Here is a 58,745-nt window from a genome sequence, read left to right as displayed (position 1 = left end):
CGGCCTCTTCTCCTGGGCAACTAGCGATAGGACAAGAGGACACAGCCTCAAGCTTCGCCAGGGGAGGTTCAGGTTGGACATTAGGAAGAATTTCTTCTCAGAAAGGGTCATTAGACATTGGAAGGGGCTGCCCAGGGAGGTGGTGGAGTCACCATCTCTGGATGTGTTTAAGAAAAGCCTGGACATGGCACTTAGTGCCATGGTCTAGTTGACAGGGTTGTGTCAGGGCAACAGTTGGACTCGATGATCCCAGAGGGCTCTTCCAACTTGGTTGATTCTGTGATTCTGTGATATGTGTCTGCCAAAAGAAGAGCTCTGGGGATGACATGAATTCTATAGCTGCTATAAGTGAAACCAGCTGGACTTTTTAATCTGAACATGCACATGGTAAGCCAGGGAGGGGAGGCATGAACCATGCATTTCAGAGAGTTGTGGCATATGGAGAATCAGAAAAAGGAAAGACTCCACAGGTCAGACAAAAATTAAGATCAAGAAGCCTCTGAGCCTAGATACAAATCCAAGAAATAAATGTAAAATTATCATGCTAGAAATTGAAACTATCCTGTTTAGCTGCCTTTGTTATTTAAGGGTCATTTGTTTTTCCACTAAGCAAGTCAGCTGTTTGTTTTGCTTTCCCTCTCAGGTTAAGCTACAGAAAACTGAATACCTGTACATGGAAACAATTCAGAGATGGCTTTTATTTCCTTTTTTTTTTTACCCACTTGATCTCTGAAATCTGTAGTTACAGTTTCTGACACAGTCTTCCTCCAGCCTTTTTAACATAGAGCAAAACGACAATTGATTTTTAAAGATCACCAAATACAATCTCCCTTATGACTAAGAAAACTAGTAGTTATTGTGTCTTGAGTCTAGCATATGCATTTGTGTTGTTCAGGCTGGTGTGAGTCCCTGGAAGAAGGATATGTGGTGAAAAAGACTGACAAAGCTGAATTTGAAGGGATAGAGAGTCATGGGGGAGCTTAAGTACTGGGATGAAATATCATACACAAATAGCATTTTGAGTGTTCCTTGGGTCTCAGTATTTGGGATTTTTGGTGAGTATTGGCAGAAGACATGCGTGAAAAGGAAGGACGGCAGAGACCAGGACTACAGAGAAATAGAATAGGAGTGGGATGCCAAAAACATGGGAATGCGAACAGTACAAGAGGAAAAGGGTAGAAGATGCAGGCTGCCAGAGATTAAAATCTCTCTGGTCATCTTTGTCTCGTAGCAAGCCCAGAAGAGTCCTAATACACAATATAAGAATTTTCACTGAGATTGGACCTTAAAGAAGGGGACTTTCAATACACGTGGCATTTTATAACAGTACTTTTTTTTTTTCTGAACATAATATGATAAAATGTATTAGGTATCTGGTGCTACGCAGCAACTTTCACTGTCCCATTTCCTCTTCACTGCTCATTACACTGAGAGCTGACACAGATATAATCCCTTATGGAGGTGGCCATCCTTAACTGAGGTCATAGGTGGGGTTAATTTTTGTCACTTGTACCCTCCCACTCCTACTAGATTATCTGCTAATCTAATACAAATGTGGGGGTTCATTAAAAACAGTAATAGCGACAACAATAATAAAACAGAAAAATCTCACAATCTGCCTGAAATGTCTGCCATTTTCAAAAATATGTGAGGCTGAAAATAAGGGATCTGGTAAAAAATCTCTCCACTTACTGTCCTTAAATTCAGTCATGTCTTGAGATGAGTAATGAAAAATCCAGCTAATTTCCTCTGCCATCCTACTTCCCACCCAAATCCATTTTCACCTATCTCTCTGACTCATTCATCCTCACCCTAGTCTTCATTTTGTTCACTTAAACTGGTAGTAATGTGTGGACTGAATAAATGCACTGCTTCTCAAAACGATTTCAGAGCTTCATATCATCATGCTGTAACATAATGCTCTGCACCCTTACTTAGTCCAGCAATATTTGTCCAACTCCTTGCAGCATAAACTTCCACGGCTGCACTCATTTCACTTGGAGAGAAGTTGATATAATGTTAGCTGTTGAATCAAGTAAATCCACTATAAATTCATATGCATTCATCTGCATATAAATCACATTAATTTTCACCAAATCATACAGTTATATTGGTATAATGCCATTCACGACAATTACTGTTCTATTTAACTATGTATACAGTTGGAATTATGGCATAAAAGTATACCCTGGAACTATACCCTGGAACTATATTAATTTCAAAATCTTACCTTAATCTACTTATGCATTTAACAGAAATTAATATAAAAGAAGTGCATTTCCCTGAGGAAATACAGGAATGATAGTAAGTGATTTATGATGGTTTATGTTGCATCAGGAGATTTTTTACAGTTCATTTGCCAATTATTCTCTACTTAGATTTATTTATTTTCCTCTATGAAAGTTCTACAGGAATGTGCTGCTTAATTTCACCTCAGATTAAACACGTTTGTTTTAAATGATAATACTGAGAGTTAACTGTAACTTTTATCTCTAAGTTAGTACAACTGAAATACTGTGTGTGCCTTCTAGAGAAAACGAATATAATTTTAAAGGTTTCAGTTTATCTGCTGGGTTTGTTTTTAACTGAAATTGTCTTTTACCTCGGCTTTAAAAAAATCCCCAAGAAGTAATCTTTACAGGACACAGATCATGTGAAGGGTGTTTAAGATACTACTAATTCTTTTCTCTAAGCAATTATTTACACGACTTTTCCAGAAGTGACAATGTTGGAGTTCTTTCAGTTGGGAAAAAAAAAAAAAATCACTCAGGACGCAAAGCCATTATTTTACAGTAAGTAGAAATCTTCCTTGTGCAATCTTTTTGGAGAGTCAGGAAATGTCAGCTGTTGTGTGATATGATATCTTTATTGCAAACATAGTACCCAAGCTAAGGCTTTTTGTTACTGATACAGGATGAGGTCATAGGAAACTACATAAGGGCTTCCATAAAGAACCTTCAAGAAAATGGAATCTATTAATAAATACATAAATGCAAATGTATTCTTGTGCAACTATGTATTCTGTACATGAGCTTCAGTGGACTGTTGGTTTAGGACATGTTGGTATTCATGTACCTACAGGAGATTCATAACTGCCAGTTCCTTCCTCTGTCCTCTCTGTGTCATTCTAAGATATTAATGAATTGCACAAGAATCCCCTGATATGTTCAGTCATTTGATATCCAGCCTACTTAAAAAAATTCCATAAGCAGTCAGATTACAGGACAAATGTCACAGATACACCTTGAATCATTATCTTGTTATTGTTAAACAAAACCACAGTGTTGGCCTTTTAACAGTGTGGTAAACCTTGTTTTGAGAAGATTTTGTGACAAACAATATTATGTACTTTTGTAGCAGTTTGGACCAAGGCCTGAAAAAGCCTTTACAAATTCTAGAATTCTCATGACATCCCTTTAAGGTAAGTTGCTGAACATTATACTTTCAACTGAGGAGCATATTAACATTAGCTTGTCTGTGCTAAGATGGTTCTTCCAACATTTTTTGGTTGCTAATACTGGTTTATCTCCACCAGCAAACTCAGAATTGTCAGGTAACTTGATTGCTGTCATCACTATTGTCTTGAGTAGAACATTACCTAAGGGCAATCAGAGGCATGATCTCGGCTGCAGCTCCTCCAAGTGAAGTGTAAGCCTTTGCTTATCTGTAGAAAAGATCCACTGGAGAAGGCTTTCTCATTTTTCTAACACAGCTGCAGGTATTCTTGATCTATGACCCATTTATCCTAACAACATGGTTAGCTTCAACACTTTCAGTAGTAAGGCTTATTTCTAACCCAGTTATCATTTTGCGGGACTAGATTTGGGAAGAATCACGTATATAAGACAGGACACTGTGGCAGTTGTGGTGCCCTTTTATTAGCTGCAGCTGAAATGTTTAATTGTGATGTGATGGTACTTGGAATAAGTTACGATGATAAAAACAGTGCTGATAACTTGTCTCTAATGAAGTTCATTGTTCTCCTAATATCAGCAAATGGAACTGACATTAACAACTGGGGACTAGTACTATCCACAGAGCTCACCAACAGGTTACACAGATGATCAGCAGCTACTTACTTCCAACTGTAGTTCTCTTTCTGTAATGGCAATGCTCAAAAATGGTACTTTCGCATTGGCCAGAACCATTTGTAGAACCTTTAAAAAACTTGGGAGCAAATTCTAAAGGACATTTGGGTGCCCAAGTGATAGTCAAATAAAAAAAAAAAATAGTATAGATAGGATTTCAGTTGTTAGACTCTAATATTCCTCAGGTCTTTGCCTACAACATTTCCTAAATGTAAAGAAAATATTTTGCTGTTTGTCATGTTTCCTAAAAAGAGTTGCCAATTCCATAGGAAATTGGCTCCTAGTCTAAAAAATTCCTACATAATTTCCTTTCCCTTAAGTAATGAAGAAGCAGGGGAAATAAAAAAGCCAAGAAGTTTCACTGTTTGAAGAGAAGGTCCAACTCAAGGCCTGAACTTGCTTTGAGGTAACAATAACTCAATCTTCAGTTCATTAACTCAAGAGAACTTTGCTCCTTGAGTTCCTTAGCTAAATAAGATTATTATGTGATAATTATAGACAACCTTTACAACAATGACATTGCATGCAAATCTATTGTTTTAATTAAACAGTTAATTGATTTATAGAGTGTCTGTGCAGGTCACTTAGACTTTGAAAAAGCACTTAGCTTTTCTCCCAAGTGATTGAAATAGTCAAAATAATTTCTTAATCTTCCAAACATTTTAAAACGAGAGCTTTATCATGTTCATTTTTGAAATCTTGATAAAACCAGCTGTCATGTAAGTAAAACAAAAAGGTAGTGTTTTTCCACAGAAAGTCACAGAAGCAGCGGACTGCACATGTGGCCAGATGGGTTGCTTCAAAGCATACAACGGAGAACAGGAGCTGCTGCTGCTGTGGTGTGTGGAAAGGTGCCCTCAGCTCTGTTCGCTGGGAACATGTTGCTTTGCTGCCTTTTTACCGAAGGGTGATGATTATCATGGGTCCACCTGCCTCCAGCACGGACCATCCAGGATACCAGGCAAATGTTACCACCAAGAAAGAAGGCTTTAGGGGGAAAGGTGAGAACCTTCTAAAAGGTTTCACGATGTAATCATAAAAAAAAAAAAAAAAAGAAGAAGAAGAGGAAACGAAGCCAGGTAGTGTTTTTAATATAGCACATCTTAACAAACATCTGCAGAGACCTAAGTGGAAAGCCAGACCTTGCCTGCTGGTGTCGTTTCCCCGAGCACCGTGGGAAGAGGTGCTCCCTGCTGGACAGAAGAAAAAGCCGGTTTGAGAAACGTGCTGTGTCTTCGGCGAGCTGGACCCTAGCGCGATTTGAAGCTGAAACGCAGAAAAGAGTGCATTTCTTTTGTTGGCAACCGGCGAGGATGGTCGGTCTGAGGGAGGCTGACCCGTTGGGCTGCGCATCCAAACGGAGACTTGTGGATCTCCTGCTCATGCCGCTCCGATCTGAGCACGGATCCCGGGGTCCCCCGGGAGAGCCCCAGCCTTGGCCCCTAGGGCCAGAAGCTCAAGGCCACCTCTTTCCAGCCCCTACGTGTCCAGAGCCGAGTCGGGACGGCGGACACAACCCGCAGCCCGCCGCTCCCCCGCCGATCCCGAGAGGTGCTCAGTCAGGGCATCGCCGTCCCGCACCGCAGCCTCCGCGAGAGCGGCGGGAAGGCTCCGCCTCCGGCCGTTCGGGAACAGCCTGATAAAGGCAGGTGCGGGCAAGCAGCAGGACCCCAGCTCGAAGCATCTGCCCATGCACAGAGCCCCTGACCCCCTCCTGGGCTACCCCGTGCGAAGCGGCACCCGAGCCAGCCGGCGCAGCCGTGCCGACGGTGGCGGGACAGGACCCGCTCCGCCGCCTGCTGAGCGCACCGGGGTCCCGCGGGCCGCAGCCCTCTGCCAAGGGACAAGGACCTTCTTGCCCCCAAGGACCTTCTCGCCCCCAAGGACCTCTGAAGAGGCGGATCTCTCCGGGAAGGGGAAGCAGGATTTTGTAGTGTGGCTTGGAGATGAGGCAGGTATCTGGAGTGGGGTTCCTCCTGGGGCTGATGGCTCTCCCAGCGGCGCTGGGACAGAGGAGCTCAGGAAGCCCTATAAATAGCAGCCAGCCTCAAAGCTTTGCCGTCGTCTCTTTCAAATGGGATCACGTCAAGGACCCTTATGTCATCACACTCTGGATACTTGTGGCCAGCTTGGCCAAAATCGGTGAGTCTGGAGTTATGTATTAATGCATGTCCTCTCTTTTTCCCTTCCCCCTTCCCCTTCTCCCACCCGACGTAAATGAAGAAAGCTTATCATAAGTCCGCTGACTCGTTTTCAGGGGGTTTACTGTACTCTGTCCTGATTTCATAATACTGCCCTACGCAGCGCTTAGCAGTGTGATTTTGACCTGCCCCAGTGATATCCTAGTTCGTTTTCAGCGCCTAGGACTGTGGCTTCTGCATCTGACTCCTTGCAAACCCTTGCAATTCCTTGAACCCTTGCATTACTGTTGCTCCTGGGAAAAACTTTTTACAGAAGTGAAACAGAAATCGGGCCTTATTGTTTATATAATACCTATTCCAGTTTATGATATGCTATTCTCCTGCTTATGATCGGTAGCTATATTGGCCAGCACCATCAGAAAATAAACACTGCAAGCTACACATATGGACTTAGCATTTTTTGCTTTGCAGTGCATAGCTGAATTAGTGAAAGAGCATAACTTACAGATAAAGGTAATATGTATTATCAGACTATCTGAAGCAGCTGAAAAAAATGTAAGCTTTAGAGCACACAGAATTTTCTTCAAGAAGTTGAAATCAGTGAAAAGCAAGGACTTAGTCTAACTTCAGTGTAGTTTAAGCGGATTTGTATGAATGCCCTAACTCTTGTGTTCTGGACTTTGTGAGTTTTCCAAAAGCAATCTTATATTAATAACACTGTTTGCTGAACTGGAAGAGTCACTGTTTAATTTGAATGTATTTTATTTGCTTGATGCTATTATTTTCAGTCCTTCTCCCTTTGGATCTAAAAACAGACCTCCAGTTTGGCTGACATTGAAAATGTCATTTTCAGTTTTCAGTAAACCATCTGTAAAATCAGTCTCAACTCAGAAGCTATGATCAGCTGAAGCTGAAAATCCTACTCATACTTTTCTGTCCTTGTACTGTTGATACTAATTTGGGATACCAGACTCACATTCCATGGATTTTGCATGTCACAGAGAATGGAAGATGTAAAAAGGTATACTCAGGTATATACTGTCTAGCACATAAGCTAAACACAGTAAGACTTAGGTGAAAAATGCTGTCTCCAAATCCAGATAAAGTGTTTTAAAAATGAGGAGTAAGTTATGTAGAGGTGATATGGTAAAGCATTTTTCAGTGATAACTGCATCTTGTGTTTTCCTTGCTTAACCATAGATATATAACTAAATATCTTTATCTGAATCACTGTTGGACTACACCTTGCAAATAGTTTGTGTTCAGATGGCTGCTGCATTTACCTACATTATGTAAAAATACAGTTTTGTTTTAATTCACTTCTGTTTGTGGGTTATATCAAGTAGAAAGATGGGGAAACCAGATACAGGAAAAAACAATGACAATGTTGAGTCCCTATAAAATTGTGTTGGCTAATACACAGGTTGCTCATTTGAACCTTCTTTTTGAGATACTCTTCTAAATATTAGCCCCCTGTTTTATTAAGGCTTTGCTGCTTTGTACATGTGCCACAGTTGTATAGAGTAATATTATTGCTGCACAACTATATTAGTGCTGTGTCAGAAACCCAGTGAAACTAACAGGACAGTTAGATTGTCCTGTATTTAAATTGCAATGGCCTGGATTAAGATTAGTATGGATTAAGATGAGCCATTTTACCATGAAGTCTTCAGTACAAACTCTTGATAAAGCACTAATTGTCCTTGGAGTTCAGGAGTTGAATGTTACTGGTTCTGTTTTTAAATTCTTTGCAATTCTTTCACAGTTGTACAGAGTGTGTCACTTACTAGTAGATAGTATCTATCATCAGCTACATCATTTTTCTTCCTCAAAGCTCTCATGCTTTGTTCTTTTCTCTCCCTACGTTTGTAATTGCAATCCAATACTACTCTGGACATTGTCTCTGAAGAAGCAATGGATAACTGCTGTATTCCACTGAGAGCCTATGGATTATCCTGCGTTCCCCACCAGTCACAAACAAAATACAGAAAAGCAGAAATGTACACCCACTGTTCAACATCTTATTAACGAAGGAAGAGTGAAGGTGTTCATATAAGCCAACGAGAAAGGGAACTGAAAAAAACCAGCTTGTCAGCCTTCTACCTGCTTTAATGTGTCAGGGATTCTGGAAAGTAGACCAGAAATCTATCAGATTTTGAATGGCAAAAGTGCTATGCTGAATCTATACATTCAAAAAGGAGACAGAAAAGAAATGAGGAAGAAAATACAGAACATCTGCCCTTGTGTCTTTTGCTTTACTACCTGAAGGAGGGCAAACATAGTGGAGTCAAAATGCTGGTTTTGCTGTGGATTTTTCAGTGTGCGAGGAGCTGTTCTTATACATGCAAACTCTTCTTCATGGCTACAGAGGTTGGGAGAGCTATTTTGCTGACCAAAAGAAGCAAAGGGTTTTCTGGGAATTGCAGTTGGTAGCTGGGGATAAAAAGCGTATGAGAATACTTCTCTTGCATTAGAATAACCTTAGGGTTTTGTGTGGGTTTTTTTTTTTTTTGTTTGGTTGGTTTTTGTTGTGGGTTTTGTTTTTTTTTTTTAAAGTTTCAGTTCATGATGCTATATGGCTGGGAAAAAAGTGGATTTAGTAGGAGATTCTTGTGGATGTTCTGGGACTTGATGTTCATATTGTGTACCTTCAGAATGTAAATTGGTGCCTACAAGGTATTCTGCAACATAAACTATCGTATGTGAAATCTCGTAAGCATCCCAAATACATGAAGAAGAGCCTATTGTTTTGGGCTTTGTGGGAAGGAAGCTGCTAATTTATTTTATTTTTTTTCATGTGAAGAATACTTATGTTTCTTGGGCAAGTCTGAGTATTTAGACACAAATAAAACAGTGGAAGAAGAGTCTTCATACAGTTAGTTTTCATGCACTATAGGAATTAAATTGTGTCTACTATGAAACTTCTCATGCATCTCAGTGTACTGTTTTACATATTATTATTGATTTGATTTGACCCTCTTCATTTGAAATGTTCCAGCTCTTCATTCTAAGGTACACAGTGTTCCACTTTGGCTAATGATCTTTATTTCCTCTTTTGATAGGCTCTCTTATCACCACAAGTGAGTATCATTACAGGATAAGGCCAATAAACTACTTGCATGTGTAAAGCTAAGCCAGAAAAACATCTTGTCTACATGAAGAAGGTACATGAGGTACAGCTGAGAACACTCCTAGTGGACTTCAGGTGTCCGCTTCCTGGTACCTCAGTTCTTCAAATGAAACAAGCAATACCAATGAAAAAAAAATACAAATACATACATCTATGTATATATATATATAGATGAGAGCATTTCCTACTGTAGCTATGTTGATAAAGGATGTAACATTTTTAATCAACATACTTGCACAGTATAGTTCTCATTTAAGATTGAAGACATGCACAGCCTTGGACATGCTGTTTAAGTTCACTTCGTCATCTGCACTCCTCCTTCTTTATATGTCTTTAATAGACCACATCTTGAAAATAACCTCTTAATAAACAGATATGTAGAAGATACAAACAGTGGCAGGAAAGTCTGCTACAGAAAAAGCCAGAAGTAGGAGGGAAATCAGAAAACAGCTTTGGAAACAAGTAGAAGGAAAGGAATAGTCAGCTCAGGAGCTAAAAATGGGCAAGAGAAGAAATAGTTTAAGCTCTGAATATTGTACACAATTTTGTGTGAGGATATTTCTGAGGCCATGTCTATTGCAAAAAAAAAAGTATGCTTTTTACTTGGAGGATATCCACTGCATGCTTCTATACTTGTTGAAAATCCTAGGATACAGAGAGAGATTGTATTTATATTTTCATTGGAAGTTATGCTGGGGAACTTGTAAAATTCCTACTTGTGGTTTAAATTCTTCTGTGTACTATAACATTTTTCAGAAGGATAGTTAATTACTTGTTCCAAAATAATATCAAAAAAACCCTACAAAGCAGTCTTTCTGTCTGTTTAGCCCCCTGAACTTGCTCAATGTGGAGCAGATAAGCAACTATAAGAAACGGTGGGAGAGTGAGTGACTATGAACAGGAATGAGGAAAGGTACATAGCCTTTTCATTATCTACGAGTCAAACCTCTTGCCAACTGTTTTTGTTGGTATAGTTTATGCTGAGTCTAAGAATGTCACAAAAGCTTTCTTTTTTTTTAATGTCTATGCAGTTGCACACAAATTCTAAAGGCTTTTATATTAGAAATTTAAAAATGGGAGTGAAATTTGAAGCCAGGGCAGCTGGTAAATCTGTCTTCAGGAACGACACAATGCTTTGGAGGAGGGGGAAGAAGTGGTTCATTAACAATGAACAATCACTTAGGAGAAGGATGGCCTGGTGATATCTCAAAAAGATATTGTGTCAGATGGACTTGTTGAGTCCATCAGCTCTTGAGACCCCAGGAGGACACGAGCTGTAAAGCACACTGTATCTCTAAGCTTACAGAGGTCTGTGTTCCTACAAAAGCTCTAGTTTCTGCACGCCCAGGCCCATTCTCAAACTACTCTGAGAAAGGAGCTATTTTGTCAGAGTATTTTGTTAACACAAACAATTGCTGTGGAGAATTTTAAGCATGTTAGGGATGGGCTAGGGAAGGAACTGTGAAAGGCAGGTCTAACAACCCATCCAATTTAGATTCCTGGGGCAATATTTTCTTTGAAGAAATCAATACCCCTCCCTCCAAAGCAAACTGTCAAGACAAAAGCCCATTTGACTCCCAAATTTCTCCTCCTGACATCTTAGCACTAGTGAAAACTGTCAATTACTTAGAGAAAGTGATTTAGGGTATTGTTTTAATAAAAGAAAAAAAATGTGCGAATAACTCTTCTGTTGGCAATTTTTCAGTAAATAACATCTTTAAGAAGAAACGTTGAAGGACGCTTAGCAGAACTTTATTGGAAGTATCTAAATGAAAATTGAGTCAGAGGCTCAAATAGTGAGGATACCACCAGACCTTTCAAAGGTCAAACTACCAGCCTTGTCATGATTGTAGTGCTTATTAAAAGCTGTTTTGTTAGCAAGTGATAATATGAAAAAGGATTTTGCATTGTGACTAGGAAGACTGGATCTGGGTACCTTCCCCCATATTCTGAATCAGATAACAAGGGGAAAATATATCTTCTACTTTTATTGTGAACTCAGTAGAAGCTGGAACAGGTTGACATACTTATAAGGGAGGCATATGCATTTCCTTCCTGGATATACCCTTTTATTATCTATCTTAAAAACAATTACACAGAAATGATATAAATTTTTGCTGGCAATTATGTTATATAACTGGGGTGTCTTCGTTTTAGTAAGATGCTGTATTTCCTCTTGCAAAGCGCTGTTAGAATACCTGCGAGCTGGGAATCTTAACCACTGTGAAATCTCTGCCTTCTAAGGATTTACATTTTGTATGCAACATTTTAGGCAGTTTAAAAGAACATTTACAACACAGAATAACAGCTTAGCATTTCCAGTCCTAGCAACAACGAGGACTAATTTATGATCTGTAAATGGATGCCTATTTCCACATTTTATTTCCATTTTACTCTTGTACCTTACTCATCCTTCTCCTGTCCTCCCTGCCTCCCTGAAACACACATCTCTCTTCTCCCCCCTCCCCCCTCCAAGTCTTGTAAGTCTCAAGTCTTAATTATTTAGAGTAGGGAAGAAGATATCAGGACAGTATAATTCGACAAGATTCAGATTACTTCCCCTGACGAATAACAAATGTACAATGGCAACTTTTGTGAATTACATAAGAAAACAATGGCATTTTGAGAATGGCCCTGAATTGAATACAGTTCAGGCATGCATACCTAAGAAAGGATCTCTGCCATCAATTACTTTCAGGCACCTGTGTGCAAAGTGCTCGGCGTTCTCTGCAGAACAATGGAATCCTTTTAATACTGTAGTCTTAGGGTTGTTGAAACCATTGATTTACTGTCTTCAGAGCTAAAGCTACTTATTACTGAGTGATCTACAAACCCCCGAAGAGACTGTAAATCTCTCCTGTGATAATGCAGCAGACCACAGGCCTGCAAGTAATAAGTGCAAGCAGCAAGCAGCAAACCCTTTCAGGTGTACACAGGTTCTTCAAGGGAAAGGCTTTGTGAGGTCCCCTTTGTTTTTGCGGAGCTTTGTGTGTTAGAGACGCTTAGCAGGGAAGCTGGTATTGGAAATTCTGAATTATTGCTTCGACCTGGCAGTAAGAAAGTTGCATTTCCAGTTGTTTTGACTCATACCACCAGAAGTCTATAAAAAGTCAGTGAGTTTCACCACCAGTTTGCTTAAAGAAATGTTCTGAATTCAAATACAAAACTTCTTTCCTCCCTATTTACCATGTTTTACTTGATCTGAAGTAACGGGGTAATGGATTATTGAGTTCCTCTCTATCTTCTGTATGGCTCGTTCTATTCCAAGATGAAATGTTGAGCCCAAAGTCTTAGAAAAATATTTCTTATCTGAATACTCTTTTTGCTCTTTCAGGAAGTTGTCTCTGATTTTTCTCATCTCTCTGTAGTAGTGCAGTTAAACTAATGTCTGAAGGGACTAGGGGCTCTAATTATTCTTCAATTTGCTAACAAGTGGCACCCATTTAAAATTACAGACCATTAAAACAGTCTTGGTAAACTGTAGACCATGGCTGGTTGGCTGTGTTGTAATATTTTGATTCCTTTTATAAAACATCTTACAGAGTATTCACCCCTATGAAAGGAGTGACTTGATACCCAATTGGCTGCTATGTAAAGCACTGTAAAGTCATAAATACTGAAACTACAGACTGACAAGGAAGAGCTGATCGAGATGGAACGCAAGACCTCAAGTGGAAACATTTTTAATTAAGGCATGCATATTTAATGTTTATTCATGGAAGAAGAAAATTGGAAGAAATTCTGAAAGGCCTATGCAAAAGCGGGGTTTTTGAGTAGATAGATCTGGAGAGCTTTCTCCTTCCAATAACAGAAAGTAGAAGAAGTCATTCTGGATTCACTAGCGTGTGCCTAGGAGAGTTCATCTGCTTTTATCTGTTGAAAGAAAAAATGCCTCAGCCTTTTGTCAACCCCGAATGACAAATAGCAGTAGTCAGACAGCAAGAAAGAAAACCTCCGGGTAGACTGTATACTCATTTTCAAAAACATTTGGTTACAATGTTCTCTGCTTCAACTACAATTTTTTAAAAGTAGCAAAAAGTGGGAAGTGGAAGCTTTATGGATTCATTTACTTCCAAAGGCTGGGCTTTGAGGAAAATATTAAATATTCAGAAACCTGTAAAGATCTTGAGGCTGCAAGATTTCATAATGAAAGTCTCGCATGTGCAGAGAGATTTTAAACTGATGAAGGGACTTGTCTAAACACAAAACTGATTATATGTTAACTATTTTGTCATAGTTAAAACATTCTAACTCCTTTATTAAAATGAATAGTTACATTGGTTTGGTGGTATAATAGCCTAGTCCAGGGACTAGATGACATAGGTTGATACAAGGTGGCTTTATGTTAATGTAAGTACATCAGTACTAACAGTTGTACTGGAGGTATACTTGTTATGAAATTATATATAGCTGTAGTATGGAGTTATTACCATCCTTCCACTCCAGTGGAATAGCAGTACTGATGAATAACTGGATGTAGATTTTCAGCCTTGACAGCGTAGATATATGCTTAACAAATTCATTTAATAAATGTTATTTAGTGGTTTAAGTGGTTACAATATTCATGCCAGAGTGAATGAAACAGTATTTAAATGCTTGCTGTTCTGTTCCAATGCATAGTCTAGAGTTTAAGCTGCTACAGGACTTGGTTTGAATTAAGTTGCCAGATTTTCCACTGAAATAGCTCTGGTCCTCAGCTATTCCGTCCTACTTAGTTCTAGGGATGAATTTGGCACAGTAGAGAACTGAGGAAAAGTAATCTTTCAAATTGGGTCAGTCAGTGATAAGTGACTGCGTTTAAGGCCTAAGTCAGTGATATACTGCTCCTGTGATGTAACTGTCTCTGAAGCTGATGGCTAGGGAGAAACAACACAGGAATACACACATACTGTCCTATAACACAGGCATCAGTTTGATATTTTGCTGGACACTGTTTCCTATAGAGTTCACAGAATCATTGAGTCACAGAATTGCAGGATGGCTGAGGTTGGAAGGGACCTCTGGAGATCATCTGGTCCAACTTCCCTGCTCAACCAGCGTGACCTACAGCTGGTTGCCCAGGATGATGTCCAGATGGCTTTTCAATATCTCCAAGGGTGGAAACTCCACAACCCTTCTGGGCAACCTGTGCCAATGCTCGGCCACCCCCACAGTGAAAAAGTGCTTCGTCATGTTCAGAGGGAACATCCTGTGTTTCAGTTTGTGCTCAATGCCTCTTGTTCTGTCACTGGGCACCACTGAAAAGAGCCTGGCTCTGTCCTCTTTGCATCCTCTCTTCAGGTATCTATACACACTGATGAGGTTCCCCCTTGAGCCTTCTCCAGGCTAAACAGTCACATATGTGAAATACTCCAGTCCCTTAATCATCTTCCTGGCACTTCGCTGGGGTCTGTCCAGTATGTTCATGTCTCTCTGGAATGGCAGAAGCCTGGAACTGGACACACTACTCCAGGGGTGGCCTCACCAGTGCTGAATAGAGGGGAAGAAGCACCTCCCTCAGCCTGGTTGGCAACACTTTGCCTAATGCAGCCCAGGATACCAGTAGCCTCCTTTGCTACAAGGGCACATCGCTGGCTCATGTTCAACTTGCTGTCTACTGGGACCCCCCCAAGACCTTTTCTATCAGGCTGCTTTTCAGCTGGGTGGCCTCCAGCAAATATCTGGTGCATGCTGTTATTCCTCCCCAGGTGTGGGACTTTGCACTTCTCCTTGCTGAAATTTCCAAGGTTCCTGCCAGCCCATTGCTCCAGCCTGTTGAGGTTCCTCTGGATGGCAGCATGACCCTCTGGTCTATTACCCACTCGTCTCAATTTCGTGTCATTGGAAAACTTGCTGACTGTACACTCTGCCCCATCATGCAGATCATTAATGAAAATGTTAAACAGGACTGGACCCAATACTGACCTCTGGGGTACACCACTAGTTACCAGCCTGCAACTAGAGTTTGCACCACTGATCACCACCCTCAGGGCCCAGCCATTCAGCCAGTTTTCAATCCACCTCGCTGCTCATCCAACCCCTACGGCAACAGCTTGAGGGCCTATGAGGCTCTTATGGGAAATAGTGTCAGAGACCTTACTGAAGGTCCAGTAGCCACTGCTCTCCCCTCATCTACCAGGCCTGTCATTTAATCATGTAAGTTAACAAGGTGGATCAAGCATGACTTCCATTTTGTGAAGCCATGCTGACTACTTTTGAAGCAATTTATTGTCCTTCATGGGCCTGGAAATGGTTTCCAAAATTATTTGCTCTATCAGTTAGACCTGTAGATCCTGGTCTTTGGATTAGCAGTGTTCAGACATGGATGGAACTTTATCCACATCCTGCCTGGTCAAAGAAAGCAACACTTCTGCATGCTGTTTTGATGGACTCCGTATACTTTGATTAACTGGAGAAAAATCGCCTGCTAATATACAGAGGAGAGGACAATACATGGTGGCCACGATGGCGATGCCATCATGAATTAAAGAAAGGAATGACAAGGTAGCAGCATAAAATTCAGCTCTCCTCTAACCTCAGTGCTCTCTGATCAGAATGGTTCAATTTACTGATCCAAATGGCTTTCACTCGTATGTCGCCCACTGTTCTGTCTTCTCTTAGCTGATACAGTATGAGTTCCACCTCCTATTTTAGACAAACCATTCTCCAGGATGAACTGATATTCTAGTGAATAGTATTACTTAATGGGAATGTGCAGTGAGATCTATTAACTGGTAGTACCAAGCTCAAGCAGTAGCTAGCTGATCCAGCAGGAACATGTGTAAACCTGGAGGTTGTACAACCAGTACAGTTGCATCCTGCAGAACAGGATCATAGATCTGCTTCTAACTTCCAGATCTAACTGTATGCCAGAAAGCACACTTCTGTAGTCCTCTTCTGTACTAGGTAGGTATTACTTCTGGGTCTTCCACTTACCTGAATTGCAGCACTGGTACTTTGGAACCCTATCTCAGTTTCCCCATTCTAATGGGAGTTTTCTCAAGATGACTGCCTTTGTTCCCCTAAAAAAGAACCCCAAAACGAAATAAGACCAAAAAGTAAAAAACCCAAACCAATCAATCAAAAAAACCCCAAAACCTCAGGCAAAACTATGTGGGTGGATATTCTGTCATTACAGTTTGTTCTTCTCTTACAGGAAGGACCAGGAAATTTCTGAGTCCATGATAGTTATGGCCATGGTGGTCTTGGATCACTTCCTTATATGATACTCATTTGTCTCCTATATTCACAGAATCACAGAATCACAGAATCAATGCACAATCTTTCTAGTGTAACAGGTTGAGTAAGACAGTCTACATTTTAAAAAATGAACAGTTTTGTGTTGATCAGTGCACTGATCAATAACAAAAAAAAGTAGGATAGAAAGTACTATGAAAGAAAGGGCAGTATGGAAGCTACAGATGAGAGTGCTATTATGTATGTTGCATAAAAATCACGTAACTAGATTGTGAGGGAAAAAGAGCAGAAATTATGTACAGATTTAGATTCAGTGTCTAACAAATACATTTATTAATTTCTTATTTTATTTCTGTTGCTTTGTTATCATAAAGAAGATAAATATTTGACCGTTGTCAGAGGTTTTCTGTTAACATGTCTTCCATTCATTGAAAGGATTTTGTCATAAACTACTGCCTGACAGATGCTATCAGTATGTCCATTAGTCATAATCTTTTACCATGAATTAGCAATATAAGATTTTTTTTGACATTGCTCTATAGAGCTTCAAGAGGATAGCTTTTTCTCTTGGGCAATCTGTCCTCAGGGGGACTCATCCAGTAGCTCTACATGTTGTCGTGTGGACTACTGTGTATCTTAGAGGATGTTACCTTTTAGACGTGTAAAAAGAACGTGCACAGCAACGCTTATTTTTTTCCCCACTAACAAGCCATTTCTTACACAAAATGAATAGTCATCATCACTTTGTTCTCTTCAATGTTATGCTAAGTATACCTTCAAATCAGGGAGCCACCTTTCTATCTGCTACAAGTTATCCTATAATATTACCTGGGCTTTTTAAAGGTGGATTATATATCTGCCAGTTGCTGCATCGTTGCTGATCTGTACATGACTATATCTAAGGTTTTAAAAAAAAACAGTACGGTGCACCTATCCACAGTTGCAGAGTTTGAAGGGCTTTTCTATTTTAGTATTAACCTTCTTTTTTCTTTTATTTTCTATGTTCCTCAATGTCTCGTGCAGCAAAGTCTTATGATTCAAGACAAGAAGGGAAGATAGGTTGTAAAAGAAGGAAGGTGGTAGCTCACTTGGGCCGGTTAACTAAGTGGTTGTGTAGCATCCATAATAAAGCCTGAAACTTATATCCCGTAGTGGTGAAAACTTACATTGCTTATGCAGTAAAAGTGTCTGGAAAGAGAAGGCTGGTTTTGTTGCTTTCTTCTTGATAATATTTAGAAAAAAGGTCTGCACTCTTCCAAAATTTTTATTAGCAATAAAGAACATAGCAAGTTCAGAAAAGACACTTTTTTTTTAATCTTCACAGTGCGATAGATATGGCATTGAAGACAGTGAAAGATAAATGCTTTGTAATTCACCTTCCCCCCCCCCCCCCATCCCACTCAAGTTGATTCAATCAATTTTCAGACAGTCTCTGATCTGAGGATGAGGTTATTACGCTTCACATGAGTCTAAAAAAAGGGCTGTCACATTTATCAGGGAGTTAAGGGGAGCAGCAATTCATTAGTACAGGATTTCAAAAGATTAATGGAAAAAATAATATTAGCAGGAAATTCTGAAGTTTGGCTGTTCATAACACTTTCTGTTTTAGAACAAAAGCAGGACTGCATTTTTTATTTCATAGCTGGTATAAAGCCGTGTCAGTTCAGCTAGGTCTTTCTGTCAGGTTGACCCTTTTCCACTCCAGCATTTTTTTTTCCAGAACCTATCCTGGCATTTACATCTATATGAAGCTGTTACACTAATCCCCTTAGAATTATGTCCACATATATAATTTTTTTTTCAGCTATAATTTTTCTCTCACTTATGGTTTGTCTGTGTGTGAATAATTTAACTCCCTTTACTGGGCATGAGCCAGCAATGTGTACTTGCGGCCCAGAAAGCCAACCATATCCTGGGCTGCATCAAAAGAAGTGTGGCCAGCAGGTCAAGGGAGTTGGTTTTGCCCCTCCACTCCACTCTGTTGAGATCCCACCTGGAGTACTGCATCCAGCTCTAGAGTCCTCGACATGGGAAAGACATGGAGCTGTTGGATGGAGTCCAAAGGAGGCCCACAAAGATGGTCAGAGCAATGGAACATCTCTCCTATGAAGAAAGCCTGAGGGAGTTGGGGTTCAGCCTGGAGAAGAGAAGGCTCTGGGGAGACCTTATGGCAGCCTTTCAGTGCTTAAAGGGGGCTTACAAGAAGGACGAGAACAAACTTTTTACCAGGGCCTGTTGTGATAGGCCAAGGGGTATTGGCTTTAAACTTAAAGAGGGTAGATTAGGCTAGATAGAAGGAACAAATTTTTTACAATGAGGGTGGTGAAACACTGGAGCAGGTTGCCCGGAGAGGCTGCAGATGCCCCATTCCTGGAAACACTCAAGGTCAGGTTGGACGGGGCTCTGAGCAACCTGATCTAGTTGAAGATGTCCCCGCTCATTGCAGGGGGGTTGGAGTAGATGACCTTTAAAGGTCCCTTTCAGCCCAAATTATTCTATGATTACCTAATGAAGTTTAGTTCATATATATGTGGCAGTAGAAGACAAAAAGAGGCACTACTGTGCCTATACTAGGTGTAACATTTGATTCATACTGAGTTCTTACTACTCTCCAAAAATGAATTTTTACACAGATGTTTTTAGGAATATATGCAAAATCTTTATCCCATGTCAGAAGGGATCTGACTATATAAAGGACATTTTCCTATATAAAGCAAAGAATCCTATGTTGATATGACTTTGTACTGTGTATCGTGTTTAGTCTATGTATGTGACATTCTGGGATGTTGTTTTTTACTTAGGAAGAGGTTTGTCTGGTTTCTACCCTCCTTTTTTCTTGAAACAAGCAGTCATCTTCAGTAACTAAAAGGTTTGAGTTGTGAGCTACTTCAAACGCAGCTTTACCCAGTTGGGTTTTTTCCCCTCCTTTTTCTTTCTTCGCTGTGGAAAAATCAGTTTAAACTAATCTCCTTATGAACTTCTTTTTGCATGCTAACCTTTCTTATTTTTCCCTGTGTATACACTACAAAACACAAATGCATAACTGAAAACACAACTGTTTAATTATCACCTTCCTACCCCATTTCAAAATATCAAACCTATTTTCCACGTACTACATTTTGCAGTATAAGGACACTACTTAAACTACTGTTCTTCTTTCTGTTATCATCGTGTACTTCACCTCTCAAATGAGATAACGCAGGTATGAGAGTTAACCTATTACTTAATCAGAAAAGCTGTAAGGACAAAAATCAAAAGCCATGTTAAAGCACCTTGAAAGATAGCAGTATCTCAGAGCCATTTGCAAGAAAATATTAGAGTGATATAAATTAAGTTCCACTTTGCTCTTCTTAAATCTGTGGTACCTGGATTTCTGTGCAAAATTACTTCCCTTATGGGCAGGAACGAGCGCTTTCAGTAAGGAAGCATGTAACGTCTTCTGCTCTCTATTGCCTAAGCCAGAAACTCCTAGGCTTGATTGGTGAAAATGGTGCTTTCCTAACCTTCTGTGGCACAAATGGACAGAGTAGTGTGCAAGTATTGTAACATGAGGATCCTTGCCTATTTCTTTCCCACATATCACCTTGCTCAGTTCCTCACCATCTTCTTTCTGACTAGCACTACTGATATTAAAAGAGCCATTCTGTCATTAAGTAAAACTCCAGAAAGGGAATTGTATATGGGGAAGCAAGTGAGTGACAAGTGATTTCACCAGCATTCTTACAGAAAAAAAGTTTCTACTTGCTTCTCCATTTCCTGACAAAGCTTTGGATTCCCAAATCTTTCACTGAGGAACAGCCGTGTAAAAATCTTAGGAAAAGACTCTGTCCTTTATCTGTTGTCATTCTGGGCACCTTATGGCAATAGGGAGTGTTTATCTTAAAAGTGTTTCTAACTTGTTAGTTAAAAATAATCTCATCTAGAAAATCCGAGATTACCAAATTCCTAGCACATGTAAACAACATACTTGAGTTTCTGAAATTATATACAACAGTTGTAATCCATCATGAATCCATCTCTTCTTTTATCAAGCTGATGGAGCCTTTCCTCCAACATAAGGCTCTGGCAAAATTTTGAAGCCTTGCAGGGCACACAGTAGTATTCAGTTTCAGTGGAAACCAACCAGGTATGTTTTCTTAACTTCTCTCAAATGAAGTTTGTTTTCAGTTTTAAACAAGAGCTACTTGACTTTTATGATTTTTTTTTTGTTTGTGGGCATCACTGCTAAATTTGAATACCCTAATACTTATTTCATTTACTGCTGTAATCAGGAATACTTCCACTGTAATCCCATGCTATTCCAGTTGTACAAATTAAAATCTTACCAGGGTGGAATGTAGGGTGCAGGAAGCAAGGCAGTCTACCAAGGCTTGAAAAAAAAGTGCTTTCCTATCCCATGACTTGGAGCAGCCTTCATAGCTATTCCCCCTAGCCCTTAGGCTTTAATTATGTCCCGCATGCCCTTCATAATAGGCAGCAATCCTTACTGTGCCCTGCAAGAAGCAGTACTGGGCAAGATTATATTAATACGGAAATATTCAGAGATTCAGCCTATTATTGGGATTCATTAAATTATTTCTTCTTCATCTTCTTTTTCTTCTTTGTACAGTGGACTTGAACCAAGGAGAAGAACTGGTTCTGTTTTGTGTTCAGGCTTTGGCAATTCTTTATGCAATTTATCATGACACCAGAACAACGGTTTCCATATATTAGTAGTAATCCATTTCATTGAAGTTCTTTATCTGTAGGAGCAAAAGCCAAAACATTCCCAAAGGGAGACCTTTGTTTTAATTTATTTATCATATTAAAGTGAAGGTCAAAAGGAAAAAAATTTCTAAAATTCATAGTGTGAAATGAGTTAACTCAGCATTTCTTGGCATTTCTTTATTTCACTCAGTTCTCCCCATGTTACTGGAAAATAGTTTGGTATTTTAAAAACCAAAAAAATTACTTTCACTATCTGTCAATAAATTTCAATGAATTTTTGAAGATAATTTTAAAGCTGTAGCAGTTGCAATTTATACCATTAATAGAAACCAAATTCTACCTTGTTTTCATGCCCCAAAATGCTTTTTTTAAATTTATACTGTAAAATCAGCCTGATTTTTAGACCTCAGGCAATCATTTTAGTCAAAACTACCCTAGTGATCAGAAAATTACCAGTAATGTTACTTACAGGTATTGCTGACCCTTTAACATGTAATTGGAAGAGGTTATGACAGAAACATACTCTTTTTATTCTTTTGTACACAGAGTAGCTCTAGTATGTAATACCCTTCAGCTGTGCTTCTTTATATTTGTATTCAGTATGGAATATAATGTACTGACAGCATTCTAAACACAGAAAACTCATAGTAACCCTTAACCAAGTTCAGTCTGTGAGGAATATTAACTTGAGCAAGATGATTCTCTTTCGAACTTAATTCTAATACCTTTACATAGGAAATGAAGCAGTTTTATGATACTTTTGCTGTCCTGTTTTATATTCTCTACTATACTTCAAGGTGTTTCTAATGTGTACTTTGCTCTCATTTTGAAATATGACTGTTCCATTTGACTGTTCCCATTTTTCTTTCAGTACTGCTCAGTTCCATAAGGGCCAAATGTTATCACGCTTGCACTGCAGTGGGACTGCTCCTTCAAAAAAGAACTGTTTGGCATAATTATGATAAATTGTACCTGACTGTTTAAACTTCATTATGTTCTAAGTGCTTATAGAGGTAATAGTTGCTTACTCACACACTTCTTTGAATTTGACTTGGGGCTATCTTGTTATGTTATGACCTATCAACTGGGAACCTTGACCCGTATGTTGGTTGCATCTTTAATTGCTAACATATTTTGTTAATTGTTCACCTACAAAGAACAGCGACCTAAAATCTCCTGTTTAATGAGCTCATTACAATGCTGTACACTTTGTAAATGGTGATCATTACATAAGTGACAAATAATAAAGAAAGCTTTCTTGAGCTGGATAAAACCAAACTCAAACCAGTCCATCTAAACAAGTTAAATATAAAGGACTTTGTGCCTTGCTTAGGAAAAATATGTCCAAGATTAAGCATGAATAGTATTAATAGTCATGTTCGTGTAGTATATTTTAAGACAGTACCTGAGGAGCTATGCCAAAAATAGCTTTTACTGCTTGTTACACAATACACGTATATTATACCTCTGAGTTTCTTCAGATATAAAATATCTCTGCGTTTTTTTCAATTTTTTTCAATCTTTCAATTTTTGCTAGATTTGGTAAAAACATAAGGTACAGATTAATAAAATAATTTAAGATTTGTCTAAGTAATATTGTTTAGAAGACATTAGTAACAGCTTTTTCTTTAAGGGTTTTGTATCACTTGTACATAAACAATTCAAAATAGCAAAATCAATTCATAAGACTTGCAGAATGCCATTGTTGCAAGGTCCACAGAACAGAATCTAAAGGACTATAAAACATGCTATCAGTCTCCTGACCAGGAAAAAAAAAAAACCCCAGTGCGCTTTGTTGATAAAGATTAGAAAGGCAAATACCAGTAATAATGATCAGCTTCAGCCATGCCGAGTTTGCTCAGACACTTCCTGGACAGGCTAGAAAGGAGTTCCCTGATGCTTTGAATCCTTGCTTCAACTAAACCACTCTTAGAACACAATGGAAGATTTTTTTTTTTCCCCTTGATTTAGTCCTAAATTCATCTGTTAATAAGACAGGGAGTAGAACAGTTACTGGTTGGGTAAGGAAAGGGCAAGCTAAGGTATGAAACTGTAAGAAGGTTATTTGTGGAAGTCACTAGAGTTTAGTTTTTGGACTGGCCTTATGCAAGGTTTTGTTTGTTTGTTTGGGTTTTTTTAATTGCCACTGCACAAAGAGGTGAGGTGTCCTACTGAAGGTTTCTGATGACACATTTCCCTAGTCATTATCAGTATTAATGTAGATCTGGCTATTGTACTAGAAAAAACATATAATCTTGAGGACTCAGGGAACGGATGAAATACAGTAATACTAAGCCTAGTTTCACTCAGGGACCAATGACTAGAATTTCTACATGAGGTTGTGAATGAGAAGGAGAAAAGAGGTACACATCTGTATGAAGTGAATACAAGATGGCTGTAAGTCACCAATGTGATAATGAACCCAGGATGTAGCTGAACTATAGATTGTGATGGGAAATTATTAATGTTCTTGGACCTGCTTCTACTGTGACTCATGCCGAATGCAGTCTCTATTTCTGATGACTCTGAGTCCACAAAGGTGAACTCAGATTGAAATAGACAGAGAGAGCTGCAGTGAAGACTGAAAATAAGTGGTTTAGTTTAACAAACCAAAGACAAGCAACAAAAAAAGAATATGTTTCTCTCTGTGCTTATATAATAGGAAACGAAGGATTTAACACTGGGGAAAAAGAACTATTTAAGAAAACTAATATCACTGTCACAAAGGAAAGTGGATATAAAACAGCTGTGAACAAGCTCAAGCTAAAAATCAGAATGAAGTCTCTAACTATGAGATGGGAGCTGCTGGTGTGCCTTCACATAGGCTTAGCTGGAGCAAAAATCCTCTGAAATGAGGACCATTAAATGTGGTGGTGTGATAATGGAGAGCCTGGCTACACAACCAAATAGCTCTTCTAGTTCTTATGGTTGTAGTTAAAATTCCTAGATCCTCTGTGCAGGCTACATAAGCAACTGTAATTAGTTGGAAGGTTTGCCTACAGCTATGCAGGCAGGAAATGCTGTGTGGTAACGTGGCAAGGGTAGAAAACTTATGCGGTCAAGTCATGAAGGAGATCTTAAAAAAGAGGTCCAGTACAATTCAGGTCAATGCACAGGGATGCAAAACTTCATGTGAAAATAATAAGAGTTACAGGGATAGAGCAGAAAATGAAAGACATTTTGTGTCCAGTTCTGGGCCCCGCACTTCAAGAAAGATGTTGAGGTGTTGGAGTGAGTGCAGAGGAGGGCGACCAAGCTGGTGAAGGGTCTGGAGGGTCTGACCTCTGAGGAGCGGCTGAGGGAGCTGGGGTTGTTTAGCGTGGAGAAGAGGAGGCTCAGAGGTGACCTTAGTGCAGTCTACAACTACCTGAAGGGAGGTTGTAGTGAAGTGGGAGTTGGCCTCTTCTCCCGGGCAACTAGCAATAGGACAAGAGGACATAGCCTCAAGCTTTGCCAGGGGAGGTTCAGGTTGGACATTAGGAAGCATTTCTTTTTAGAAAGGGTCATTAGACATTGGAATTGGGCTGCCCAGGGAGGTGGTGGAGTCACCATCTCTGGATGTGTTTAAGAAAAGACTGGACATGGCACTTAGTGCCATGGTCTAATTGACATGGTGGTGTTAGGGCAATGGTTGGACTCGATGATCCCAGAGATCTCTTCCAACCTGGTTGATTCTGTGATTCTCTGATTCTGTGACATACGAGTATAACGAAATCAAGTATAGCAAGTGCAGGAAGTTTACTAGAGAACTAGTAAGTGGGCTAGACTGTTGAGGGAGCCATAACAAAAGATAAGAGAAATATAAATACGGGAAACTGCATTACACAGGAAATTGGATCAAAAACCTTCTCTTAGTAGAAGAGTGGAGTAAGTAGAAAGTGGACTTACCAGAAGAGCAAATATATGAAATAGATAGCAAATTAACACCAAATACTTAAGGACAAGTAACAAAACCTCTGGAGAAATTTGAGATTAAAGCTGTAGAAGTGTAAAGCAAGCTGTCCATCAAACAGAAGACAAGGTGACTGAAGAGTGGAAGAGAGCTACCCTGCCTTAAAAAAAAAGAAAAAAGAAAATAAAGAAACACTAATGGTCATTATTGTTCAGTAATTTTCTAAACAATTGCAAAAGTGACATTTCCTAAGTAGCTTGTACTGTCTGTTGTTTAAGAAACATTCACTATTAGTCTGGACTAGGTGATGTGCAGAATGAAACTGACCTACATTGCCCTGGGTATCATGAGAGGACCACAGCAAACACTACAAGCAGTCAATAAAGATCAGGGATTATATGAGACGGTTAGTAAACCAAGAGTTAGAAGTCATTTTAAAACAGCGATTGTTCAGCTTCTTTTTAGATGTCGGGGAGGTCAGGTTATCTGGATCTCCTACATATACAGGTTAATGAGAAAAAAATGTCAAACACTAAGAGTCTAAAATAACTTAAAAGAGTTTGCAGGTAAAAAACAGGGAAAAAAAGGATGGAAAATACACAGTTCTTTCTACCCCAGAGTCTCCACACAGTTCCTACACCATGAATGCTGCCATCTCTGCCCAGGGGCTTGCGTAGGCCATGCCACGTGTTTCTACAGCACTGCTGCTTCTTTCTTGGTATGGCAGATGCAGCTGGTTAGTCTGAGCTGTGATCCACCAACTGGCTGCAACTAATGCATGGAGATATGGGGCAAGAGAGTGGCCAGGGATGCATGCCTTTTAGGGATGGTGGAAGCAAAATGATCCTTCCTTGAAAATTTATGCTCCATATTATATTTTAGACAGTGTGGCCATTCCCTACTCAAGTAGACCAACATAATAGGAATGGATTGAGACATTCCAGAGGCTTTTGGACTGCATTACTGCTCAGCTACACTTGATCTATTTAGTTCACAAACTGGTATTTGATTATACTCTGAGCTATTATATGGGCAAGGCAAAGCAGATTTTTCCATGTGTGCTATTGGAACACATTTCAGATTTATGATCTTTTTTAAGTAATAACATATATCTGCAGAAGATGCTACTGAAAAAAACTGCAGAAAGGGTAGAACTAAACAGTTTTTAAATAGAATTCCCCCTCTATAATTCTAAAGAGAACAAGAACAGGCAGATAAGAAACAAAAATTTCATGCTTGCCTGTCAGAGTCAACCTCTGGAAGATGTTTAGAAGAAAGATTTCCCTTTGGGCAGAATATTTTGTGGAATTTATTTGTGCCTTCTCTTAAGTAGCTTCTATGTTGTGTTGTTACAGGAACCTGATTGTATACTGCCTTGGAGGTACTATTATTTTACTCTGTAAAGTAAATGTAAAGAATGACGAAAAAAAGTTGCAGCATTTTGCTCTCACTTTTGTCAATGGCAACGGTTCTCACTAGTTACAGAGAATCAAGTCACTAGCAGTGGTAGGAGAAGCTGAGAAATGCTTGCAAATTCATTTCTGTGCTTTCATGGGAACTATGGAAATGATAAGTCTGAAAAACGAGGTTGAAAATTTTTTAATAATCCAAATAATTTTGTGATTCCTTGGATTTTATCCAAAGATACATGGAACAGAAACTCCAGCAGAGAATTACTAGCATTATTATAAGTCAGTTCTAGATTTTTCTGGATGGCATGTTGCATACTGTGCACATGCAGTAGGTTTTGTGATTGACTGGGACAGTGGTATTATCTGAAAAAAACATTTCAGTGTTTTCAGGGCCTCAATTTTACACTAATAAAGTTAATGGAAATATCATTAATCACTTGAGATAGTGTTGAAATGACCATATAAATCCTAAAATTTAGCAGTACATTAAATAAGTAGTTTCAGGCTTTTATTTTTGCAGTGCTGTATTTTTCAAAAGGTGGCAAATCTACCTTGAATTATTAATTTCCACTGGAAACAAAGGACAAAATTCTAGAACTAAAAGTCATTGAAACATTCCACTTGATAAGCAAAAATTGGTATTCATTAAAACCAGATGCTGTTAGAGATAATTTGGAAAGAAACATGGGAAAACCATGCTTCAGAAAACTTTTTTGTGTGTGTCTACAAATATTAAGTGACTTGAGCATGAATTGTACATTATCTCTTCTTTATTATTCTTTTATTTATTATTCTTGCTCTTTAACCAATCCTTTCTGTCTTCATTTCATTTAGTGAATGAGAAAAAGGTATTCTGTTGAATCACTTATTGCAAAGCAGTCTCAGATCACCTTAGAAAGCAACAGATAGTTCATGGCATGCTGTAAATTCCACTGAAGGATTTAATCTAAGTTACCGTGTTTTTAAAAGATGATAAAAAATAACTTACTTCTTAAAGGATGTTTCTTTCTTTGAGTCAATGAAACAGGTTCCAGCCATCAAATCATAGATTGCTAATTTCTTTTGTCTTTCTCATCAGATACACTAAATGTCACAGTTCCTTCTTTTGGATCTCAAAGGAAATGCCAGAAGAAAGTTGCACAGAAGTTTACACTATGTAATTGTTTCTTAACTTTGTAGAAAGCCTCTAATTCAGCGATGCTCAGCTTGAATTTTAACACAGTTTACTCACTAGCCAGTCCAACTCACTTGGAAGCCAGGTTTAGCATGTACTGGATGGAAGGCATATGTTTAACTTTTTCACTAATACTGTGCCTAGACATAGGTAGATGTATTCTAGATGATAAATGATAAAATTTATAGCTCACAAAATTTTCCTGTGCACTGTTATTTCTTTTATGCCATGAACTGGCTACAGTTTTTCTTTCTTTGCTCTTTCCCTCTCCTCATTAAAACATATTCATGTACTTTTCATTATTAACAGCAGTGAAAATAGACTTAATTTCACCTCTGGGTCCCTCACAGAGTAATTTATCTGAGCAGCACTGCATGCTACCCTTCCTGATATTTGTAATTTCTTTCACAACAGAATCAAATTAAACTCCTTCTCCATTATTGCTGCATTGTATTTTACTCCTCAGTCAGGTGAAATACCTAGTCATGCTAGTAATTAAAGCTTCCAATTCTTCTACTTTGTCACGGGGACATAATTCATTTTGTGGGACTATTTCTGGATCTCTCCTAAGGAAGTAAAGGCAAACTTTATGAAATGAATGTACTATCATGTCAGTTCGTAACCCACTCAGAATGTATTAGGCACATAACTTCAGGATAATGAACTGTTAAAAAAAAAAAGAAGGAGGGAATTTGGAATTAATCTATTTCTATCAATTTCTATAAATGTAATAACTACTCAATGCACAATCTTGGTTGAATATATTTTATGCACATAGGCAGAAAAAATATCAATTGCTGTAAATGCAAATATTAACTGAAACATCGATCTAAGTGCCAATTATATCTCAGTCTAAAGCTATTTCATTGAATTTCATCAGTTGTGGTATTTTCCTTTTACATATTTCTGTTTATAGACGCTAGGATTCTGCTAATTATATTGCGTACTATCTGACTGCAGTTATCTAGGCAGTTACCTTAAAACAAATATGGTCTAGTGTTCAGAATTCGCTTGGGCCAAAGGCAAAAAAAAAAAGGAGACTTCTCTAGAGCCCCATTTCATGCAATAACTTACCTGTCCACAGCCTGCAGTCCTAAACTAACAGAGTAGAAGAATTTATTGCTGATAGTATTAAAATCTGGTACAGATAATCAGTCAATTGGAGCTAAAGGGAACACAGACAGATACGAGGTAGCTGATTCACTGGGAACATGCAACTTCTAGGAGGAGACAGTGTTATAACCAAAATCAGGTTGGCTTCCCCCAGCACTCACTGGGAGAAACTGGTTTTGGTTGTAAAAGTGAGAATTCTACAGAATACTAACTTGTAGCTGGACATCGTTTTTTTTCCCAAATGTCTAGTTCTGAGAAGTCTTCATAAGTTTATTTTAAATTTTTAACTTTATCTTCTTGTAGTCATGGCTTATCTGCAAACATGAGAGTAGGAGAAATAGACTTGGGTTAGTAAGACTAGCTCAGCAACATTCATTTTTAGGGATAAGGAGATAATCCTTACTCTGTGTGGTGATAAATTAGTTGATAATTCACTGACTGGAGATTCAAGGAATCAAGAATGACCAGTAGGAAAGACTTTTAAGAAGTTAAATGCTACAATTTATACACATGGAATAGTAAGTAGTTAGTTTCTCTTTATTTGATTTCTTCTTTTTTTTTTTTTTTAATGCAAGCCCAAGGGATTTTATTATAAGGAGAGGAAACTAACTGGGAAAAAACACAGTGTTTGTGTCTGTGAAGTGTTGTTCAGCTATTGATTACATGACACAGATGATATAGAAAACTGGCATGGTTTAGCCAGCTTCACTGAATGCAGTTTCCTTTTATGTGTAATTACTGTTGTATTGATCCCACTCCGAAGCTATGTTCTAACATGGCTTAGTTTTCAAGTCTTGTCTACAAACACTTAGGAACATCTACATTCGTGCTCGTTGTTGGAATATGAGGCCATGCAGGTTATACAACTAGTAGGAACCATCTTATTGTGGGGCTACTATAGTGATGGGTGATGCTTCTAACATTGCCTGTGGTGATGCAGCCAAAATGAAGACAGACAGTTCAGGAACGGGCCCTTAAAACACTCTAAAAGGTAACTAGTAAATGTTTGACTAGGACAAATACTTGACTGGGAGGAAAAACAATGGTCTTTCAGTAAAGTAACCCTGTCTAAAACCTCTGCATAGTCACGGGAAAGATTCTTCCACTATACCTTAAAAGGCTGGAATTCTTAATGGTGGTTTCTTGTTCACACTAGTTTTGAGCTAACTTTCATTAGCATTCTAACAGCTTCAACACAGTTCTAGGCTGATGCTTAAACCAGGAGAAACTTGGTGGCTCTTAGTGGAATTTTGTTCCTAAAGTGAAACGCACATTTTCAACACAAAGCTATATAAGTAAAATCCGATTTATTGGATCAGTATCACAAAGTATCAGGGTTCAGATATCTGGGACACATCAATATTTAAGATAAACTGAAGGAAAAGCTCACAGAAATCCCAAGAAAGTCGATTAGCACACCTGTGCTTCCTTATCAAACACCTTTGCCACCTCCTCCTTTTTCATGTTCCATCTTTCTTTGTAGACTTGACTTCTCTCTGTCCTTCTCTGCTTTTTTTTTTTTAATCTGATACCTAACAATTGCACTATAAATATATGTTGCCACATATATTTGCAGTCTTACTTGTGTTTCTGTCATCCTGAACAGCCTGTATTTTCTGTCTTGGCCTTGCCATCTTTCCGTCTCTTTAGATTCACTCATGACACTCTGTTAATTTCTCTTCCCTTATTTATTGGCTAGTTTAATAGTCTTATCACACCATACCATTACATGTTTTTCTATAATAGATACCATATACTGTTCATCTTTATTAATAGATTTGACATGCTACTATAAGATGCAGATTTTATGACATTGTTTATACAAAAGAAAGTAACCTGTTGCAGAACCATTTCCCATTAATATATCCATATATGAAGAAGGTACCACTAAAGCCCCCATTCCTCCAGAAAGGCTCTGAATTAACTAAAATCCTTATTAAGGAGGTTTTGAAGAAAAGAGATCTCCCATGATATCAACTCCATTGTGCTCCTGCTGCAGGCTACATTGTCATATAATATTCTTCAAAATTTAAAAAGAGTTGTCTTGAAACAAGTTCTTTCTGCATTCTTCTCCCATCCTCCAATAAACCTGCTAGTACACTGAGCATTTTTAAAGACAAATGTTGAGAGGTCAGATGTACATTTTTGGATACAGAAATAAACCATAAAGTCATACATTTTCATCACTTCTACCATTACTTTTCAGTCTTACACTTACTGCTTTGCACAGAACACCATCTTTCCCTAAACAGATTTTGTATGGAGAAGATAATCCAATAAAGGAAATAAATGTAATGGAATATTGGTTTCAAATAAGCTGAAATATGATGGATAAGATCTGAAAATCAACCATTTTATTTTATAAGTGGCTGGGTTCTGACACTATATCCCATGAATTCCATGCATGCTTTTGGGTCTAATAGCAATGAAAGCAGGAAGTTTGTGTGAAGTCAAAATTGCCAGCTAACAACAGTGGTTGCTCAAGTTGTTTCTCCATTCCAATTCTGACAAACTGTTTTCCCCTTTCCTTGCAGTTTTCCACTTCTCCCACAAAGTCACGCGAGTGGTTCCAGAGAGTGCTCTGCTGATTGTTCTTGGTCTCTTCCTCGGTGGCATCGTATGGGCAGCAGATCACATTGCCTCCTTTGCCCTTACACCAACTGTATTTTTCTTCTATCTGCTGCCCCCCATTGTTTTGGACGCTGGATATTTCATGCCAAATAGATTGTTCTTTGGAAATCTTGGTTCCATCCTTTTGTATGCTGTCATTGGGACAGTCTGGAATGCTGCCACAACCGGTTTATCTCTCTATGGTGTCTATCTGACAGGAATAATGGGTAAGTTTGATCTGTGAACGCACGATTATGAATGCTACTGTATGCCAGCTGTTAAATGGGTGATACTTTACAACTTGACAATTCTTTTCAGTAAAGAAATCCAATTGTAATGGAAGCAATTCACAATATTTTTTACCAAGTTTAAGAATGATCTGAGAAATCTTCTCTGAGGCAAGCACAAAAGGTACTTGAACCTATGACTCTCATATTTCCCTGCTCAAAATTTGTGCGTACATTCTCAGGATAAAGCTCAGGATTCATTCTGCTAATGGACATCTGGACAAAAATACAGTCTGAAGGGCTTGTTTCTTTCTGCTGTGACAGAAACCTTCAAAGTTACTGTGAAATGGAACTGTCTTACCTCAGTCAGCTTTAATATTAAGTAAGCAATTGTTGCTGAGAGGGTATGTACGCATGACACATCTCTATTTTGTCTTCTGAGGCTGGAAATTGTAAATGAAGACTTACAGAGCCAAGCAGCACATGTAAGACACGCTCTGCCTTAATTATACTACAATATAAGGGCATGGGGCTGCTAGAGGAGGCACAGAACAGCAGGCGTGGTGTGCACTTAAGCTATGTACTGCCACCCGAAGAACAATAACTCACATTGTATGTGGATTGCATGTATTTTGAAACACACATCCTATCTATGCTTTTTTAGTGTCTGTACTGAAGAAGCTCAAGAGCCCTTCTAGGACAAATTTCTCTTAGGTTAATGAGTTCCACAAAGTACTTACAGGGCACATCTCAGTGCTGCTGGGAGCAGTACAGATATAGTGTACTCCTGTACCTGTGCACTCTGCCCATCTGTTGAATGAAAGGCTCAACAGCTCGTCATGGGGCTGTTCTCTAATCACAGTGGTGCAAAATCAACTCAGAGCAATTTACCACAGACTTCCTTTTCAGTCCAGATAAAAAGAATGCCTCAAATGTCAGAAGCTGCAGATGTTGCAGAGAACATTTTTGTGATGAAGATTTAAACTACTAGCTGATTATTACAGAAGATAACATAGTAGAGTTTTCCAGCCTCAAAAACTGCTCCCATTGTCCAGCATAAGGAAGTAGCAGAATTTAGGGCTGAGTTCTTTGAAGCATCTTTGAAGTTCTTCCAAGCATAAGACTGGGATATCTGTTCCATCCATTTTAAGGGAAACCTGTGTTGTCCTTATTTGAAACTCTCAGTCTGGAAGAACTAAACCACAGACTTGTTCATACGAGACTCATCTTAAGGAACTGCAGATGTTTGTAATATAGACGTCTATGATAGATTTAGCTTACTTCTTAGATACTTATCTTACTATAAGTTGCATTTTATAAGTAACTATTGTTCTGTAGAAGATACAAAGGTGACAGCTCAGATGCAGACACTATTGACTTTTATAGGTAGGTAACATGTTTTATGCGCATTCAGCCTGTAGGCACAATATATTGCAGCCACAATCTCACATTTGTAGTTAAATACAGGTTTTCAGGAATGAAAAAGATTACAGAGGGATATTACTATTGCAACAGATGGGACAAGGATTTCTTTCTTTAAATATCCACACTGCTTGGAACAATTAAAAAAAAAAAAATGACCAAAAATATTTTGTTAACCTCCTGTTCTGGGGAATATAATGAATGGCAATTACTTCTAAAAATATGTAGATAAAAATCATTAAAGAAAAGCATTGACCTCTTTATGACATGTGAAATGGAAAAGTCAAGTGTTTTCCCCAAAATTTTATTTTAAGTGAAAAATCCATTTATCTCTTGCTCTCCTCCCAATCCATAAACAATTCTCAACTAACAAACAATAAAAGCTGGATTTGATGGCTACATGTTCTGCTTCACCTATGCAAATCTTTCAGTGACAGTATACACTAGAACTCTGAGCTTACAGTTAAGCAGGAGAATCAGCCCCTACCACAGGTCACAGCTAAAGAGCTACAAGCTCAAGATAGGGATGTTAACAAAGGCAAACAATAAACTGACATGCCTGGTGAATTTAAACATTTAGAATCAGTGTTAATTGGTATACTGTGGGGACCTGTGTCTACTACCAAGACATATTATATCCTACTAGTGTTCTAATTTCAACTATGGAAAAGGCCAGAAAAGCTTGTCCCTGATCCAAACTATGTCATTCTCCAGCAAAGCTAAGTAGGACTTTTTAAAATATCTACATGACACATACTTACTAATCCACTAAATACACTGTGTTGACCTCCAAGATGTAAGCAAGATCTGAGCACCACGCTTTGTGACAAGCCTTGATGTTGTTACTTACTTGCTGAAGAGAAGAGAATGCTCAGTCACTCAGTTTCTGGAAGACTTCATAGCAGCCTCTGGTTGAAGTTCTATGGCATATTTTTGTTTCCACCCCAATTTTTCTACAATTGGAGTGAACAATTCTAAAAGTAATATCTTTAAAATGTAGGAATGTATATCCACTACAGACTAAGATGAACTAAAACCAAATTACTTTCAACTTTACCATTGCATGGACCTGTATATCAATATGAGTGCATAATCTAAATTAGATTACATAGATTTCCTACATAAATAAACATAAAAGCAGCTCTTTGTTTGCATTCGATATCCTTACAGATACTATAATTTGCAGAAGAAAGAGAGAGAAGGCAATAATAACAAAGAAATCCTTTAGAAGTGAGCTGGAGGATGCAATGGTCATGTATCACTTGGAAATAACTTGCATTATTAGTATAAATAAAAATCTCGTTTAGAAACCCCATGCCCCTTGACACTGCTTTGTAGGAATTACAGATGTGTCCTAACCTTTCCATAAATATTTGCTCACTAGCTTTGCAAGTCTTCAAAGAATGTACCAATGATTATAATTGGTAACATATAAAAAAGATAAGCAATCTCAGTGAGACAATTTATTTTAAAAGCTTACATTCTATTGTACCTTGATATCTGATAGTTATTGTCATTGGGCTTGTTCCTTCCTTAAGCATGGCAGAGAAGGACAATATTTGATGGAACCATTACTTAGATTCAGGTTCAAGGCTGTTCTCAGAATTTTTGGCACAGACTCCAGCTCACTGCTTCAACCCCTCTCACACTAAAATGGCTGTTCCTCATTCACAGCCCAATAAGTCCAAGAGTGAACAAGACTATTCTCTTTTTGAAAATATAAAGTAGTTATACGTCTGTCCAAACTATGAATTGCTATTTTCAAGGCCTTACCAAGGTCCCTGTAAACTGTATGGAAAACATTGTAGATTCTCTGATTGGCAGACAGCAGCTAAGAGACTAGGTACCCCTGCAGCTCCCCCAGATTATTGACCATTGTTGACTACAACAGGGTTTTGTCTACTCCTATGTCTGTCTGCCCTTATAAGTGTCCTTCTCTTGAGTAAACATGCCCATGCCATTTTGTATCAAAAATATTTGGAATCTAGTTTCTGTTTCAATTACCTTCGAAGCACTAAACTTTCTTGATTTGAAAAACTATCATCTCATAAGAGTTCTTGCTAGAGGAGTGGCCATGTTGTTGTGGAAGTACCTTACAGGCAATATTGATCCTTTGGCTACGGCTACTGACTGTCATTGTCTGACTCATGCTTCCAAATCATTCAATCAGATGGATTTCTCCCTCACCTGTAAAAATCATGCCTGATACAACTGTCTATTAATTTTGGGCATGGGTCTCTGCACTGTGTTCTGATGAACGAACTCTCAACGTATTCCTTCTTTGTTCTTCCTCATATAATTTTGGGCTTCATTACCTCTTAATGAAACTTGCTTCCTCCTCCATCCATTAATGAACGCACAGGGAATTTTCCTGTTCTCTACCCTTTCAAAAATCTGTTCCCCCCCAAAAAAAAGACTGGGATACCACTCTTGATTGCATGAAGAGGGTAAATTTTGCAAGATATTTAGGAAGTTGAGCAAAGCAATCTTTGAGGTTCTCCCTTTTCTGTTACTTTTAAAATGATAGTGATGCTTGTTTCAGTCTGTTTGCATAACTGAATAAAATAACATTAATTACTAAAATAAGATTAAAAAATAAATAAATAAATATTGGGTTACTTTGTCACCAGAGTTTTGTAGTTCCAGCACTTTCGAAACTATTGCCAAAATTCCTAAGGGGCTACAATACAAACATGTTGAGGTACGTTTCAGTCCTTCATCTGTTTTTATGGTCCACTTGCAGACAATTTAACAGTAGCCTCATGAATCATAATTTGGGAACAAGGGCCTTAACTGCACCTATCAATGAATGTCTACTTGAATAAGGAGGCCACAAGTGGTGTTCAACTGCACTCAGTGCAGTTAAGCCCCACTGTAGCAGTTCTTAGAGATCAAGAGTCAAATTTGGCCTGTGGCATGAAATATTTTGGAACATTTACTTCAGGAGTACTGGTATATTCCTCTTACCATCTTGTCAGTTCTCAGTTACCTCAGATAATTTACTGAACTTAGAAACACAAATACAAAGCCAGTTTAGATCTGGAAATACTTATCTCAAGTGCCTTGCCATAAGAACAGGACCGTACTGCTCCCAGAATCAACTTTGATCCACATGGGCCAATGCTGGATGCCACAAACATTGTAGAATACAAGGTGACACAATGCAGAACTTGTTAAGTGGTTTCTGTACCTTGCTTTCCAGTTGATGCCTCAGGTTCCCTATTTTCAAGAATTTTGCATTATCTGTAATATCACAGTCTGTCATTACTATAGATAATACACAGCTGACTCTGCTTGTATTTTGTTTGCTTTGTTTCTGAAGGCCACCTGAATATTGGACTGCTGGACTTCCTTCTGTTTGGCAGCTTAATTGCCGCTGTGGATCCTGTAGCTGTTCTGGCAGTGTTTGAAGAAGTCCATGTAAATGAAGTTCTATTCATCATTGTTTTTGGAGAATCGCTACTGAATGATGCGGTAACTGTGGTAAGTAAATTATATATCCTGAAGTCACCCAAACTCTAGAGGGTTTCTTCTGAAGTGTATTTTCCCCTTTAATGAAATACTGTATCATCTGTGTGTATCTACTTATGGGCTAGTGTAGCATAGCTCATGGTGTTCTCTGTCTTGCTTACAAACTGTATTGCAAAGATTAAATATTTGAGCATGAAAGCTACTTGGAGCCCACTAAGTCACATAAAAATATACAGTCCTGGGTTGGATGAGCATAAAAATGTTTAAAATGAAGTTTCAGGTGTGTATGTTTTATTTGCCTTTGCTGTTCAAATAGGGCTTTCACGACTTACTGAAATTAGTTCCAAGGATTTTAAGCCTTTCTTTCCTGTTGTTTTTTTAATGCACATACTCTTTTCTGCATAATTCCGTTATGCCCATAACTTATATGCATAACTCAGATATATAGACAGTGAGAGAGAGAATACTTGCCAAAGTGCTTATGCCTCTTCCCTCTATATTTCTTCAATCAGGTGTTTATCAAACAGATATATAACAAAGCCAATTTGGGAAAAATTGTGGGACATTTTACAAAGTTTCTGGTTTGGTTTGCAGGGTTTTTTTTGGTAACATGTTATTTTCTGGGTTTTTTAATTTAGAAAGAAAAGAAAAACTTAATAGACTTTAATAGACTTAAAACAATCCCAGATTTCTACAGATGTTTTTATTTTGATTGAAACAGCTTTTCTTTTCACACAAAATTTTTCTCAGAATAAAATAGTCAATAGTTTTTGTAGTACAAGCTAGCGGGCAGGGTCCAGGAAGTCCTATGGCAGAAAGATGCTATGCACCTGAGTTGCTGTAGAGCTTCAATTCGCTTCTTGGATCATCTCCTATTCCTGCTCCTGCATAGCTCCAAAGGAGGGTAAGACATGTCCACCAGGCTCAGTGACTTAATTTTTTGCAACTGAGGCAGCAAGGACCTGCAAGGTCACTGGCAGCAGCCCAATTGTTCACATGAGTCTGAAAACGCCATTTGGGGCCTCCAGAGAAACCTAATTGCCTTTAGGTATCCATCTCATTAGTACTTTTGAGGTATTACTAGAAACAAATACTAAAATAAACCCTTGATGAACTCAAATATGAACATCACTGGCTTTCAGAAGGAAAGGAGTTTTTGTTACTGTGAAATGGATGCAAACATTCACTCTACAAATAAAAGAAAGCTCGATCATTTGTTGAAGAAAAACCAGAAGACAAGAGTAAGCATGATCAAGAGACAGAAAACACAGCCTAAGAGATAGTTTGAAACAACTGGAGTTCTTACCTTGAAAACGGAAAGACTGGAGGACAGAAGAAAGTGGATGATGTAGCGTTTTTTAAATGTAAATGTGTAAAAGACTGCTGTTACGCAACAAAGTAACCTGTATGACATGACTAGCATGAATATGACAAGAATTAACAATCTTAGCTACAACAAGGAAAGCTGAGAAAGCCATAGTAAAGTTCTCCTCCATTGCTGGAGGAATTAAGAATAGATTAGACAGGCATGTGTCAAGAATGATGTTCATACAAACTTCCTTAGGCAGGGGTGTGGATAAGATTAATTCATTACTTTCAACACTATCACTGTTAGTCAATTATTTTAAAAGCTTTAGTACAATTATTATAGTTTATTCTCTTTTATGTTCAACTTATTTTACACTATGTTCAACCTATTTCAAGGCAGTATCTTATTATTAGCATCTTACTATTATCTTATTAAGTATCTTATTTATGTTATACAGGTGATTAAATATATCTGCCAAATACCTGGATTTTAGAGTGAGAAGTGCTTTAGAAAAAACAGCTAGATATAACAATGCTTCTTATAGATAGAAATCATATTGAAATAAGAAATGGAAAGTTGTTTTTTTTAAAAAAATCTTGGCTTGTTCTTGGTCCACTGCGTTTTTTCCATTTTGAAAAATTCAAAAATCTGCAAAATCTTCTCCCTCCACACAGAATTTCCCTCAGTGATACATAATTTCAGGATTCATAATGTTGGGGCCCATAATGAGATATTTTAATAGGCTTAATTCAGGAGCAAATATTAAGTTAGTCTACTTTTCTTTTCAGGTGCTGTACAATGTGTTTGAATCTTTTGTTGCAATAGGTCCAGAGAAAGTGACGGGGATTGAATGTGTCAAAGGCATAGGTGAGTAGAATTGAATTCCATATCGCATCATGGATGTACATATGCAGACTTTTAAACAAAACATTATTATGCTATCAGTAACTGTTATTTTTCAGCCCTTTTCCTTGTCATTCATATTCCTATGCTCCTGTGGCATAGAAGAATGTCTTAAGAAAATAAATGAGTGAATATTCCTGAATATTTGGGAAACTTAATCAGATTTGTTTTCTTCTGAGGAGACTCAACAGATGTGGAGTTCAGTTGTTAAGACCACCAAACTTGACAGCTTTCTTTGTATTTTATAACATGTCCTTAGTTTCAACCTGTGCTCTCCCTGCATTCCAGGAAAGTTGAGATTGAACATGGGCATTCTCACTCCTTATCACTGATTGCCATCAAGTAACATTTGCCAGTGACTATCAAGAAATGTTATTTTCCTAAAAATTTAGTCACTATTTCCCATTTCAAGCATGACATGATACTACATTACCTTATGAATCAATGTTTTAACAGTGACTTTGGCATATTCTATAATATGTTTTTGGAAAAGCATTTGTTTACAGAGCATTGGAAAAAATTGTTCAAAGAAATGTAGTGGGTTTTCAATAAGCCTAAAATGATGAGGCTTAACAGAAAGTAACCTTGTTTTTTCTACAGAATGCTGCATTCACATACCAAGTTCTCAAAAACAATTCATGTTTTTGCAGTTTAGAAACAATTTTTGACATGTCCTCCAAAATTTTCTCTGATTTGCTGGCCATACAATAGAAGAGAACTCATTCAAACCATTGTATTTCTACTGTTTAAGCTGTGTTTGGTTTTGTTTTTCAGTGTCATTCTTTGTGGTGAGCCTGGGTGGCACACTGGTTGGCATTTTCTTTGCATTCCTGCTCTCATTGGTCAGTCGTTTCACCAAGCACGTCAGAATCATTGAACCTGGATTTGTGTTTATCATCTCCTATCTGTCCTACCTCACCGCAGAGATGCTTTCTCTTTCTGCTATCCTTGCGTAAGTATCTTTTTATTACTGCTTGTGAAGGGGCTGAGAAGGGAATATGGTTTTTAAAAATATTGAAAAGAAAGACCTAAATTATACAGGACAGCTATAGAATATGACACTCATGAAGCTTATGCTGAATATTACTATATTCACACTGCAGTACACTACTGTTTGCAAATACAGTAATTCAGCCTTAAAAAGGAATGCAAGTTTTCTAGTATCTGCTGCACGACATGAGAACTTCCTTTGCAAAATACGGACTCTTTCCTCTTTATGATGAATAATACTTCAATAACTAACAGTTCTCCATTTGTATCGATATCTTTCCCTATAATTTGTAATTAGAACAATATTTTTCTACGGCATTATGTGAATGTCCATTATTTGCTGCTCTCATTGTCTTGACTAGCCTGTTAAGGTTTGCCTAAATCTTGCCTATTTTTGGCTTGAATACCTCTGTGGTCTTTCTTCTTTTAGTATCCATTGATTCCTGGCATACCTTTCTTCTCAGTTTTGCTTGTCGTGTTTGTAGATGCTACAGTGAGTATATTCAAGATTTGAAAATCTTAATGCAAACAGATCATTAATTTAACATTATGTCTAAAGTAAACAAGATTTAAAATTTTGCATGTAAAGCAATATGGTCCTCTGAAGAGAATTAAGGTTTGTTATGATCTAATGAAATGCTGTCTTCAGACCCCTCAGGGTCAGCTCAGGATGAATGTTTGAGATGATATGCTTTTCAACTACATTAGCCTCCACAATGGCTCCCGAGTGTATTCTTTCTTAGGAATGAATGGTGAGGTTTTGTCACCATATGACAGACAGATGGAAATAATATTAAATGTTACAGCAAATATATTCTGAACAGTTGCTTCTTTTTTTTTTTTTTCCTAGGATAACTTTCTGTGGTATCTGCTGTCAGAAATATGTCAAGGCTAACATATCTGAACAATCTTCTACAACTGTAAGGTATACCATGAAAATGATGGCCAGTGGAGCAGAAACTATTATCTTCATGTTCCTGGGAATTTCAGCTGTAAATCCAAAAATCTGGACTTGGAATACAGCTTTTATTCTGTTAACTCTGGTCTTCATCTCAGTATACAGAGTTATTGGTAAGGGGATGATCTTCCTCCCGTCCTTGAATTTTATAGTTGAGCAATCACATATTCCTTTGCCAAAAAAAAATAAAAAAAAAAAAATGTGGAGTTCTAGACTTGTTCCTTTTAAAGTATGCCATTTATTTTAGATGAATTTATGGTTGGTTTGGTGTTAGGAAGATAGATCTCTATAGTAAGCTTCATCATATGCAGAAAAGATAGTAGGATTTCACTTTTGATGATATGTGAGGATATTACTAGCCCAGTGGTTAACATGAATCACCCACTGACTAACCTTTGTTGACCCAGTACATGGTACTGGCAAAATCTCCCAGTGAAATGTACTTTGTTCTTTAACTTGCAGACTAACAAAAGATGTGAGTCCTGTCAGCCATCTCTTTCCTTCAGCTCTTTCAATTTGGTAATAGAGATTCTCTTAAGCTAATTTCACGGTTGATTTCAGGTTTGAGACACGCAGTGATGTAAGGCCATACATAATTACACGGCAGGTTCTCTGGCTTAGGAAATAATTCTCAGGGACTGGTGAAAAACTGAGTAAATAAGACTGTGGTAGGTAGGGATTACTTACTGTCAGTTTACTGGGTTTATATAAATTTACAAACATTTCAAAATACCAATAATGATTTGCCCAACTATGTAGTTCTACTATATAATCACTGTTTTGTGAAGTAGCAAAGGGGCTAAAATCACAAAAAAGGCATAGAATGAAGTACTTCTAGAGAGTAACACACATAGTGATTTGGTGTCTGCATTTACATCTGGGAATAAATTAAATGGGTTAATTTCCCTGTTTGTCTTGAATTAAATTCAAATAAAAGGAAACACATCTATCTATCTGGCAGTTTTCCCAGACTCTGTATTCTTATTCTGTCTAGAGATTCCTGGGCTGAATCAAGGGCCTAACCCCACGTCCTCCTTTCTAAATAGTATGCAACCATTGTTCATTTGGCCACCTCACAGTAACTGCTGATGTGCAAGAGGTGTCTAAACAAGTTTTCAGTATCTTGACTTTGTCACTTGTTGTATTCCTGAAATTAGTTGTTAACAATCCTGTAATAAGTGATCAATAATTAAATAGTAAATATTCAGCAATAACAATATGCATCCATTAAAATAATTGAGACTAGACATTGATAAATTGCTAAAGACCTGATGATATTGGGCCTTAGATAACTGCAGCTCTTATACCCTCGGAGGAGTCAGACTGGTGGCATGAATTAATTTTCAAGGTCTCCTCCACCAGAGGACTTGCTTACAGTGATATACACAAGACACTCTTACCTTAGCACAAGTTCCAACTTCTCTAAAAAAGAGAAATATCTCTTTTGCACTGGCTAAGAGTGCTGGCCTGATGCAGGGGGACACACATGCTGTGCCACTCTCAGGAGTGGAGAAGCTGCTTTCCTTTTGTACGGTGGGAGCTCTGTGAGACGTGATTTCTACAGCTTTAGGTCTCCTACAGCAAGCAGCATCTCACTATAGGCCTGAAGACAGTGTTAGCGTAACTACACAACCCTCCATAAGACAATGACGCAAAGGTTGTTTTTAGCGATTTGTGAAGAGTACCACACTTACTCCCTAAATCAACACTGTTTCAACCCATCTCTCTTTCTGTTAAAAGACATTGTGCATGTCACCGACTATGGTGCTAGAAACTCTATTCTTTCTCAACTGTGAATTTCAAAGGTCAGCACATAGCAGAATTTCACCTGTAGTGCCTATGCCAGAAAGTAGCACTCTCGGAAGAGCTGCTGGCTCACAGAAGAAGCTTCATCTAATTCCTTTGGATAAACATAAAGGGGAAGGTACAAAGTGGGCCTGCCCTCCTTGGCAGTGTAGCAATACAGAGGAAGAAGTAGATGGTGTAGAGAATTTGTTATGAAAGCGGATTGGTGGTATCATTTCTGTTACACACAGTTGGGATATTGACATTTTATAAGGGTATTTCTAGACATGCTGGCATTTATTTTTTATAGGTGTAGTTTTACAGACATGGATTCTTAACCACTACAGAATGGTCCAGTTGGAGATAATAGACCAGGTGGTGTTGTCATATGGTGGACTACGTGGAGCGGTCGCTTTTGCTCTTGTTGCACTTCTGGATGAGGACAAAGTGGAAGAGAAAAACCTGTTTGTCAGCACAACTATCATTGTTGTATTTTTTACTGTTATTTTCCAGGTAATTCAACTTCTTAAGCATGCTTCTTGCAAGGAGAAGGAGTCCCACAAAAATACCAAATGCTTAAAGCATTTCTCAGCTGAAGGTTGCATCTTGTTTCACTGAACGGAGAGAGTAATTGAATTTGTAATTTTAGTAACAAAGATCCTATTTTATGTTTTCGTATGGCACCACAAGGGACAAAATACAATTTCCTTTGTGCTAAAAAATGTTCAGTCTTAGCTGCTTGGTATTAATAGTGCTCAAGTTAATACCTGATTAAACATCCGTCACCTGCGACAGGGAATAGTCCTTTTTATGGGCAAACACAGCCATTAAGCTGATCTACCTGAGCCTAAGTCCTTGTTTTAAAACATAAGTGTAAGCAGTGGGACAAGAAAGTATTTAGCATCCAAACAAAATAGCACTTTCTGTATAAAAAAAAAACCAACTCTAATTTAAATGGAGATGTGTCAGTATATACCAGCTTGGAATTTTTTCTCAAATTTATCATAGAACGTTTAATTGTGGTTATAAACTCATGATATATGCAGAAAATACTACATTCAATGGTATAGGAAACACTTTAACCCTTCCACTACCATATTTTTCTCGTAGAAGATTTATTTTTCTGCTGGTTGGTGTCTTTTCACACCTTTGTAACAGGAGCTGAGGGTACTGCATTATATCATTTTCTAAAGGGGACAGAGATCAACTGAGGAAGTATGAGAACCACCATATAGCATAGAAAAATGCTCTATTTCTCTTTAACAATGACTAGCTGGAGAAAAATCTAAGATAATTCCTAAGTGTTTATTATCATGTTTCAATCCTTAGGGACTGACTATCAAGCCTTTGGTACAGTGGCTGAAAGTGAAGAAAACTGAACATAGAGAGCCAAAACTGAATGAGAAACTTCATGGCAGAGTAAGATATTTTTAAACAAAACTATGGTATCTTTTGGATTGTTACAGAGTGCCTTAAGAGAAAAAAAAAATATTAGAGAAAATTTCTTTTTGGAAGGGAGGAGAGAATCAAATTTCAAGTGCAAAATCCTTCAAACATTTCAAAAGTTATCTATAGGCTGTAATTTGTCTTTCGGTTGAGTCCTGTGAGGCGATACTCAACTGAAGTTCTAGTCTTTCACTTGAGAATTCAATGGGGCAGACAGTACTGGGGAAACAGCACAGCTGTAATATGCTTCTTTCTCTTCATCTAAAAAAGGAGGATGTTTAATTGAAGATCGCTAGGGCAAAGCATGTGGAAGTAAGTTTATTTTTCCTTCTTAAATATTATTTATGGAAAAGACATGAAAGCAGGCTTTGTAGCTTGCATATCACAGAATCACAGAATCACAGAATCAATCAGGTTGGAAGAGATCTCTGGGATCATTGAGTCCAACCATTGCCTTGACACCACCCTGTCAACTAGACCATGGCACTAAGTGCCATGGCCAGTCTTTTCTTAAACCCCTCCAGAGATGGTGACTCCACCACCTCCCTGGGCAGCCCATTCCAATGGCTAATGACCCTTTCTGAAAAGAAATGCTTCCTAATGTCCAACCTGAACCTCCCCTGGCGAAGCTTGAGGCTGTGTCCTCTTGTCCTATCGCTAGTTGCCTGGGAGAAGAGGCCGACTCCCACTCCACTACAACCTCTCTTCAGGTAGTTGTAGACTGCAATAACATCACCTCTGAGCCTCCTCTTCTCCAGGCTAAACAACCCCAGCTCCCTCAGCCGTTCCTCACAGGTCAGACCCTCCAGACCCTTCACCAGCTTGGTCACCCTCCTCTGGACTCGCTCCAACACCTCAACATCTTTCTTGAAGTGCGGGGCCCAGAACTGGACACAGGATTCAAGGTGCAGCCTCACCAGTGCTGAGTACAGAGAGACGATCACTTCCCTAGACCGGCTGGCTACACTATTCCTAATAGAGGCCAGGATGCCATTGGCCTTCTTGGCCACCTGGGCACACTGCTGGCTCATGTTTAGCCGGCTGTCGATCAGCACCCCCAGGTCTCTTTCTGCCGGGCCGCTCTCTAACCACTCTTCCCCTAGCCTGTAGCGCTGCATGGGGTTGTTGTGGCCGAAGTGTAAGACCTGGCACTTGTTCTTGTTGAACCTCATGCCGTTGGTCTCGGCCCATCTATCTAACCTGTCCAGATCCCTCTGTAGGGCCTTCCTACCCTCCAGCAGATCGACACCCCCACCCAGCTTGGTGTCATCTGCAAATTTACTGAGGGTGCATTCAATCCCTACGTCTAGATCATCTCTAAAGTTATTGAACAGCACCAGCCCCAGAACTGAGCCCTGGGGGACACTGCTAGTGACCAGCCGCCAGTTGGACTTTGCCCCATTCACCACCACTCTCTGGGCTCAGCCAACCAGCCAGTTTTTAACCCATTGAAGAGTCCACCCATCCAAGCCCCAGGCAGCCAGTTTGTCTAGGAGGATGCTGTGGGAGACAGTGTCAAATGCCTTACTGAAGTCTAGATAGACTACATCCACAGCCCTGCCCTCATCTACTAAGCAGGTCACTTGGTCATAGAAGGAGATCAGGTTGGTCAAGCAGGACCTGCCTTTCATGAATACATGTTGGCTGGCCCTGATGCCCCGATTGTCCTGCATGTGCTGTGTAATGGCACTCAGGATGATCTGTTCCATCACCTTGTCTGGCACCGAGGTCAGGCTGACAGGCCTATAGTTCCCTGGATCGTCCTTCCGGCCCTTCTTGTAGATGGGCGTTACATTTGCTAATTTCCAGTCAGCTGGAACTTCTCCAGTTAACCAGAACTGCCGGTAGATAATAGAGAGTGGTTTGGCAAGTTCATTTGCCAGTTCCTTCATTACTCTGGGGTGAATCCCATCTGGGCCCGTAGCCTTGTGGGTGTACATAGCAAGGTAGTCTGCTGCCCAGTGCAGATTTTAATTATATACTGAAATTTCAGATTAGTGGTAATAGCTTTAGTTCAGTGTGAATTCTGTGTGTGCCTGCATTTCTTTAACCTTTTAAAAGATTTTGAAACATGATCTCTTCTAATTCACTTTCTCACAACATTATAAAGTTTTTATTCAGTAAAACATACATTTTTCAATATAAATATGGGTTAAAGGACAAAAGGCTCTAAGACATCTTTCATGGCCTTCTTTAATTCATAAACTTTTCAGATTTACAGCTATCCTGCTTTGAGTATTTTAACACATTTTTGTATGAACTTCTAACCTTGCCTGTTTTCATGTTGGAGGTTACCTGAAGTGAATTAACTACTTGGTGATGGACAGGGAATTCTGAGGAATTCTTTTACAGACTGCTGAATAAATATACTATGCTTTTGTTACCCAGTAATTCAAATTTCCATTCAAATATTTTACTATTTGAAAATCAGGATTCTTCCTTCAGGTGAAGAAATACAGTCTGTGTACATTTATAGGATTTACCTTTACATGTCAGTTAGTAGTGCAGGCCAAGCAGTAACGTTAATCCTAAGACTTTGTAAAGTTGTATGTACTGATTCACCACTTCCTAGAATATTCCAGCAGAATAGGCACAGTGCTTCTAGAACTGTATAAACTGCAAGCCATCAGAGAGAGGGAGCACCGCCTGTTCTCAGGGAGTGGAGGGAGACAACTTATTTATAATATCATTTTTGCAGCTTCCATATCAAATATCTCCTGAGGCAGTAACTAATATATTCAGGAATAATCCATATCACCCATGTTGTTCTAAACCTAGCATGCTGTATATTTTGCAGCAATCACTCCAATGTCCAGAGTTAAGTGTTAACAACCATATACCGAAAAAGACCAAATTCTACCTGCAGCTGCCTTGGTTTGAATCAAGAGTTTCAGGATAGAATCAGGACTTCTATCAGCTATTTAATATACCCAGTATGGGATTTTGTCCTAGATAGCAAAAGAATGGTGCCTACTTCTACTCTGAGAGAAGTATGGATTCCTGAAAAGTCTAAAAAGAAACACTACGGGAAATTTTTCAACCGATTTAATCACAGACACTAATAGTGGCTGGTGTACTTTATAGGGCAGAAATGGAGATGGTAAAATGAGTCAATAAAGAGAGTCTTAAAAGTGAACATTAAAATGGAGACTTAAGTACCTTCCTGCTGAAACCCGTGTAATTCAAGAATAGTTAGTGAATTTGTAAAGAACTGGTTAGACAGCTCAGGACCTTTGAAGAAAAGCATATAGTAGTTAGTGTTTCTGTAAATGGGAAAAAAAATCTGCTTAGCAGTAATAAAATTATTCTGCATAGTCACCCCGACTAACCTGACATAAATTGAGCTATTTTCTAATTATGCCTTTTCTTTCTATAAAATATTAATACCACTTTCACTTTCCTAGGCCTTTGATCACATTCTTTCTGCTATAGAAGACATTTCTGGACAAATAGGACATAATTATCTGAGAGACAAGTAAGTAGTAGCTAACTCGGAATGTTGAAATACTGCTAGGAAATGTTATCTGTAAATTATGACTTTTTAAGCCTGTGAGTTTAGGGACAGCAATGATGTCAAATGTAGTTTAAAAGGTTATATACTGAAAATACTGGAAATATAGCAATTGTGAACAGAGTTTATTTTTGTCCCCTACAACTGGAATCTTTTCTTTTTCTTCCTCGGTTCAGATTAGGTTTTTGCAAATGCCTCAGTTCACAACCAGGCATCAGCTTCTCTCAAGATTTGAGACTGGCCATTTGCACAAGATTTAACCTAAAATGTTAATGTTGGCCCTTCTCTGTAATATGCCATTTCATGAACATTAATTGTGTGTGGAGACACTATAAAACCTCATCAGTGACTGCTAGTTGTTTATCCTATTTCTATAAAGGATGTGTTCAACATCTCTGAAAGTGATGGCAGAGGGCTTTGAAATGACTCAGATAGTTTAAGCCTATTAGTTTGAAATCAATGATGAAAATTATGGATCATTTCCATCCCCCTCTGTTTATGGTTGATGCATCTTGAGAGAAGTAAAATTACTCAGCTGAAAGATACAGACACCATTTTCTTCAAAGTACACATGAAGAGTTACCATTGTGATGGGCAGACTTCCATAATCTAGATGAATAAATGTATAAAAAAGGACATTAAATCTGAACATCTTTAAGAGTATTATTTAAGGTTAGGCAGTTCTTCTCTCCCTGGAGTCAGGTCATTTCATAGGTGCAGACAGTCACAGTCTGACCTGCTAATGTCCTGCTGACTCAACATATCAATTCCAATCCAAAAGCCATGTGATTGAGTTAGTTTACTGCAGAGTACTCCCCTAATCCTTGCTGAGAAGCTGAGTATACTAGCTTAGGTTTAGCATTATGCCCATATAACTACAGAACTCCTAGGCTGGAGCTAGATCGTATCTGAGCTCAAGCAGAATTGCTCACCTGTCTGTATCCCGTTATAGAGACAGTCTCCTTCATTTCCTTTTGCTCTTTGTTCATTTACGCAGTGAAGAATTTTCATGAGGCATCCCAAATGGAATATTTGGGAATACATCCTCAGCTTTGAAATACTGTCCTGAAGATGGAGCTAAATATTTGTAAAGTGGAAGACTAGAGTTTGACTTCGTACATGTCAGAAAGTAATCTCCCTGAGTATTAAGAGAAGTAGCAGCTTAATGTAGATTCATGGTTGAGTGTGTGGTTTGATGACTAATGTATTTTGAATGAGACCACCTTAAGTCTGCTTCTTTTGGACAATAGGTACCTGAAAGTGCTGCTTCCTCAGAAATGGCAGCTCCTAGCATCCTCACTGATGTGCTCAGGTGTGGCAGCCTGAATTAGAGACTGCTTGTCAGATGTTCTGGCTAGAGAAGAGGAACAGTGATAATTACTTTGTCTAACAACAAAATGGTTTCAACAATCTGAATAAAAAGTTGTAAACTCAAAATAGCCATTGGGCAAGATGGATAGAATCACTTTGAACAGTAGTTCCAAAGTTGCCTCATGCCCTTTAGAGAAAATCTTGAGGAAGGTAGATAAGAGTAAAGCAGTCTCTATCTTCTGGTGCCTAAATATGAAATGACAGATATCCAACTATCATACAAGCTTGGAAGTGTAAATCACAGAAATACACATCACTTCTATCCCCCAGAGTACATCAATGCCATGAATAAGGCCCTCTGTAAGTGCTTTTGGAGGGGCACTGTTGCTGTGAACTGATTTTCTAGGCTGGCTGTCCTACAGTACAGCTGGGGAGAAGCAGATTGCCTTCCAAAGGAGGAAAGAAAATTAAACTTTTAGAATAAAGCTATTGAATATAACAGTGCGTAATCAGAAGTGACAAAATAAGGTAGCATGATCTCCCACAGTATAAAATGTCCTAGTGACTCTGAAATGGGATACTGTAATCATAGCACTCTTACTGTTCTAGTAGTGTTTGGTAAGTGAACCTATTAAATGCTTTGTGACAGCTGCGTAACTCTGTACCAGGCTTTTCCTTAGCTTTCTTTAAATGCTAAATGAAAAGTTTCAAAACACAAATCCTTCACATTGCTATGTTCACCATTTTTTAAAAAGTGCTTGGCTCACAAAAATATCATTTATGCTGAACTAAAAACACTGTGAAACTAAAATTACTTGTTGTCATTAACACAGTTTGTTTAAATTATCAGGTGGTCCAATTTTGATAGGAAATTCCTCAGTAAAGTACTGATGAGAAGGTCTGCTCAAAAATCAAGAGACCAGATCCTTAATGTTTTCCATGAACTCAACTTGAAGGATGCAATTAGCTATGTGGCTGAGGTACTTATGAAAACTTGTTGACGTATTATAGCATCGTTTGGATTTTGTTGGTTTTTTAAATTCATAATATAGCCTAAAGTTGATACATTGCAGGAGATGTCTAAAAGAAAACTATTTTCATTTCTGCTCTGCTTTTTTTTTCTAAATATGTTTTGAGTCTCAATATCACCTGTTTGAGTGGTTGTAGTTTTCATTATTATGCCTGATCCCCAAGTATGAGTATATTGCACTTATGTCAGTCTACTTTTCTGTTGGATTTTACTGAATAACTCTGTTTCTATATTCATTGCATGAAAAAATACTGTCATTCCAAAGGGATCAGGCAAACTACTGTCTTTCTAAATGTGTCACCAGAGTCTGGCTCCTGCAGAACTCTATGTTCTATGTGATGACAAATCTGATTTGAAGAAGCTCACATCCAAATGGTGTGGATATATTACCAAAGTAGTGGACTGTGATAACCTCATTCTGCCAGATCACAGTAATACAAAAAAATTGGGAAGGATAACTTCAATTCAGTGGAATCATAATGCCCACACTTCAAAAATTAGGGTTAAAGTGATAGCAAACAGATATCAAATGCAATCACAGAATTGTGTAGTTAGAGAAACTTAAGACTTGCAACAGGAGAAATTTTTAAAGATAGAGAATGGAAGAAAGTTACTGGCCTTCTGCAGGAATACCATTCCCAGACTGGAGCACTGTTAACAGATTGTGTAAGAATTCCTAACCTTCTTCAGTATGAAACTGGCCACCTTAGTTCAAATCACCACAAATGTGCAGTATTCATACAGTGTAGAGGATAGTTTTAAATGGAATATTTTAAACAGTGAAATTTCAAAGATTGCACTCAGAAAATAAGATGAAATTCAGAAATGACATTAGTGTGAAAAAAGGAAAGTGGTTCACAAGATAAGCAAATACTTCTTTTTGAGATTTTGTAAATTACTCATTTAGTTTTCAGACCATTTCAGCTTAAGAAGTAATTTTCTTTCTTGTGGTGCTTTCTGGGTCACACCTCAGAGGAAGAAAGTTAGATAATGACTTTGATGTTGATGTGCATGAGACTCATGTTCAGATTCACTGCTGAACCTGTTCAGTAGTTTCATTACAATATTTTTTCTCTTTAACAGATGCAAAGGGCTCTATAGATCACTAAACCATGCAGATTTAGCCCCAGAATCTTTACCCAATAATGTCTTGAATCCCATATAGTAATGTCAGATTAAGTGAAATTATTAATTATTTAGGAGAGTTAGCTTTTTCGTTATACCTTAATACAGTTCATAACACAAGGAAACTGACTTTGGCTGCCCTAGTCCAAACGCTATTTGTGTATATTGTGTCTTGCAGACAAATTCTATTGGCAAATGTCTACTGATCTGCTTCTAATAGAGAAAGAAATTAAAAGTTCTCCAGATTCTACAAAAGATTTGCAACATGGTTTCTTCCAGTGGAAAGTAGTTATGTTAATATGCCTGATTAGTCATGACTTGTGAATCCTCAAGTCATTCCACCTTTCTCACGTTAATATTTGCTTCAATGATACAGTGCTTTAACAATTTTTCCTGACTTCTGAAATACATCTTTGAGCTAGATACCTGTGAATTACAAGGTGACATTGAAAATGAAGCAATTTTTTCCAGGAGGAGTAAATATCTGCCTCCCCCAGCTACTCACTCTTTTCTCACTTGCAAGAAACTCAGGAGTTTGAAAACTATTTTACAAATTTTTCTTTTTTTTGGCTCTGCTGTTATGCTGCATCTGTACAATAAACAAGAGCTTGGGAGAGTTCAGTCTGAACCTAAATAAATTCCTTACAGTTGAGAGGGGAGAGCCTAAGCCAGGCAAAATGAAAATAATCTAGAGCAAGTGAATAGAAGCGACTTAAAATACTTACAGTTCATAACTACTTCTGGTTAAAATTCCTCCACTGGTGATATGGTATGATGTATGTATGAAACATTATACTCAATTTGAAAAGAAAGTCAGGTACACTTAAGAAAATGGACGGGATGACGTTGACGCAGAATTTACTTTTTTTTTCCTCATAAGTTTTCTGCCTACAGAGGCCAGAGTGCACTTCTTAATGCCACCGATCTGATCCAACACGTACTACTGTAGCATGTATGTGGGCTACCACAGTAAAAGGAAACATTTGTTTGATTTGCTCTATGAATACAAAAATGTAAAGGGGACAAAATACAGCTAAAGTTGGAGAAACGTAGATCAAATCTCTTTCAATATTCTGCAAGGCAGATGTTTTTTCTTGGTGTATTCTTTATTACAGTTTAAACTGTAGAGACCTGCTATGTGATTTTTCTGTGCGGTGATTCAAAACTATAGATGGGTTCAGCGTATGTCACCATGATGCCACTCAACAGCTACCTTTCACCTAAACAAGAGATTATGCAAGCAGTGAGGAAAATTGTGAAGACATAAATCTGAGCTTTTCCAGCAATTCAATTCTGCAACACCCATTTTAGAACTGAAAGCAAATCTCATCTCTTCAGTATCTCTTCTCTTCATGCCATAACCTCTTTCAAATAGTCTTGTAGGCTTCTACCACCATTAACATTTGCTGTTTCCAGTCTGGCAGAGAACAGGAAACTTAAAGTCATATCTTTGAAAATGCTATTGTTGGTGCAGTGATGTCGAGTCATAAAAATTTGCATGGATATCCCTACGTACTTGGTTTGCAATGTGGTACAAAGTAAAAGGTCCATCCCTTCACAAGGTCCATCTTCACAAGGGTCTGTGAAGAGAAAAGAGACTGTGAAAGTGCAAGGATTTAATTTGCAAACATATTGAGGCCTAAGAAATCACTCACCTCCTCAAAATCAATTCACAAGAGCCCAATAGTTTTTCTCCTGGCTTTGTTCATTGGGATAACATCAGTCAATGTAAAGAAACCATAAAAACAAAAAATGGTTTGTATTCATTATTTAAATACAACTTCTCCCTGCTTCTTGTGCCATTTGCATACAGCAGCCTCAAAAATTATCCGCATTTTGTGATACACATTTTGCCCTAGGTGTTTATAGCTGTAATATGTCTTGTTTCTTTCTTTGGCCAGGGAGAACGTCGAGGTTCCTTGGCATTTATACGTTCTCCAAGTACAGACAACATGGTAAATGTGGATTTCAGCACCCCACGCCCAAGTACTGTGGAAAGCTCTGTGTCTTATTTACTGTAAGCAATGTGGACTGTTGGTGAGGTTTTTTTGTGGGTTTTTTTATGTTATGGATGGAAACAGTGATATAAAATTCAAAAAAATGCAAATTACAGGGGCATCATTCACTACTTTTTTGAACTTCAGTTTATCTTTTCTCCCACATAAAATGGGTAAACATACAGTTACACTGTTGCATTTTACACACAAACAAATTTTTGCAGTAGAGGCTCGTAAGATAAAGCAGACAGCCACATTAGAGTTGTTTCATGTGCCTTTTGTTCATGAACTGCTATAGACAGGGCAAGATGTCATTTCTCTGTCTGCTCCAGAAAAAGTCAGGAGAGAGGCAAGGAAAAAAATTGCTCCTTCCCTAACTCTTTCATGATTCTTTCACCGAACAGACCATGGGTCATGTAAACTGAGAAAGTAATCCTACGCTCACCTGAAAGACAAAAAAGCAATAATCTTTTCACATTCCCCATTAGGCATTTGCTCACTCATTTTCGTTTAGCCAATTTTGACCTTTCCTTTTTTTTAAAAAAAACTTCATTTTCATTTCTCCCTCTAGTTCCCCATTTTCCTGGTTTTAGTTCCTCTTCAGCAATTATTGATTTTTAAAACCGCTGTTTGTGTATTGTATTCTTTTTCAGGAGAGAAAAAGCTGGACCAGTTTGCCTTGACATGCAAGCTTTAGAGCAGAGGAGGAAAAGTATCCGGGACACAGAAGATATAGTCGCTCATCACACCCTGCAACAGTACCTGTACAAACCCAGACAGGAGGTGAGCGCAGAAGGCTAGCACTGGACTGTTTTCCAAGCTAAAACTAGGAGACATTAGGAACGAAAACTTGGGAGCAAAACTCAAAAGGAAAGAACCCACCTGCAAAATCTGCACCCTTGAGGAACATAGGCTCTTTGTCTATATTCTTTCTAATTTATGAACATGCCTCATTAACAGAACTAGTGCCTTTAATTTCACTGGGCCAGTGGAATGCAGAACTGGGTCCAATATAGGTTCTAAAGCAGGATTAAATGGAGTGTATCGACTGAAGTGATTCAGACACTTATAGGGAGAGGCTTACTTTGAATTATAGTCACTCTTACGTACTTAAAATTCCTGGGCTTATATCTGTTTCATAGTAAAGAAAGAGAAAGAAAAATAGGAGTTTCATTAATGTCTTCCATCTAGTCTTTGGTTCATTCTTTTTAATGGTGGTGTTTACATTTGCATGACACTGATTGAATGCATTGATTCAGGGCTTCCAGCTATATTTCTAAATAAATGAATATTGTCTTCCCTTCCTGGCCACAGCACAAACACCTGTACAGTCGACATGAGATCATGCACAGTGAAGATGAGAAACAAGAGAAGGAGATTTTCCATAGGACAATGAGGAAGCGCTTAGAATCTTTCAAGAGTACCAAACTAGGAATAAACCATCCCAAGAAGCTCAATAAAATCCACAAGCGAGACCGGGGCCAAAAAAGGGTAAAATACTTGCACAAGGACCCAGATGTAGCCACCAATTATACAAATTAAGGGGTGGGGAGGGCAAGGACTCTGAAGGGTCGTATGTCCTGCATTTATCTCTGTCCTATAGAACTTCATGACCTTAAAGGGCCTAAGCAAGAAGAAATTAAACTATGAGATAACACAAGGGGCATCTTCTCACATGCTGCTTTTCTCTATGCTTTGGGACCCTTCTTCTAGGTCCATTCTTTTCCTATAGTGACTTTGAGTGTAGGGGGGAAACTAACAACATCCATATTACTTCTCAAGCAAAGATCACAACAGATTTCAGGGTTAAGCTTCTGAACTGGTGATTTCAAAGGATGTCACTGCCGTTGCTATCTGAAGATGGTAGCGTTTTTGCTAACTTACTTTGTTTTTCTTTCAGCGAAACAGCAGTGGCATACCAAATGGAAAAATACCTTCAGAAAATCCAGTACAAGATTTTACTTTGAAGGAAAAAGGTAAAAAGACTCTTTGACCAGTTTCATTAACTGCATTTTACCAGCTACATTGTCAGTAAAGCATCACTGAAAAAAAATTTCTGATATGCAACAGTGAAGCTGGTATTAAAAAGGGACTTCTAGTCATAACTCATAATTCATATCTCAGAGTAGGGATCTGCTCCATGCTTAAATATACTGTCTCAATGATTTAGAAGCTGGTTTTCTAGGCAGCTGGATGACAAACCAAATTTTAATCGGCTTTTTTTGCTCACATTTTTAAAGTATCACATTTTAATTTTGAAAACAAAACAATGCAGTGGCTACAACATAGATGAACTTCCAGCTTCCTTTTGGATAAGCTGCACCAAACAACTTCTGCTAACATTTTGCTTTTTCATCACAGCAGGATACATCTGCCCAGGACACTATGCCATATAAAACTCAGTGGCTAAGATGACATTCTGATCTAAGGTCCATTTGTTTAGAAGGATCTGAATCAGAGTTGATGCTAAGCAAGCACATTAGAACTCAAGAAGAGTGTAGCTTTGAAAGGAACACACAGCCAGAGGCCAGTTTCAGCACTGATTCACCCTTCATGCACAAATCCAACACACAGGTCAGGCTTGAAAGTGTAATTTGAAGCTGACTGGCCTAGCAAGCATCCCCAGCAAAAGGTGGTTTTGCATGTAAAGCCCCAAATTCTTTCACCTCACGTTTTAGCCATCTTTTGGCATTATGTCAGTGATTACATTTGTTATGTAATTATAAAACAATGTGTCACTTAAAAACTGGAACATTGATTAAAAGCCACTGAGCTGACTCTTACTTGTGTTCTTTCCTCTGTTCATGCATGCAACCCCTTGATCTCAAAAAGAACTGAAGTAGAGAGGCATTCATCTTTTCTCAATAGCTTCAAGCAAAGATATTTTTCTTCATATATGTTCTATGAATAATTTTCTGAGCATTATTTTTCTTTGACCGACAGGGGCAATACAGGCTGGCTGAATAAGTGTAATATTCTAGAACCTTTTTGCATGCGAAGAGCTTTCCGAATACTTACTTATATATAGGACAGTCAATGCTGTCGTGTTAAAGATGACTGTGTATAGATGTCATCCTCTACTTAAAAAAAAAAGCTTAATTGGAAGACAGTCTTAACAAGTGCTTTAGCAGCTGTCGTAAAACTGAATCTACTACTGTAGAAGTAACAATGACCTCACCAGGTTTGAAATCAGTCAGGATACTAATGCTGACCTTTGTCAAATGATGAAAAAGCAGTGACTGGTCATTGTAACGGGACAACGTTTGTCAACACTTGAGCATTTAAGACACAAAACACAGCAGCAGAGGTGCCATGTCATAGGTTGGTTTGTTTGAGTCCCAGGAAAGCAGACAATTCTGTTAGCCAAAAGCTTAACCAGAGCGTGAGATCTTTCTCTATCATAGCTCCAGATAATAATGCAAGCTGGAAACCTGTGTTGAGTTTCTTGATGTAATTGGTATCTAAGCTGCAAACTCTATATATATTCACATTCGCATTTCAGAGCTACAACTGTTGATTAAATTTTGCCCTTATCTAGATCCTTGTTGTATATCTTTGATAACTATACCAGCATCAAAACAGCATGAAATAGCATTTTCTATCAGAACTGATACAAATCTCTGATCAAATTGGACTTTCTTTTTTTTCCAGATTTGGAGTTTTCTGAATCAGAAGAAAATAATGACTATGAAACTTTGCATCTAGGCAAAGGAGTTGATTTCCTGGCTAATGTGACGAAGCAAAATTTCACAGATACTCCTACTGGTAAAAATATTAATTACCTACAGAAAGTTTTTTTTTTTCTCAAATGTTAAAAAAAAAAATACTAGAAATGATGTTGATTTAGCCTGTATTTTTTGTTTTGTTTTGATGTGTTTTATTAGAAAATATATTTGCTTAATATTAATGTTAACAGATAACAAGTTTTGGATATCCGGAGGTATGGAGAGCATCAAGTTTCCTGCTGATAGGATTTATGAGAATGACTGCCTAAACCAGACCTAACCTAATTATTTTTAGCAATGAAAATGTTATTTTAGAGTTGTCCTACCTCACAAGCCCAGTCAATATTAGTCCTTTGGAACTGTTTTCTACTTGCATTTGAAGCACTTTGTTGTGATAAATTTCATGCTGTTTCTTTCAGGTAGTTCTTCTCCTCTTAAATTCACAACTCCCTCAGATCCTTACAGGCTCATAGCAGTCACTGAAAAAGGCAGATTTGCAGCATTCCTGGGGCATCTATTGGACTTGATTTCCAACCCTTAAGGGCTCCAGAGTATCAGATTGAAAGTGTATCACTACATATAACAGAAATTATGTGATATGATTTATAAAGTTTTAAAATTTACTATTTCTTTTTAGCGCCTTTGTGTTTGTTTCTGTACTCTTTTGGCAGACATGCTGATACAGCCTTTTCACTGTTCCGTGACAAATTCTATGTTTGAGAATGTATAAAGACATCCAGAAATAAGTGGGTGGCAAGATGCAGATCTAGAGTAATTTTTAAAATTTCTTTTTCTGTTCAAACACTACAAACTTGATATCTATTAAAAGGCTCATGTAACTTACTTTTGACCGTTCTGTGGCCTGCTTTACCCCTTCACATACATCTCAGTTCCTTATAGAGTTGTGCAGTTTATGCTTTTGCATTTTTTTTCAATCATTTGTTTCTTTTTTATGGGTTTGGTTTGAATTTTCTGCAATTATTTTATATGGTGCTTTATTTTGCTTAAAATTTGCTGACTGATTTCTTCTTTTATTGATTTTATTTTTTATCTCCAGATATCCCAAACATAACTGCATATTGGATATAACATCCAATTCTTCTCTTTAATAGAAATTCAAAATGACTAGCAATAGCCAAGGTAGAAAGAGCAACCTATGTGTATACAATGGTCTGTGTGTTGGCCTAGTCATACCTATGCCGGCATGTATCAGCCTATTTTTCTCCTACTATAGCCATTCTCCTTTTACAAAGCATCTTGCTGTATTACCAAGGAATTATTTTGATTAATTGTATTTGTCACTCGTAAACTTTTTTTTAGGAATTGATAACCCAGTATTTTCAGCTGATGATGATCAAAGCATCTACATGAAGTTCTCACCATGGTTATCTAGTGAAGATACTGTGGTACCATCACAAAGGGCCCGAGTGCAGATCCCATATTCACCAAACAACTTCAGACGGCTCACTCCATTTCGGCTCAGCAATAAATCAACAGATTCCTTCCTGCTAGCAGATGGCCCAGAGGACCGACCCAGATCTTTTCTCCCAGAATCAACACATATGTAATGTTTTAAAAGATATTATCACCTTTATTTTTAATCAGCCTTCCTATCAACCCTGACAACTGACAAGTAAACTTACTTTTCTAATTTTTCTTCTTCCAGAGCCTCTCTTTCCTTCCTGATTCTTCGTACAACTAAACATCTATTTTCCTCCAGCTTGAATAACACAACATCTTTCTATTTTCCTTCTGCAGAGGAGCTGTCCAACTATTTGGGGTCCACTGCCTTGCTATTTTGACAGCAAATAAGGGTCCTGCCCTTTGTTTTGGCCTGAATACTTTAAGTGCCAAGAAAATAGTATTCCAAATACCAGAATATTGTGCACTCATTTTCAAGAGGCTCCAGGTTTCTTGGTTAGTCAGTTCTAGATGATAAAATTTGTACCTGAATTCCCTAACAGGAATCAGATAATTCTGATTCAACTCCCTTAAACAGTGATTGGTCTTTCGAGTAACATTGTCACTACTGTCTGCAGATGTAAACAAAATAGTCTGAAGCCCCAGAAAGACAATCCAGTTGCTGATGCCA

General features: G+C 38.3%; 1 protein-coding gene across 1 annotated transcript; it reads left to right on the top strand.

Annotated features, from left to right (window-relative positions):
* Positions 1-6,034: 6,034 nt before the first annotated feature.
* Positions 6,035-58,221, top strand: SLC9A3 (solute carrier family 9 member A3). The gene is made up of 16 exons (XM_068396633.1): positions 6,035-6,230; positions 31,368-31,670; positions 36,415-36,575; positions 38,661-38,739; positions 39,550-39,727; positions 40,616-40,836; positions 42,819-43,021; positions 43,838-43,927; positions 47,359-47,429; positions 49,627-49,756; positions 52,833-52,948; positions 53,582-53,711; positions 54,243-54,419; positions 54,829-54,904; positions 56,580-56,693; positions 57,974-58,221. The coding sequence occupies exons 1-16, from the start codon at positions 6,035-6,037 to the stop codon at positions 58,219-58,221; spliced, it is 2,493 nt and encodes an 830-aa protein (XP_068252734.1).
* The last annotated feature ends 524 nt before the right edge of the window (positions 58,222-58,745 follow it).

Source organism: Nyctibius grandis, chromosome 3 (assembly GCF_013368605.1).
Source record: "Nyctibius grandis isolate bNycGra1 chromosome 3, bNycGra1.pri, whole genome shotgun sequence".
Lineage (NCBI taxonomy): Eukaryota > Metazoa > Chordata > Aves > Nyctibiiformes > Nyctibiidae > Nyctibius > Nyctibius grandis.
The sequence above is the reverse complement of the archived record's forward strand: the minus strand, read 5'-3'. Positions and strand labels throughout refer to the sequence as shown.

Excerpts from the sequence above, each read along its gene's own strand:
- SLC9A3 (XM_068396633.1), top strand. The coding sequence starts at position 6,035 with ATGAGGCAGGTATCTGGAGTGGGGTTCCTCCTGGGGCTGATGGCTCTC. Across the intron at positions 49,757-52,832 it reads CAATTAGCTATGTGGCTGAG|GGAGAACGTCGAGGTTCCTT; the intron begins GTACTTATGAAA and ends TTCTTTGGCCAG. Across the intron at positions 53,712-54,242 it reads TGTACAAACCCAGACAGGAG|CACAAACACCTGTACAGTCG; the intron begins GTGAGCGCAGAA and ends TCCTGGCCACAG.